This window comes from Somniosus microcephalus, chromosome 8 (assembly GCF_052327205.1).
Source record: "Somniosus microcephalus isolate GS21.2 chromosome 8, FLI_Smic_1.0, whole genome shotgun sequence".
NCBI lineage: Eukaryota > Metazoa > Chordata > Chondrichthyes > Squaliformes > Somniosidae > Somniosus > Somniosus microcephalus.
Genome location: NC_140994.1, coordinates 186,923,237 through 186,995,325, shown reverse-complemented (window position 1 = coordinate 186,995,325; position 72,089 = coordinate 186,923,237).

Sequence of the window (72,089 nt, the reverse complement as noted above, 5' to 3'; positions counted from 1 at the left end):
ATGCAGTGCAGTTGTCTTCTTAGCTATGGGGTGCCTAAAAACCTGAACATTAATACAGGGAATTAAGGAAAAGAACAAATTAACTCAGTTTTAAATAGTATTTAGGAACAGTTAGAAATGAAGTGATCATAAGAACATAAGAAATCGGAGCAGGAGTAGGCCAATCGGCCCCTCGAGCCTGCTCCGCCATTCAATAAGATCATGGCTGATCTGATCCTAACCGCCAATCCACTATCACAGAACCAGCTCCTGAATCTAACAGAATTAGACACATGAAATAGGAGCAGGATCAGGCTACACGGCCCCTGGGCCCGCTCCGCTACCCACAGGGCCATGACCGAGCCGAACCTAGACTCATGTCTGATGTGCCTCAATTATTCCGAGACTCGAAGTTAGCAGAACAAAAGTAAGGCTTTTATTAACTCAGAACATAACACGTAAAATAGAGAGATGTCTTCCTTCAGGAGGCTGATGCCCAACTGAACTTAGATTACAAAGGAGCCAGGTATGGGCGGAGCCCTGCACACAACCAGTTCCAGCACATTCCAATACATAATACATGAGGACTGGGGGAAGGGAAAAGACACAGAAAGCAGGCAGTTACAAGACACAGAAAACAGGCAGTGATGAATGGAATATATTTCATCACATTCACCCCTTCTATAGATTTAGTCTGTTCGGGGGTTTGATAGTCCTCTGCGACCGACGTGGCTGTTGTGGTGCCGCGGGTGTCAGCTGGGTGTCCCCGGTAGCCTCCTGGGTCTCTGTCGGGGGTGCCGCCGGGGTTGTTGAAGGGGTAGTTGGTGGGGGTGCTGTTGGTCGATGTTCTTCCGGGGGTGATGAAAGAATAGTGGGTGGGTAAGGGTTGCTGTGATCGTCGTCGCTGCTATTGCCGTGGTTGTTGTCGATGCCGGCTGGGGCGACGTCTTTTATGGACACGGTGTCCTCCCTTCCGTCGGCGTGCCGGACATATGCGTATTGGCGGTTGGCGTGGAGTAGGTGTACTGGCTCCATGAGAGGGTCCGTCTTGTGGCCCCTCACATGCCTTCGCACGAGTACCGGACCTGGGGTGGAGAGCCATGACGGCATGGATACGCCTGAGGTGGATTTCCGAGGAAAGACAAACGTTCGTTCATGAGGCGTGGCATTAGTGGCCGTACACAATAGCGACCGTATCGAATGGAGCACATCCGAGAGGACTTCCTGCCAGCGGGAGATAGGGAGGCCCTTGGTCCTTAGAGCTAGAGTGACTGCTTTCCACACTGTCCCGTTCTCTCGCTCCACCTGGCCGTTACCCCGGGGGTTGTAGCTGGTGGTACGGCTCGTGGCGATCCCCTTGGACAGCATGTACTGGCGTAGCTCTTCACTCATGAAGGACGCCCCCCTATCCGTGTGGATATAGCTCGGCATACCGAACAGGCAGAACAGGCTGTTGAGGCATTTAATGACCGTGGCGCTGGTCATGTCTGGGCAGGGGAAACATAGAAACATAGAAACATAGAGATAGGAACAGGAGTAGGCCATTCGGCCCTTCGAGCCTGCTCCGCCATTCAATGAGATCATGGCTGATCTTCGTCTGAGATCATAGCTGATCTTACCAGTTCAGTACCCCGTCCCCGCCTTTTCTCCGTAACCCTTAATCCCCTTAGCCTTCAGAAATATATCCAATTCTCTCTTGAAAATATTTATTGAATTAGCCTTCACAGCCCTCTGTGGCAGGGAATTCCACAGGCTCACCACTCTTTGAGTGAAGAAATTCTTCCTCATCTCTGTTTTAAATGATTTGCCCGCTATTTTTAGACTGTGGCCCCTGGTTCTGTGCTCCCCTGCCATTGGAAACATTCTCTCTGAATTCAGCCTGTCCAGGCCTGCCATAATTTTATATGTTTCGATGAGATCCCCTCTCAATCTTCTAAACTCCAGTGAGTACAAGCCCAAACTATTCAATCTCTCCTCGTAGGTCATTCCCGCCATTCCAGGTATCAGCCTGGTGAATCGCCGCTGCACTCTTTCCATGGCAAGAACATCCTTCCGCAGATGGGGCGACCAAAACTGTACACAATACTCCAGATGCGGTCTCACCAGCACCTTGTACAGCTGTAGTAAGGTATCCCTATTCCTATACTCGAACCCCCTTGATATGAAGGCCAACATACCATTTGCCTTCTTAATCGCCTGTTGCACCTGCATGCTCTCCTTCAGTGACTGGTGCACAAGAACACCCAGGTCCCTCTGCACTTCCCCATCTCCCAATCTATTGCCATTTAGATAATAATCTACCCTCCTGTTTTTACCCCCAAAGTGGATAACCTCGCATTTATCCACATTATAGTGCATCTGCCACGTATCCGCCCATTCCCCCAACCTGTCCAAATCGCACTGTAGCCTCCTGACATCCTCATCAGAGCCCACCCCTCCTCCTAGTTTAGTGTCGTCAGCGAATTTGGAAATATTGCATCCAATTCCCTGATCCAGGTCATTTATATATATTGTGAACAGCTGGGGTCCCAGGACAGATCCTTGCGGCACCCCGCTGGTCACTGCCTGCCACTCCGAAAATGAGCCGTTTATTCCAACTCTCTGTTTTCTATCCGCCAGCCAGTTCTCTATCCACGTTAATACTTTGCCCCCAATCCCATGAGCCTTAATTTTGCATGATAATCTTTTGTGTGGAACCTTATCGAAGGCTTTCTGGAAGTCAAGGTACACCACATCCACTGGCTCTCCCCCATCTATTTTACCAGTTACTTCCTCAAAAAAATTCCAGCAGATTAGTCAAACACGATTTACCCTTTGTAAATCCATGTTGACTCTGTCCGATCCTTTCCCCATTTGTCAAGTGCTCCGCTATTTTATCCTTAATAATGGACTCTAGCATTTTGCCCACAACCGATGTAAGGCTTACTGGTCTATAATTCCCTGCTTTCTCTCTACCCCCCTTTTTAAATATTGGGGTAACATTAGCTACCCTCCAATCCACGGGTACTGTTCCCGAGTCAATGGAGTTCCGGAAGATGATCCTTAGAGCATCTGCTATCTCCAGGGCCACCTCCTTAAGTACCCTAGGATGTAGTTTATCAGGCCCCGGGGATTTGTCGGCCTTCAGTCCCCTCAACTTACCCAACACCATATCCCTAGAGATACTAATTTCTGTCAGCTCCTCCCTCTCATTAGTCCCTATGTTTGCCGATATTCCTGGGAGGTTATTTGTGTCCTCCTTTGTGAATACAGAACCAAAGTATGAGTTTAATTGGTCTGCCATTTCCTTATTCTCCATTATATATTCTCCCGAATCGGACTGCAAGGGACCGACTTGGGATTTTACCAGTCTTTTCCTCCTGATATACCGATAAAAGCTTTTGCAGTCTGTCTTTATGTTTGCTGCAAGTTTACTTTCGTATTCTATTTTCCCCTTCCTGATTAATCCCTTTGTCCTCTTTTGCTGTATCCTGTACTGCCCCCAATCTTCCGGTCTGGTGCTTTTTTTTGCCAGTTGATATGCCCTTTTTTTTGATTTTATGCTGTCCCTAATTTCCCTCGTTATCCACGGTTGAGCCACCTTTTTAGGTTTATTTTTATGCCAAACCGGTATAAACATGTTCTGGAATTCTTCCATTCTATCTTTGAATGCTTGCCATTGTCTATCCACTGTCAATCCCCCCAGAAACACCACCCAATCAATCTTACCCAATTCCCGTCTCATACCCTCGTAATTCCCTTTATTTAAGTTCTGGACCTTAGTCTCTGATTCAATTTCCTCACTCTCCATCTCGACTGAGAGCTCGATCATATTATGATCGCTCTGACCCAAGGGGCCTCGTACAAGAAGATTGTTGATAAGTCCCTTCTCATTGCACAATACCCAGTCTAAAATGGCCTGATCTCGAGTCGGCTCCTCGACATATTGGTCCAGATAACCGTCCCGAAAACATTCCAGGAATTCCTCCTCCTCAGAATTTTTACTAATTTGGGTAGTCCAATCAATATGTAAATTAAAGTCACCCATGATGACAGCTGTGCTCTTATCGCACGCTTCTCTAATTTCCCTTTTTATGCCTTCCCTCACCTCCATATTACTATTTGGAGGCCTATATATCACACCCACTAACGTTTTCCTCCCCTTGCTATTTCTCATTTCTACCCATACAGATTCCGTTTCATCCGAGTTAATATCCTTCCTTTCCATTGCATTAATCCCCTCCTTTACCAGCAATGCTACCCCACCTCCCCTACCTTTTTGCCGATCCTTCCTAAATATTGTATATCCCTGGATGTTAAGTTCCCAGCCTTGCCCACCCTGCAGCCACGTTTCTGTAATCCCAATCAAATCATACTTGTTTACCTCTATTTCCACAACTAATTCATCCACCTTGTTCCTAATGCTTCTAGCATTAAGATACAAAGCCTTCAGGCTTGCTTTTTTCACACTCTCATTATGAATTAGTTTGGCCCTTTGTGTTTCTCTCCTTTGCTTATTGCTTCTCACCTTTCTACCATCTATTTCTGACTTCATATGACTTCCCTCTTTTCCACTATCTGAATGGGAAACAGGAGTATTCGTCCACAATGTTCAGGAAGTAAACATTGCGGTCGACGGGCGGGAGGGGGCCCTTGAAATCTAAGCTGAGCCGCTCGAAGGGCCGTGTAGCTTTGATTAAGTGGGCTCTATCTGGGCGGTAGAACCGAGGCTTGCACTCAGCGCAAGTGCGGCAGTTCCTGGTCAGAGACCGAACTTCCTCAATCGAGTAGGGTAAGTTACGGGACTTTATGAAGTGGAACAGCCGCGTGACCCCAGGGTGGCAGAGGTCGTTGTGGAGGGTCTGTAGCCGATCCTCGGTGGCGCTGGCACACATCCCTCGTGAGAGGGCATCAGGGGATTCGTTAAGGGCCCCTGGCCGGTAAATGATGTCGTACTCGAAAGTGGAGAGCTCGATCCGCCACCTAAGAATCTTATCATTTTTAATCTTCCCCCTCTGTTTATTGTTGAACATAAACGCTACCGACCGCTGGTCGGTAAGTAGGTTGAAGCGTTTGCCGGCGAGGTAGTGACGCCAGTGGCGCACTGCCTCCACGATGGCTTGGGCCTCCTTTTCCACGGAGGAGTGTCTGATCTCGGGGCCTTGGAGGGTCCTCAAGAAGAAAGCTACGGGCCGCCCCGTCTGGTTGAGGGTGGCCGCCAAGGCGAAGTCGGACGCATCACTTTCCACTTGAAATGGAGTGTTCTCGTCCACTGCCTGTAGCGTGGCCCGCTCAATATCCTGCTTAATGCTTTTGAAGGCGGCGTGGGCCTCAGCAGAGAGCGGAAAAGAGGATGCTTTCAAGAGGGGGCGGGCTTCGTCGGAGTAGTTGGGGACCCATTGGGAATAGTAAGAAAATAACCCCAGGCACCTTTTCAGGGCTTTGGGAATGTTGGGCAGGGGCAGCTCCCGTAGGGGGCGCAATCGGTCGGGGTCTGGTCCGATTTCCCCATTCTCCACCACGCTGCCCAGTATGCAGAGGCGCGTGGTGTTGAAAACGCACTTGTCCTCGTTATAGGTGAGGTTGAGTTTTTGTGCGGTTTTCAGGAACCTCTCGAGGTTCGAGTCGTGATCCTGCTGGTTGTGACCGCAGATGGTGACGTTGTCGAGGTAGGGGAAGGTTGCCTGCAAGTGGTGGTCATCGACCATGCGATCCATCTCCCTCTGAAAGACCGAGACCCCGTTCGTCACCCCAAAGGGGACTCTGAGGAATTGGTAGAGGCGTCCGTTCGCCTCGAAGGCGGTGTACGGGCGGTCCTCTGGTCTGATAGGGAGCTGGTGGTACGCTGACTTGAGGTCGATGGTGGAGAACACCCGGTATTGGGCGATTTGGTTCACCATTTCTGATATGCGGGGTAGCGGGTAGGCGTCTAGTAGGGTGTACCTGTTGATCGTTTGACTATAGTCGATCACCATCCGTTTCTTCTCGCTACCCCTTACCACTACCACTTGGGCGCGCCACGGGCTGTTGCTGTGTTCAATAATGCGCTCTTTCAGGAGCCTGTCTACCTCGGTCGCGATAAACCGCCTGTCCTCCCAGCTGTGCCTCCTGCTTTTGGTCGCTATTGGCCGGCAGTTAGGGGTAAGGTTCGCGAATAGCGAAGGCGGCTTTACCTTCAGGGTAGCCAGACCGCACACTGTGAGGGGCGGCTGGGACCCACCGTACTTGAGCGTGATGCTTTGGTGGTTGCACTGGAAATCCAAACCCAAGATCACGCTCGCACATAGATTCTTCATGATTAATACTTTAAAATTATCATACACAGTTCCGTTAACGCACAATTGTACCGTGCAGTAACCCAGAATGGTCGATGTCTGGGTTTTATCGGCCATAGAGATGGTACCCTGAGCAGGGACCACCTTTAGGGAGAGTTGTTGTGCCAGTTCAGGGTGGATAAAACTCTCCGTGCTTCCACTGTCAATTAAGCATTTAACCCGGCACCCGTTTACCTCGATGTCCACCATTGATTTGGATAGCGGATGCGGCCTGGTCTGGTCCACTGTGACCGATGCCACTGTAGGGCCCTGATCGAGACAAGATGGCGTCCACGCTGTCTGCTCATAAGATGGCGGACCCCACGAGGTCGGGCAAGATGGTGTCCAAGATGGCCGCTCCCACGGCGCACACGCGGCGGTGGCGGGTTTTCCGGCGGTTGGTTTTCCGGCGGAGTTCCCTCTGCACACCTTCCCGAAGTGCCCCTTCTTACCGCACTTAAAGCAGGTGGTGCCTTTCGCCGGGCACAGGTTTCTGGTGTGCTTTGGCTGCCCGCAGGAGTAGCAGTTGGGTCCTTGACGCGTCGCGGCTGTCGTAGGGCTTCTGGGGGGAGAGCTGGGCCCCGCCGGTGTCGGGCTGCCGGGCGGGGAAGATGCCTTCCAAGATGGCAGCGCCCTCGGCGCACACGTGGCGGCGTGGGCGGCGCGGGCTGAAGAGTAGGCGTCCGAGTTTCTCTGGGCCATCTCCAGGGACCGCGCGGTGTCCGCAGCCTGTTTCAGGTCCAACTCCGTTTTTTCCAGCAGTCTTTGCCGGATGTGAGTGGAGCTGAGGCCTGTGATAAAGGCATCGCAAACAAGCTCGTCGGTGTACACTGCGGCTTTTACATCTCGGCACTTACAGTCCTTGCCAAGCTTTTTCAGGATGCTTAGGAACTCCTCCACCAATTCCCCAGGTCGCTGTGCGCGAGTAGCGAGTAGATGCCTAGCATACACCTCATTCGTAGGCTGCTGGTAATGCGCCTTTAAGGTGTTGCAGGCGGCCAGGTACGTATCGGCATCTTGGATGAGGGGGTAAACCCGGTGGCTTACCCAAGTCCGTAGCATTCCGAGTCTCATCTTCGCAGTGTCCGTAGCGTCTTTGACGGCTGCGGAATTGTCCAGGAAGAATTCCATACAGTCAAACCAGTGTCCGAAGCGTGCTGATGCGTCCGGAGGATGTTGATCCAAATCCAAACGTTCGGGTTTCAGGAGTTGATCCATAGTGTTGAAAATTGAGTTAATAAAATTGATGTGCCTCAATTATTCCGAGACTCGAAGTTAGCAGAACAAAAGTAAGACTTTTATTAACTCAGAACATAACACATAAAATAGAGAGATGTCTTCCTTCAGGAGGCTGATGCCCAACTGAACTTAGATTACAAAGGAGCCAGGTATGGGCGGAGCCCTGCACACAACCAGTTCCAGCACATTCCAATACATAATACATGAGGACTGGGGGAAGGGAAAAGACACAGAAATAAGGCAGTTACAAGACACATAAAACAGGCAGTGATGAATGGAATATATTTCATCACAATGTCCAAATTCCTGCCCGCTCCCCATAACCCTTAATTCCCTTTACTTCTAGGAAACTGTCTATTTCTGTTTTAAATTTATGTAATGATGTAGCTTCTACAGCTTTTTGGGGCAGCATATTCCATGGACCTACCACCCTCTGAGTGAAGTAGTTCCTCCTCATCTCAGTTTTGAAAGAGCAGCCCCTTATTCTAAGACTATGCCCCCTAGTTCTAGTTTCACCCATCATCGGGAACATCCTCCCCGCATCCACCCGACCCAAAGCTTTCACAATCTTATATGTTTCAATAAGATCGCCTCTCATTCTTCTGAACTCCAATGAGTAGAGTCCCAATCTACTCAACCTCTCCTCATATGTCCATCCCCTCATCCCCGGGATTAACCGAGTGAACCTTCTTTGTACTGACTCGAGAGCAAGTATGTCCTTTCTTAAGTATGGACACCAAAACTGTACGCAGTATTCCAGGTGCGGTCTCGCCAATACCTTGTACAACTGAAGCAATACTTCTCTATTTTTATATTCTATCCCCCTAGCAATGAAAGCCAACATTCCATTGGCCTTCTTAATCACTTGCTGCACCTGCATACTAACCTTTTGAGTTTCGTGCACCAGGACCCCCAGATCCCTTTGTACTTCAGTACTTTCCAGTTTCTTGCCATTAAGATAATAACTTGCTCTACGATTTTTCCTGCCAAAGTGCATAACCTCACACTTTCCAGTATTGTATTCCACCTGCCAAATCTCTGCCCACTTACTTAGCCTGTCTATGTCCCCTTACAGGTTTTTTATGTCCTCCTCACTCACTACTTTCCCTCCCATCTTAGTATCATCTGCAAACTTTGATATGTTACACTCGGTCCCCTCCTCCAAATCGTTAATATAGATTGTAAAGAGTTGGGGACCCAGCACTGACCCCTGTGGAACACCACTAGTTACTGATTGCCAGTCTGAGAATGAACCATTTATCCCAACTCTCTGCCTTCTGTTAGATAGCCAATCCTCTACCCATGCCAGAATATTACCCCCAATCCCGTGATTTTTTATCTTAAGCAATAATCTTTTGTGTGGCACCTTGTCAAATGCCTTTTGGAAGTCTAACTACATTACGTCCACTGGTTCCCCTTTATCCACCCTATATGTTACTTCCTCAAAGAACTCCAGCAAATTTGTCAAACATGACTTCCCCTTCATAAAACCATGCTGACTTTGTCCTATTAAATTATGATTATCCAAATGTCCTGTTACTGTCTCCTTAATAATGGACTCCAAAATTTTACCTACCACAGATGTTAGGCTAACCGGTCTATAGTTTCCAGCCTTCTGTCTACTGCCCTTTTTAAATAAGGGTGTTACATTAGCAGTTTTCCAGTCTGCCGTGACCTTTGCCGAGTCCAGGGAGTTTTGGAAAATTATTACCAATGCATCCACAATACCTACCGCCACTTCCCTCAAGACCCTAGGATGTAAGCCATCAGGTCCAGGTGATTTATCCACCTTGAGTCCCATTATTTTACTGAGTACCACTTCCTTAGTGATTTTGATCGTGTTTAGCTCCTCCCCCCATTTAGCCACCTGTTTGTCCAGTGTTGGGATATTCTTAGTGTCTTCTACTGTAAAGACTGATATAAAATATTCATTCAGTGTTTTTGCCATCTCCATATTTCCCACCATTAATTTCCCGGTCTCATCCTCTAAGGGACCAACATTTACTTTAGCCACCCTTTTTCTTTTTATATAACTATAAAAACTCTTACTATCTGTTTTTATATTTTTTGCTAATTTACTTTCATAATCTATCTTCCCTTTCTTAATCAATCTTTTTGTTATTTTTTGCTGTCTTTTAAAGTTTTCCCAATCCTCTATCCTCCCACTAGATTTGGCTACCTTATATGCCCTTGTTTTTAGTCGAATACTATCCTTAATTTCTTTACTTAGCCATGGATGGCTGTCTTTTCTTTTACACCCTTTTCTTCTCAGTGGAATATATATTTTTTGGAAGTTGTAAAATAACTCCTTAAATGCACACCACTGATCATGTATCGTCTTACCCTTTAATCTATTTTCCCAATCCACTCTACTCAATTCCGCTCTCATACCTTCATAGTCTCCTTTATTCAAGCTTAGCACGCTTGTTTGAGATCCAACCTTCTCACCCTCTAATTGAATATGGAATTCAACCATGTTATGGTCACTCATTCCAAGGGGATCCTTTACTAGGACATTTTTAATTAATCCTGTCTCGTTACACAGGACCAGATCTAAGGTGGCTTGCCCCCTGGTCGGTTCAGTTACATACTGCTCAAGAAACCCATCCCTAATACACTCAATGAACTCATCCTCAAGGCAGCCCAGCCCAATTTGATTTGTCCAATTAATATGATAGTTAAAATCCCCCATAATTATAGATGCTCCCTTATTATAAGCCTCAACTATTTCCTGATTGATACTCCATCCAACAGAGTTGCCACTGTTCAGAGTCCTATAGACTACGCCCACTAGTGTTTTTTCCCCTTATTATTCCTTACCTCCACCCAAACTGTTTCATTATCCTGATCTTTTGACCCAATATCATTTCTCTGTATTACAGTGATTCCTTCCTTTATTTACATAGCTACCCCACCTCCCCTTCCTTCCTGCCTGTCCTTCCTGATCGTTAAATAACCTGGTATGTTTAATTCCCAGGCATTGTCACCCTGCAGCCATGTTTCTGTAATGGCCACAAGATCATACCCATATGTAGTTATTTGTGCCATTAACTCGTCTATTTTGTTACGAATGCTACGTGCATTCAGATAGAGAACTTTCAAAGATGTTTTGTGACACTTAGTTCCTGCTTTTGCCCTTTTTATTACTTTACCTTTTACTCCATACCTTCTGCCCCTTCCTGACACGCTCTGGTTTTAATTTCCCCACTGCTACCTAAATCTATGACCTTCTCTGTTGTCATTTTTATTATTTGCTCTCTAGGAACCTCCCCCCAACTAGTTAGTTTGAAGACCTCTCTACAGCCCTAGTTATGTGATCCGCCAGGACTCTAGTCCCAGCACTGGCCAAGTGAAGCCCGTCCCAATGGAACAGCTCCCTCCTGCCCCAGTGCAGGTGCCAGTGTCCATTTCAAGTATGAAGGAACTCAGTTGTCTTCCAGGGACGGTCTCCCCACCTTGTGAAGCTGGAGGCCCCAGCCGGGGACTCGGGCTTTCCCCACCTCGGCCTGGTCCCGGGGCTCGGCTCTGTTTGTGCCCGCGGGCCGGGGACTCAGCCTTTGCCCCCCTCGGCCCGGTCCCGGGGCTCGGCTCCGTTTGCGGCCAGGGACTCGGCCTCTCCCCCCCTAGGCCCGGTCCCAGGGCTCAGCTCCGTTTGCGGCCAGGGACTCGGCCTCTCCCCCCCTCGGCCTGGTCCCGGGGCTCGGCTCAGTGTCCGGGACTGAGGCGCTAGGGAGGGAGAGGGGAGGGAGGGAGAGGGGATGGAGGGAGAGGGGAGGGAGGGACAGAGAGGAAAGCAGGGAGAGACAGGGGGAGGGAGAGAAAGAGGGGGAGGGAAAGAGAGAGGCAAGGAGAGGGCGAGAGGGAGAGAGAGGGGGAGGGAGGGAGAGAGAGCGGGGAGGGGGGGTACCGAGAGGTGAGAGAGAAAGGGACAGGGAGCGGGGGAGGGAGAGAGAGAGGGTGAGGGAGGGAAAGAGTGAGGGGGTGGGAGAGGGAGGGAGAGCTGCCTTCTTCCTTCCTTCCTTCGCAGGGGTCCATCGGGCCAGGCTTGAGGTGCTCCTTCCCCCTCTCTCTCCAGGCTAATCCCAAACTATATCCAGCTGTCTCTCTCTTTCTCATCCCCCTGTCTCTCTCTTCCCCCCGTCTCTCTCTTCTCCCCCCAGTCTCTCTCTCTCTCTCCCCCCCAGTCTCTCTCTCTCTCTCTTCCCCCCAGTCTCTCTCTCTCTCGCTCTTCCCCCAGTCTCTCTCTCTCTCTCTTCCCCCCAGTCTCTCTCTCTCTCTCTCCCCCCCAGTCTCTCTCTCTCTCTCTCCCCCCAGTCTCTCTCTCCCTCCCAGTGTCTCTCTCTCTCTCCCCCGTCTTTCTCTCTCTCTCCCCCCAGTCTCTCTCTTTCTCTTCCCCCCAGTATCTCCCTCTTCCCCCCAGTCTCTCTCTCTCTCTCCCCCCCAGTCTCTCTCTCTCTCTCCCCCCCAGTCTCTCTCTCTCTCTCTTCCCCCCAGTCTCTCTCTCCCCCCATCTCTCTCTTCTCCCCCCAGTCTCTCTCTCGATCCCCGGGCCTCTCTCCCCCTCCAGTCTCTCTCTCTCTCTTTCCCTCTCTCTCTCTCTCCTTCCCACACAGACAGACAAGCTCATTTATATATATAAAAATTATTTCTACTTTTTTCAGAACAACATGGCCTCAAAATACCCTCGGCACCGCCGGGCACTCCAGCTAGTTCCACGTAAATGACAATAGGCCTACGGAAGGACAGTTCCTGCCAAAATTACAGAGCCATCAAGAATATGAATAATACAGTACATGCCACTGATCAACAAAAGGGACCCTGACCCCAGCAGGAGAAGACAAAACTCACTAATCGGACCAGTTTAAACAGCCATTAAGCGCTAATTTAAGTTTCGACGAACCATCCCGAAACTAGTTTACACCAACTTAAGTCAATTAAAAGTAAATGGGACCAGCCCGGAACCCATTAAAGAATTTAAAACTATTAAAGTTAATGAGCCCACCAAAATTAACAATGGGCCAGAGAAGATTTGGTGGGCAGATAAGCAAGGCCTCAAATGGTATAATTGAGGCCTGCTTTTTCAGTTAAGACAGTAGAAATCACTGTACTACTCATCATCATCATCACCATACACAGTTGGAGAATCGGAGATTTGAGGAAAGGAGAACGTAACAGAAGGAGAAAGGAACCACGGCAACCAAGGGTCCCAAGAAATCAACAACTTCCAATATTACCAACAACTAGTTAATATTGGGCCACCGCGACCAACAAGAAACCAGCCAGGAAGAAACCGAAGAGTTGCAAGTTTGTTTCCACTCTACAAACTATCCTGACTTACCCCATGGTAAGGTTTGATGAAAAAGACTCTAAGCCCTATACCTAACCAAAGGAAATTGGGTACTTAGCCGATAGACCCAAATACGCACCCGACCGCATCAGCGGACACACGAAGACTGAAAACCCAATGCAGGTGAAGTCTTCTACCACGTCCGGGGTACGGCAGACCCCAATCGCCAGACCTAGGAGAACCCCGAAATCGCGAACCTCTGCAACTGTCAAGAAAGTCATTTGGTGAGCATTTTCCTGGTCTTCTGGAATCCAACCTAATTAGTGTAGTGGGATTGGAAGGGGTGAAGTATTTTGTCTATTGTCATTCTCCCTCGTATATTCTGAAGTGTTCCACCTTTTAGAGTGATAAGATTATTGTGTTGTGTATATTTTCCTGCCTCAAATAAAAATCCAAGTTCTTTTCACCAACTCAGTTGTCTGTTGCAATTTCATTACAACCCCCAAATAAGTCCAAAGTCTAGAACCAAGGGAATGGGAGTGATTCGAACCGCTCAGGAGTCAGAGGCAAAGCTGACCACACACACCACCCCTTACAAGACGGCACCTCTGACAGTGCAGTACTGCACTGGAGTGTCAGCCTAGCTTTAGGTACTCAAGTTCCTGGAGTGGGATTTAAACCCACAACCTTCTGACTTACAGAAGCAAGTGTGCTACCAACTGAGTCGCAGCTGACACTGAGCAGGAAAGGATTATCAAGCCTGATCCAAAATATTTGATATAGTTAATTCAGCACATGCAATCCCTCATTTGTCTCATGGGGTCAGGAATAGGGGGCGACACGATAGTGAGTCCGTTTTGTCCTGTGACTAAAGAATGCTTGGGATTATGGTAGATTTGTGCTGTAAGAGATTTCAGTTCATAAATTAGCATAGTGTGTTACAGTTACTGGACCCTGTAAAGTTGGATTGAAGTCCCTACTACTATTTTATTTCACATTTTAAATCTCTGTTAACCTGAGTTATTTTTGGCTGAGAGCTAGAATACAGTTGGCTTCAAAGTGTCAGCGAATACATCCAGTAAAGTATCAGAAATTACAATTTTCTGGGAATGCCCCCAGTCCTTCTAGGAAATAAATGTCCTGTCTTCAACACTGACATCTCCCATCAGTAAGTTCCAAATCCAACACTGATGCAAACTACACTTTTGTTCTGTGATAAAAGTGACAGAATGTTGATATATCTGCAGCTTAAGTAATGATAAGCCCATGTTCCACTGCACTTTCAGTCTATCTCCTTGTCTTCGCACGTCAAAAGCTCCATCTTTACATCAGTCTCATAGAATCATAGATATTTACGGCACAGAAGGAGACCATTCAGCCCATCATGTCTATGCTGGCCGAAAAAGAGCTATCTAGCCTAATTCCACTTTCTAGTCCTGTATGTTACAGCACTTCAAGTGCATATCCAAGTACTTTTTAAATGTGATGAGAGTTTCTGCCTCTACCACCATTTCAGGCAATGAGTTCCAGACCCCTACCGCCCTCGGTGGAAAAAGTTCTCCTCAACTCCCCTGTAATCCTTCTACCAATTACTTTAAATCTATGCCCCCTTGTTATTGACCTCTGCTAAGGGAAATAGGTCCTTTCTATCCACTCTATCTAGGCCCCTCATAATTTTATGCATAATTTTAAGTCTCCCCTCAGCCTCCTCTGCTCCAGAGAAAACAACCCCAGTCTACTCAATCTTTCCTCATAACTAAAATTCTCCAGTCCTGGCAACATCTGCGTAAATCTCCTCTGTACCCTCTCTAGTGCAATCACATCTTTCCTGTAATGTGGTGACCAGAACTGTACACAGTACTCTAGCTGTGGCCTAAATAGTGTTTTATAAAGTTCAAGCATAACCTCCCTGCTCTTATATTCTATGCATCAGCTAATAAAGGCAAGTATCCCATATGCCTTCTTAACCACCTTATCTACCTGTCCTGCTACCTTCAGGGATCTGTAAGCATGCACTCCAAGGTCCCTCTGTTCCTTTACATTTCTCAGTACCCTACCATTTATTGTGTATTCCCTTGCCTTATTAACCCTCCCCAAATACGTTACTTCACACTTCTCCATTTGTTACTTTTCTACCCACCTGACCAGTCCATTGATATCTTCCTGCAGTCAACAGTTTTCTTCCTCATTATCAACCATACGGCCAATTTTTGTATCATCTGCAAACGTCTTAATCATGCCCCCTATATTGAAGTCTAAACCATTGATATATACACCACACAAAGCAAGGGACCTAGTCCTGAGCCTTGCGGAACCCCACTGGAAGCAGCCTTCCAGTCACAAAAACACTCGTCGACCATTACCCTTTGCTTCCTGCCGCTGAGCTAATTCTGAATCTAACTTGCCACTTTCCCTTGGATCCCAATTGCTTTTGCTTTTCTGACCAGTCTGCCATGTGGGACCTTGTCAAAAGCTTTGCTAAAATCCATGTAGACTACATCAAGCGCCCCACCCTCATCGACCCTCCTTGTTATTTCCTCATCTGAAAGACAGCACTTCCGACAGTGCAACTCTCCCGCAGTACTGCACCTCTCCCACAGTGCTGCGCTGGAGTGTCAGCCTAGATTCTTGTGCGCAAGTCTCTGGAGTGCGACTTGAACCCACAACCTTCTTACTCAGAGGCGAGAGTGCTACCAACTAAGGGACTGCTGAATTGTTGAGCTACTAAAGGACTGCTGCATTGCTGGAGCTGCTGTGCTTTCGATGAGATGTTAAACCCGTTCAGGTTGATGTAAATGATCCTATGGCAGTATTCAAAGAGCAAGAATGTTCTCCCTGTGTCCTGGTCAACATTCATCCCTCAACCAACACTACCAAAAACAGATTATCTGGTCATTTGTCTCATTGTTGTTTGCGTAACCTTGTTGTGCACAAATTGGCTGTCATGTTTAGCCCAGCAAAATAATAGTGACTGCACTTCAGAACTATTTCACTGAATGTGACGTGCTTTGAGATGACCTAAAGATATGAAAATCACTATATAATAGCAAGTTCTTTCTTTACTTATGGCTGTTTTAGGTCTGCTTTTCTTGGCCTGTTTCATCGTTTTGTAAGCTTTTGGTCAGAGTTTATTCATTTTCTAGGTTGACATATAGCAATAGTATTCCTGCAAAACTCTTCTCAATTTTTAAGAATTTATTTTAGAAGCAGAATAGTTGTTGGTAAAGAAATAGGCTTAATTTCATTCCCCTTCCAGTTTTCTTCCCTCAGCTGAAGGAACTCTTGCTAAGATATTGTTCCATAGATGCTGGTTGCACTCCAGTACCTGAACTAAGGGACCATTCATGTGTTAGCATAAACAAAAAGTGTTGGCAGGCTATTCGATTGTGGAAGGCATCACTGCTGAGCTCCAGCCAGTCTGCATCCGCATTTGCTTATGCAAGGTTCGCTGGATAGTCTACATTTTAGTTTCCTTCCGTATTCGCAGGGACATTGAGCAAATTGTAGCATTCTTACCAATGACCCAACTGAGATTAGCTAACTCAGCACAATCCGAGACGCAAACTTGGGAATTTCTTTGCTGGGTTTTCTCCGTATTGTACTGGACTAAGGCATTGGAGGAGCTCTATACTTTTGCTAATCTTTAGAGTGAATTTTGTGCTCTGTGGACTTTGACACCAGGAATCCCCATTTATGCAGTTTATTAATTGTTTCCATTGCCAATTGAACATACGAGCATACGAACAATGATGGACATCCGGTCCATCCAGCTTGTCCCACACAACTGCGATGCCTTGTTCATCACAATATATAGACTCCGTACCCCACGCAAAAGCCATGTGATCTCCTGGGAGAGGCAAAAAAACATGAAAACCCAGGCCAAGTTAGGAAAATAAATCTGGAAAATTCCTCTCCAACCCCCTTAGCTGATCGAAACTAGCCGAGGCGACCACTCTGGCCCTGATTAATCTCATACAGTATCTACCTTTTGTACGTGGTGATCTCAGCACCAGACAGAACCAGCTCCAGCTCTCACTTGAAGACTTGAGAACTCCTGAGGAACTTCCTGGCATAAGTATACAGACATGAAGAAGCCAAATTTCTATTTAACTTTATTGGTTTAAGATGGGAGTCTGATAGAGATAACCTCAAATTTCCCTGGAGTAAACTAGAGATTACAGAATGCAATCCAACTAAGATGATTGATCGCTTCCAAGTCTCATTTAAGTTGAGGTATAGTAAGCTGGAAAAATGATCTGCACTTTTTTACAGGTTTAGAAGAGAATCCTCCTGAGCCATGGCCTTTTCATTTAATCTGAAAGACCTGGTTATCCACCTAAATAATATCTCCTATTGATATGGTTGGAATCGCCAGTAGTCTAGTAACGGAATCATGCTGCCACATATTGCAATCCTTGGGCTTCAGAGATCAGCAGTTAGAAAATTAATATAACAGACTTGGGAGAAAAAGGAAGGTAAGTAAAAATAGTACTTGGAGTGTAGAAGACTACAGCAGATAGAATCTTTTATTCATCTTGGATTGCTGTTACGCTGCAAGAAGCATAGATCAATAAGTTTAAAAAAAAATCATACACAGTAAATTATATTCTGTTCTTTGCCCCTTTTCTTCGGGTGGGTGCAGGCTATTGACCTAATAATAGAAACATAGAAAAATAGGAGCAGGAGTAGGCCATTCAGCACTTCGAGCCTGCACCGCCATTCAATATGATCATGGCTGATCCTCTATCTCAATACCATATTCTCGCTCTCTCCCCATACCCCTTGATACCTTTTTGTCTAGAAATCTATCTATCTCCTTCTTAAATATATTCAGTGACTTGGCCTCCACAGCCTTCTGTGGTAGAGAATTCCACAGGTTCACCACCATCTGAGTGAAGAAATTTCTCCTCATCTCAGTCCTAAATGTCCTACCCCATATCCTGAGACTGTGACCCCTCATTCTAGATGCCCCAGCCAGGGGAAACATCCTCCCTGCTTCCAGTCTGTCTAGCCCTGTCAGAATTTTATGCGTTTCAATGAGATCCTCTCTCTTTCTTCTAAACTCCAGTGAATACAGGCCTAGTCAACCCAATCGACCCAATCTCTCCTCAACGACAGTCCTGCCTTCCCAGGAACCGGTCTGGTGAACCTTCGCTGCACTCCCTCTATGGCAAGTATGTCATTTCTTAGTTAAGGAGACCAAAACTGCACACAGTACTTCAGGTGTGGACCCACCAAGGCCCTGTATAACTGCAGTAAGACATCCTTGCTCCTGTACTCAAATCATCTTGCAATAAAGGCCACCATATCATTTGCCTTCCTAACTGCTTGCTGCACCTGCATGTTTGCTTTCAGTGACTGGTGTACAAGGACACCCATGTCCCTCTGTACATTAGCATTTCCCAATCTATCACCATTTAAATAATACTCTACCCACTCACTCAACTTGTCTAAATCGCCTTGAAGCCTCTTTGCATCCTCCTCACAACTCACAATCCCATCTAGTTTCGTGTCATCAGCAAACTTGGAAATATTACATGTGGTTCCCTCATCCAAATCATTAATATATTATGGCCCAGAAATTTGGGTCAGGGGCTTCCCGCGGTTGCAAGCCCCCGATCTGCACTTACATTGAGCGCCGGCCATTGAGCTCTGGGCCCCCGTGGAATTCCGATCCAGGGCCTGGTCCAGGTGCCGGCATGCAGTGCTTGTGTATCCCAGGGGCGCAGTTAGTTCCATGCATCCCCTGGGATCACGTGGGCCATGGGGAGCCAATCGGAGCAGGGAATGCTCCATTCATGATTCACAGGAAGAGCTGTCAAAACTTATAAATACTACGGACCCAAAACATCACTAAATCTTCAAATAAATTTTTTAAAAACTTCACATTTTTAAAATCTATATATATAAAAGGATACGTCTGTCTGTCTGTCTGTCTGTCTGTCCGGCTATACACTCTAAAGTTATAGAGCGTACCTACACGTGCGTTACATCAAAAGAAAGCTTACGATTCCGGAACGGTCATAAGCGTATTTACATTTCGGCGAGACAAAAATTGCGCCCACGGTATCCAAACAACGTTCAAAATTCTGCTCATTAGCATCTCATTATCCGCTCATTAGCAATAGAGTGACATCGAGGTTGACCAATCGCTGCATGGCGGGGGCGGGTTCCTGGTGCGTGCGTGCGGGCCCTCCTAGAGTCGAGTGACGGGACGATTGACCAATCCTACACTTCGGTGACCTGACGGTCGACCAATCGGTGCGTGTGTGGGCGGGCCTTATAGTTCTGAACCGAGGTGAGTCACCGCCATCTTGATTCCAAACTTTTCATTTCTTTTTTGCGCTTTCTGCGTCTTTAAAAAAAAAATTGCTTTTAAAACACATAATGGCCCAGTAATTCCTCTCTGAACGCGTGAGTATGGTCGGGGTACTCACGCGTCTGGCCGGAGGAAATGCCCGTGTTCAGCATGCACAGCGCATGCGGGGAAAACCGGCATTTCCAGTCCTCTGAACGAAGGGGTTCAGAGGCACAGCGCGTGCGACTGCACAGGCAGCGCGTGCGCAGTGAAATTCCTTTTTTTTTTCAGAGTTGCCCGAGTGTAAAGGCCTCCGGTTTTTACGCGTGGAAAAACCAGACATAAGTACTTAGTTTTACAGGTAAGTGGGCTTTTAGTACAATTTAGAATTTTTTTTCCACAGGTTTGTTATTTTTAAAGAATTTACAGTAAGGTAAGTTTAGTTTTAGCCCCGATTTCTTAAAAATTTATTTTTTTCAAAAATTTGATTAATTGTTTCAAATAGTTTTTTAAAGTTATTCATAGTTAATTTAATTATTGGGATGCTTTTTAAAATTTTATTTAAAGTTTAAGTAGTGTTTTGGTGTGCAGTACTTTTCATGAGTTTGACAGTCTTTACTATCAAACTTATGAATGAAGTTTCCCCTCCCCTGATTGGCTGAACAGTGCTCACCTGATCCCAGCCGGCACATCGCACTAACTACGCCGCTGGGTCAGGTTAGCACAGCGTGCCGGGATCAGAACCTGGCCACTGACAGGAAAGCCACTGCGGGCCAGATTTCAGATGTCGGCGCGCAGGGTGAGCGCACATCGGGGGCTTGCACGCGCAGCAAGCCCCCGACAGGAATTGCTGGGCCATTGTTTTAAAATAATTAATTACTTTCTAAATCTTTTATCTAATCTCATTAATTTTCCTACCTTTCCCCGTTTTTGCAGGTAGGCCTCGAAGCCTGGGCGTCTGTTACCAGCCATGCTGGACCATGGCAATTGTTTTGTGGCAAGCTCCTCCCACCCCTCACCCCACCGCTGGGCCCGATTCCGAACCAGCGGCCAGCCATCTTGGTAAAGGCTGGCTGGGCTCACTGCAAGCTCCTCGAGCTGCACGGCGCACGCGCACCTCCACACAGAGCGTGGCCAGAGGGAAGTGAGCAGGTTAGCGGGGGGGGGCGGGGCTCGGGAGGGGAGGGGGAGCGGGAGCGGAGAGGGTTACCCCGGCAACCGAGCTCGCCAGCCGCAATCGGCCGTCTCAAACCGCTCAGGCCCAGGCCCGGAGATCGGCAGGAGGAGAGGGGAGGAGGGTTACCAAGGCAACCGGGCCCGGCCAGCCGCAATCGTCCGTCTCAAGCCGCCTCAGTCCCGGCCTCGGGATGGCGGGTCTCGGGCTGACCGGGGCGCTGCGCTCGGCATGTCAGTGCGTGGGGCAGCACGGAGCTCAGCGGAGCCATCGCCGGCAGAGGGGGGAGGTTCTGCTGGCTCCCCCTCCCTTTCTCCCCCCTCCTTCCCCCACCTCCCCCACCCCTCCCCTCCCCTTCCCACCTCTCCCCCTCCCCTCCCCCTCCTCTCCCCCTCCCCCCTCCTCTCCCCCTCCCCCCTCTCCCCCCTCTCCCCCCTCTTCCCTCTCCCCTCTCCCCCTCCCACTCCCCTCCCCCCTGCTCCCCCTCCCCTCCCCCCCACTCCCCCTCCCCTCCTCCCCGATCCCCCTCCCCCTTCCCCCTCCCCTCCATCTCCCCCTCCCCCTGTCCCCCTCCCCTCCCCTCCATCTCCCCCTCCCCCTCTCCCCCTCCCCCCCTCTCCCCCCTCTCCCCCCACTCCCCCCTCCCCCTCCCCTTCCCTTCCCCCCTCCCCCTCCCCTTCCCTTCCCCCCTCCCCTTCCCTTCTCCCCCTCCCCTCCCCTTTCCCCCCTCCCCTCCCCCTTCCCCCCTCCCCTCACCCTTCCCCCCTCCCCTCCCCCCCGCTCCCCCTCCCCTCCTCTCCCCCCACTCCCCCTCCCCTCCTCTCCCCCTCCCCCCCTCCCCCTCCCCCTCCCCCTCACCCCCTCCCCCCTCCTCCCTCCCCTCCCCCCTCCCCTCCCCTTCCATCCCCTTTCCCCCCTTCCCTCCCCTTCCCGCCCCTCTTCCCCCCAGTCGCTCTCTCCCTTCCCCCCAGTCGCTCTCTCTCTTCCCCCCAGTCGCTCTCTGTCCTTCCCCCAGTCGCTCTCTCTTTTCCCCCCAGTCGCTCTCTCTCTTCCCCCCAGTCGCTCTCTCTCTTCCCCCCAGTCGCTCTCTCTCTTCCCCCCAGACGCGCTCTCTCTCTCTTCCCCCCAGTCGCTCTCTCTCTCTCTTCCAACAACAACATGCCCTCGAAAAAGCCTCGGCACCGCCGGGCACTCCAGCTAGTAAACTATAAATTACATGAAATAACTATTTTAAACAATAATTTAAATTTTTGAAAAAAATAATTTTATTTTCTAACGGGGCTAAAAATAAACTTACCTTGCTTTAAAGTATTTTAAAATAATAAAACTGTGGAAAAAATGTTTTAATTTTAATTAATTCACCACTTACCTTGTAAAAAGCAGGCCTTACACCTGCTTTTTACATTTCTAAATTCCGCAGGCTTACGTTCCTGGGAAAACCTGTAAAAAAAAACGAAGTTCGATGCGCATGCGCAGCCCCTCCTGCGCACGTGTTCGACCTCTGAACCCCTTCGTTCAGAGGAACGGAAGTGCCGGTTTCCCGCGCATGCGCAGTGCATGCAGGAAACCGGCATTTTCATTGGGCCTACGGGTGAATACCCCGTGCGTACTTACCCGTGGAGACCCGAATTTTTGGGCCATTGGGAATAGCTGGGGCCCAAGCACTGTGCCCTGCGGTACCCCACTAGTCACCGCCTGCCACCCGGAAAAAGACCCATTTATTCCTACTCCCTGTTTCCTGACTGTTAACCAATTTTTCAATCCATGCCAGTATGTTACCCCCAATCCCATGTGCTTTAATTTTGTGGGACTTTATCAAAGGCCTTCTGAAAATCCAAATATACCACATCCACTGGTTCTCCCTTATCTATTGTACCAGATGAACATAAGAACATTAGAACATAAGAGATAGGAGCAGGAGTAGGCCAATCGGCCCCCCGAGCCTGCTCCACCATTCAATAAGATCATGGCTGATCTGATCCTAACCTCAAATCTACTATCACTCTGCATCCACCCGAACCCATGTGATCTCCCGGGAGAGGCGAAAAACCAGATAAAGACCCAATGGCCAATTTGGGAGAAAAAAATCTGGGAAATTCCTCTCCGACCCATCTAGGCGATCGAAATTCTTCCAGGAGATCACTCTGTCCCTATATTTTCTACAGTACTTACCTTCTGTAAAGGCAATCTCCACCCCAGCCAGGAACAGGAATAAAACCATCTCCTGAAATCTAACACAGAATTAGAACACAGTAGGAGCAGAACAAGGCTACACGGCCCCTGGGCCCACTCCACTACCCACAGGGCCATGAACATTCCGAACCTAGACTCATGTCCAATTTCCTGCCCGCTCCCCGTAACTCTTAATTCCCTTTGCTTCTAGGAAACTATCTATTTCTGTTTTAAATGTATTTAATGATGTAGCTTCCACAGCATTCTGGGGAAGCAAATTCCACAAACCTACCACCCTCTGAGTGAAGAAGTTTCTCCTCATCTCAGTTTTGAATGAGCAGCCCCTTATTTTAAGATTATGCCCCCTAGTTCTAGTTTCACCCATCATTGGGAACATCCTCACCGCATCCACCCGATCAAGCCCCTTCACAATCTTATATGTTTCAATAAGATCGCCTCTCATTCTTCGAAACTCCAATGAGTAGAGTCCCAATCTACTCAACCTCTCCTCATATGACCACCCCCTCATCCCCGGGATTAACCGAGTGAACTTTCTTTGTACTGACTCGAGAGCAAGTATGTCTTTTCTTAAGTATGGACACCAAAACTGTATGCAGTATTCCAGGTGCGGTCTCACCAATACCTTGTACAACTGCAGCAATACCTCCCTGTTTTTATATTCCATCCTCCTAGCAATAAAAGCCAACATTCCATTGGCCTTCTTAATCACTTGCTGCACCTGCATACTAATTTTTGAGTTTCGTGCACCAGGAACCCCAGATCCCTTTGTACTACAGTACTTTCCAGTTTCTTGCCATTAAGATAATAACTTGCTCTATGATTTTTCCTGCCAAAGTGCATAACCTCACACTTTCCAATATTGTATTCCATCTGCCAAATCTCTGCCCACTTACTTAGCCTGTCTATGTCACTTTGCAGGTTTTTTATGCCCTCCTCACTCACTACTTTCCGTCCCATCTTTGTATCATCTGCAAACTTTGATATGTCACACTCGGTCCCCTCCTCCAAATCGTTAATATAGATTGTAAAGAGTTGGGGATCCAGCACTGACCCCTGCGGAACACCACTAGTTACTGGTTGCCAATCTGAGAATGAACCATTTATCCCAACTCTCTGCTTTCTGTTAGAGAGCCAATCCTCCACCCACGCCAGAATATTACCCCCAATCCCGTGATTTTTTATCTTGAGCAATAATCTTTTGTGTGGCACCTTGTCAAATGCCTTTTGGAAGTCTAAATACACTACGTCCACTGGTTCCCCTTTATCCACCCTATATGTTACTTCCTCAAAAAACTGAAGCAAATTTGTCAAACATGACTTCCCCTTCATGAAACCATGCTGAGTTTGTCCTATTAAATTATGTTTATCCAAATGTCCCGTTACTGTCTCCTTAATAATGGACTCTAACATTTTACCAACCACAGATGTTAGGCTAACAGGTCTATAGTTTCCAGCCTTCTGCCTACTACCCTTTTAAAATAAGGGTGTTACATCAGCAGTTTTCCAATCTGCCGCGACCTTTGATGAGTCCAGTGAGTTTTGGAAAATTATTACCAACGCATCCACAATCCCTACCGCTACTTCCCTCAAGACCCTAGGATGCAAGCCATCAGGTCCAGGGGATTTATCCGCCTTGAGTCCCATTATTTTACCAAGTACCACTTCCTTAGTGATTTTAATCGTATTTAGTTCCTCCCCCCCTAGAGCCCCCTGTTTGTCCAGTGTTGGGATATTCTTAGTGTCCTCTACTGTAAAGACTGATACAAAACAATTGTTCAGTGTTTTTGCCATCTCCATGTTTCCCACCATTAATTTCCCGGTCTCATCCTCTAAGGGACCAACATTTACTTTAGCCACCCTTTTTCTTTTTATATAACTATAGAAACTTTTACTGTCTGTTTTTATATTTTTTGCTAATTTACTTTCATAATCTATCTTCCCTTTCTTAATCAATCTTTTAGTTATTTTTTGCTGTCTTTTAAAGACTTCCCAATCTTCCATCCTCCCACTAGATTTGGCTACCTTATATGCCCTTGTTTTTAGTCGGATACTATCCTTAATTACTTTACTTAGCCACGGATGGCTATCTTTTCTTTTACACCCTTTTTTCCTCAGTGGAATATATTTTTTTTGGAAGTTGTAAAATAACTCCTTAAATGTACACCACTGATCATGTACCGTCTTACCCTTTAATCTATTTTCCCAGTCCACTCTAATTAATTCCGCTCTCATACCTTCATAGTCTCCTTTATTCAAGCTCAGCATGCTTGTTTGAGATCCAACCTTGTCACCCTCTAATTGAATATGGAACTCAACCATGTTATGGTCACTCATTCCAAGGGGATCCTTTACTAGGACATTTTTAATTAATCCTGTCTCATTACACAGGACCAAATCTAAGGTTGCTTGCCCCCTGGTCGGTTCAGTTACATACTGCTCTAAGAACCCATCCCTAATACACTCAATGAACTCATCCTCAAGGCTGCTCTGCCCAATTTGATTTGTCCAGTTAATATGATAATTAAAATCCCCATAATTATAGCTGTTCCCTTATTACAAGCCTCAACTATTTCCTGATTAATACTCCGTCCAACAGAGTTGCAACTGTTCGGAGGCCTACAGACTACACCCACTAGTGTTCTTTTCCCCTTATTATTCCTTATCTCCACCCAAACTGTTTCACTATCCTGCTCCTTTGACCCAATATCATTTCTCTGTATTATAGTGATTCCTTCCTTTATTAACATAGCCACCCCACCTCCTCTCCCTTCCTGCCTGTCCTTCCTGATTGTTAAATAACCTGGTATGTTTAATTCCCAGTCATGGTCACCCTGCAGCCATGTTTCTGTAATGGCCACAAGATCATACCCATATGTCATTATTTGTGCTGTTAACTCATTCATTTTGTTACGAATGCTACGTGCATTCAGATAAGGAACTTTCCTGCGCGCACGTGTTGGACCTCCGAACCCCTTGGAGGAAATGCCAGTTTCCGCGCATGCGCTGTGCATGCTGAAATCCGGCACTTCCAACAGGCCCATGCGTGAGTACACCCTCCGTACTCACGCGTTGGGACCGGAATTACTGGCCCATTTTAAGTGTCCTGTTATCACATCCTTTATAATAGACTCTAGCATTTTCCCTACTACTGATGTTAGGCTAACCGGTCTGTAATTCCCTGTTTTCTCTCTTCCTCCTTTTTTAATAGTGGGGTTACATTTGCCACCCTCTGTTAGATCCGTGATTCTGAGAGTATGATGTTTTTCAATAACTACACGGATGCTGTAACTTAACAATCAACAGGTGTTTACTGGAGTAGGGTAGTCTCAAGACTGGGGGTACAGAGGCATGCTCAAGGCTTATATACAGGTGTGGTCACTGCCGGTACTACAGTATACAGGAGCTGTAAAAGTAGTTCTCTCTTAAACGTACATACACTGCACCCTCCAATCTGTAGGAACTGTTCCAGCTCCAGCAACATTCAGATCTGGGGGAGTGATTGCTGAGAGTTAATGGGCAGCAGGTGGTGGGTGGTGTGGCCGTCGGCAACGTCGACCCCCTTGGGTGCAACAGCTGTATGTTCATCCCCTCTCCTTCCCTCATCCTACTTCCCCCCTCACATCACAAGCCTTTCCCAATTTCCAGCTCCTGATATTGTCTGCATTCTTTGCTCCCTTACTGCCCCCCATCCCTCACCTTAATGCGAGTCTTGTGTCTTTATGCTGTCAGAGAATCAGCAACCAGATGACCAGCCTGTCCCTGAGCCTCCCACTGAGTGTGAGGAAGAAGAAGAGGAGGAGGAGCAAAGCATCACATCACTGCATATCTTACACGCAGGCACCACCTCAGATACTGGGATGACACGATCTTTAGAGGCAAGCTTAATAGAGGGGTCTGCACTGGGTGATGCACCGGGGATGAGTGGGCTGCAGCAAGGCCAGGGGGAAAGGGTGATTTTGCGTGCGAGTTCTGCTGCACAGGACTCAGATGAGGACCTCGATGGCGATGTGTTCACAAGAAGGGTGATGGCCATGCACTCTGAGATGCTAGGTGCAATGGTAAGGGTGCCCGAAAGCCTCTCGGCAATGGTAAGGAGCGTGGAGGAGTCCGCCTCCAACATTGCACAGAGCTCTGCACACACCTTGGAGCCCATCATTTCCACTCTTAAGAGGTTGGTGGACTCCCAGAGAGACCGTGCGGATCCAGACCTCATGACACATGTCATGGGTGATGTGGCAGCTTCCATTGCAGCACAGGCAGAAGTGACGCAACGTCTTAGTGCTGTAATGCAGGCAATGATTGATGGCTGGGTCCACCACAGTCCACCGGGGATCTCAAGGTGTCGCAGCAGCCCACCAGTCTGTGCTCCAGTAGATTGGTAGGGATGCTGAGGTGCTGCCCCGGGAGAGTGGCAGGTGGTCAGTGGAGCAGGAACTTGCTGTCCTCTCTCAGGATAACAGCATTCCTGATCCCACCACTGCCACTCCGCCATTGCACTTGTCGCTGCCTGTCATCCAGCCAGCCCAGACTGCCGCTGCCCAGCCTGAGGTGGTGCAGTGTACAGCTGGGCCTTCCAGGCCCAGAACTGGTTGAGGGCGCCCTTCAAGGCCATCTGTAGTCTCTGGCAGCAACACTCAGCAGCCTTCCATCAGCCTGCTGTAGCCACTGGGGTGACACTATGTAGGCGCATTAGATTAAGGAAAGGCACGTAAAGAGGGCAAGTAAGGGTTTGCACAAAGGTGATTAGTTAAGATTTTTGCTGTATATATGTGGTTGCTGAATTTAGATAAATTTATTATTAGAATGTTGCAAATTTGGGGCTGTGTCTCATTTCATCTTTGGGGTGTGGTATGGAATGAGAAATTGATGGAATGATGGGGACGTGCTGAGCAACCGGGAAGTTGCCTCGAATTCATTGGAACTGAAGTCTGATGAGGCAGTCACGGACAGCCCTTCCACAAAGCCGATTGAGTGGCGGCCTCCTCCGTTGCTGATGTTCATCCTCCCCCTCGTCCTCTTCCTCCTCCTGAGGTGGTGCGGCTATGCCTGGTGGCAATGGCTGCACCCGCATGATGGTCAAGTTGTGCAGCATGCAGCAGACAATGCCAAAAAGGGATACTTGCTCAACCGAGTACTGGAGGGCTCCTCCTGAACAGTCAAGGTAGCGGAACCGTTGCTTGAGCACTCTGATGGTCTTCTCAATGATGTTTCTGGTGGCAGCATTTTTCTCATTGAATGAGTGTTGGGCACGAATGCTAGGGTTGCGGAGGGGAGTCATGAGTCAGGTGGAGAGCGGATACCCCTTGTCTCCCAGCAGCCATCCGCTAGCTTGATGTGGTGGCTGGAAGAGTGCTGGCATACCGGTCTGGCACAGGATGATGGCATTGTGGCTGCTGCCAGGATAGCGGGCATTGACGGACAGGATGCGCTGTGCGTGGTCGCTCGCCAACTGCACATTAAGTGAGTGGTGGCCTTTGTGGTTACGGAATACCTCAGGATTGTTATGAGGTGCCCGCAAAGTGACGTGGGTGCAGTCAGTGGTACCCTGCACCATGGGGAAGCTCTCTCTCCTGGCAAAGCCACATGCATGCTTGCACTGCTTCTCTCTGGTCATGGGAAGGAAATGTAGTCCCTTCTCCTTCTGTAGAGAGCAACTGTGACCTTGCAGATGCAGCAATGGTTGGTGAACTGCGATATGTTAGATATGTCTCCTATTGCACACTGGAAGGATCCGCTGGAGTAGAAATTGAGGGTGATGGTGACTAATGTAAAAAGACTACTGAGTGCTTGGTTTGAGTATAAAACAAGGCTTTAATCAACTGTTTCAAAACCATGAGATTTCTAGTTACATCACTAGTTCCTGGTTACAGAAGCATCCTGAGCAAGCTGGGCCCAAGCCCAAGTATTTGTACTCCTTGGACAGCGCCACCAGCTGGCCGCCCAGTGTTACTTCATGAGTCATGATAAGATTCATGACATCCTTCCCGCCTGAAAGTTTTGGAAGTCCGACTACTTCCTTCTAGTGGATTAGGCGGACCACGAATAGGCGCAGCCTTTTAGATCTTTGCTAGTGGCTGGAAGGCACATCTCCTCGGACCATGTCTTGCTCCCTGGGTCGCTTGGTTCGTACTGGTAGATCAACGGGGCCCGTGTCGCCTTGATCAACCTGCGGAAGACTGGGGAGATCGTGACTCTGGGTGCGGGTCCCCACAGGCGCAGAGCTGGCGTCACCTTGGTTGGTAGCCGGGGATTGACCGGTGTCCTAGCTTCGGGTGGCCATCCCATGGGAAGCGCTCGGCTTCCCAAGTTGATCCGATGGTGTAGCCGGCAGATCCCTTGATGTCCCAGGTAGGGCATCATCCTCAAAGGAGCGCAGAGCGTCAGCATTATTACCATGGGTTCCTCTACCAGTTGGGTCCGTGGGACTGGTTGGACAGGGAGCCAGATCTCGGAGTGAAACAGTGGACTCCCGGCCATCAGGGTACCGCACGTGCGCGTAAGTGGGATTAATGTACGTTAGTTCCACCTCGTCAACGTGGGGATCGTTTTTGGAAGATTGGACGAATCTTCGGAGCAGCATGGGGCCGGGAGCTGCCAACCATGACGGTAGGGATGCCCTATGAATGGAGTGACGCTGGAACCTGAAGAATCGCTCGTGAGGAGTGACATTGGTGGATGCATAAAGAAGAGACCTGATGGAATGCAACGCGTCAGGGAGCATAGCTTCCCACTGCTGGTCTGGTAGGTTGCGTAACCTCAGTGCAAGACGAAGAGCGTTCCAAATGATAGCATTGTATCTCTCAACCTGTCCGTTACCGATGGGATGATACGGTGTCGTTTTACTTGTGGCGATTCTCCGTTGGGAAAGATAACTTTTGAGTTTGCTTGACATGAAGGAGGGACCCCGATCAGAGTGGATGAAATTGGCCGTACCGCAAAGGGAAAAGACTTGATCGAGGCATTTGATCACTGTGGAAGTAAGCATATTGGGACAGGGGAAAGCAAAGGGAAAGCGTGAATATTTGTTCACCATAGTAAGCAAGTAGGTGTTTCATGTTGAGGAAGGCAATGGCCCTTTAACGTCAATGCTGAGTCGCTGCATAGGCTGCATAGCGTGTATGATCGAGCCATCCGACGGATGGAAGAATTGCGGTTTTAATTCTGCACAAATTCTACAGGTGAAGCATGTTCTTTTCACATCTTCCGTAGAAAATGGGAGGTTTTTAGATCGCACAAAGTGCAACATACGGGTAATGCCAGAATGGCATAAGTCAGTATGAAGATCCGCAAGAGTCGAAGTTGACATAGAAGAGCAGAATGCACGCGTGAGGGTATCCGGGACTACATTCTCTTTGCCGGGTCGATAATGTATGGTGTAGCCAAAGGCGGCCAATTCTATCCTCCAGAGCTGTATTTTGTTATTTTTGATCTTAGTGCATTTCCGGTTATCCAGCATAAAGGCCACGGAGCGCTGATCGGTTATAAGCGTGAAATGGCGACGAGCGAGAAAATGACTCAACTTAGTACTGCTTCGATGATAGCCGTAGCCTCCTTCTCGACAGGAGGATAATGGAGCTTGCTACCCTGCAAAGTTCTGGACAGAAATGCCACGGGTGAACCACCTTGATTCAAGGTAGCCAAGATCGCCACCTCTGATGCATCGCACTCGACCACGAAAGGAAGATTTTCATCGATGGAACAAAGCGTGGCTTTATCCAGTTGTTGCTTGAGGAGGTTGAAAGCTGAAATAGCCATTGCCTCCAATGGAAATGACTTTGCTTGAAGCAGGGGCTGGATCTTGTCGGAGAAGTGGGGTATCCATTTTGCATAATAGGCGAACATGATGAGATTCGTTGGGGGAGGGAGCTCCTGAAGCGGACAAATTCGCTCCAGCGGTTTGATGACACCGTTGCCCACCCAATAGCCAAGGATGTTGACTGATGGTACTGATTTCACAGATTTGGACTCACTTAAGGTTAAGTTGCGATGACGGAGAACGTCAACAAATTGCTGGAGGTTGACATCAAGCTCCTTCTGGTCATGACCAGTAATGGTGATATTATCCAGATATGGAAAAGTGTCCATTAAGTTCTCCTGTTTGACGAGGCTATCCATTGCCCATTGAAAGATGGCCACCCCATTGGTGATCCTAAATGTAAGGCGACAAAACTGATAAAGCCGACCATTGGCCTCAAAGGCTGTATACTTTTTGTCAGAGTCCTTTAACGGTACTTGATGGTATGCACTCTTTAAATCAAAAGTTGAAAATACCTTGTAGTTGGCAAGGTTATTGACCCTGTCATCGATGCATGGTAGTGGGTAGGCATCCAGGTCGGTATACTGGTTAATAGTTTGCGAGTAATCGATACAAAGATGTTTCTTGTGTTGCTTCAGAGGATTTTTAACAATGACGACTTGAGCCCACCAGGAAGATGAACATGGCTCAATGATACCGTCAGCTAGAAGGTGAGAGATTTCTGCCTCGATAAAGGCTCGATCATCTTGGCTGAAACGTCGTGATTTAGTGACTATTGGCTTATATCGGGGGGAAAGATTGGAAAACAAGGAGGGCTCATCAAGCGAAGCCGCCGAAAGTGCACAAAACGGTACTTTGGAAATAGTAAGCTCCGGCTATGACCCTCCAAACTCGAAAGTGAGTCTTTTGTGTTGTTTCTGGAAATCCTGTCCCAGAAGCACATCTCTGCAATAGGTTTTTGAGCACCCCGAGCTGGGTGGAGAAATAAGTGCAGCCATTGAGAATAAGGTCGACAAGACAAAAGCCGGAAGAGTTGGTGGTCAGTGTCATCAGAGCCATTGCAATTTCCCTGTCCGAGGGGTAATTATGCAGTTTTAACTTACGCTCACTAATGAAGTTGTCAGAGCTGCAGGAGTCGATTAGTGCACTCAAAATGTGTCCATTTACCGAAACCTTCATGGCTGCATGGGACAGACTTTGGGGAAAAACAGCTGTGATGGGAGGAGGGGCAGCTTTACCCTTAACAGTTGTAACCTTAGTAGTGGTTCTTGGGGGAGGAGCAGTTTCATAGATAGTAGCTGCAAAACTAACAGGGGCTCTCGACCGGGATATCTTAGAAAAGTGGCCTTTCTTACTAACAGAGGCTCTTGACTGGCATACCTTAGAAAAGTGACCTTTCATACTGCAATGATTGCAGACTGCATTACAAGCAGGACAAAATTTCCTATAGTGGAACGCACCTCCACAGAAGAAACACTTCCTTCCAGATTGCCAAGATGCCGCTAGGGCAGGGTCATCATCAGTGAAGGCTTCCATGGCAGGGTTGTCATCAGCCAGGTGGGAGTCATCATCAGTGAAGGCTTCTGCCTGAGGCCTGTCGAAAGAGTCACTAAAAGTGATAGCAGCAGCCCGTGCACGTGGTGAAAGATAGGTATCTGCATTCCTCTTTGCTAAGTCCAGAGAGCATGCCTGGTCATAGGCAGCCTGTAATTTGAGGGTTATATTCCCCAACAGGCACTGACGTATGAAGGGAGATGCAATCCCATTAATAAAGGAATCACAAATTAACTCCTCCTAGTACTGCTCAGCTGTGACAGCTTTAAGATTACAATCCTTGCTGAGCCTGCAAAGTTTCTTCGATATAGTCAAACACATGAGGGGATACATAGTTGGCAAGCATTCGTAACTTATTAGGAACATTCTCACCACACTCCTCAAGGAAATTGCTAAAGGTACGATACCAGTGTTTCCATACCTTAGCAGCTGTACGTGAATTCGGGTCCAGGTCGAGACGGGCGGGTCTGAGTAGTTTCTCCATGATGGATCGATTACTTCATCCGAGTTCCCTTCTATGGTTTGAGTCGTAGCCGTCTGTTCCCAAGATCACACAGAGCGTGGAGTAGGTCAGTTGATTAAATTGATGTAAAAAGACTACTGAGCGCTTGGTTTGAGTATAAAACAAGGCTTTAATCAACTGTATCAGAACCATGAGATTTCTAGTTACATCACTAGTTCCTGGTTACAGAAACATTCTGAGCAAACTTGGCCCACGCCCGGGCAATTATACCCCTTGGACGGTGCCACCAGCTGGCCGCCCAGTGTTACTTCATGAGTCATGATAAGATTCATGACAGTGACCTTGACTGCCACTGAGAGAGGCGTGGTGCTCCTGATCTGACGCTCGAGGTCTGGCTGCAGGAGGTGGCACAGCTCTGTGGCCACATCCTTGGTGAAGCGGAGCCTTTTGAGACATTGCTCCTCAGTGAGATTGATGTTGAGAGCCCTGTTGGCCCTCCTCCCTCTGGCCACATTTTGCAATCTTTCTCTCTGCCTCCGCTGCCTCCAACAGTGATGCTGGAGGGCGAGGTCCAGTGCCAGTACAGCCCCCATTAAATGATGGAAATGTTGTACTATCAAATGTAACCCAAATGAAAGTGATAATTTTTTCTCAGCCAGAATACTCCTTCTATTTGAGTACACTCAAATCGCTCAATACGCTTGTTTGCTTTTGTCAAACTGACAAGGCAGCATTCTTTGCCGACAAATAAAAGAAAGTTGACATCTTTATATGGGGTTCCTCCAGCACTCATCTGACTGCATCTGCCTCCTCTACCTGTCGTTGCTAATGGCAGGCGCTCAGGCAGGGGGTGAGAGTAAATTTCAGAGCCGGGACGCTGTGCTCCCGGAAAACGTCACGATCTCTGGCCGCAGGAGAGCGTGGCGCTAGTGGTTACAGCCGCCGCAAACTTCCACTTCAATTTTGCAGGCGTTGTTACTATCGCCATGCCCGCTCGCAAAGCCAGTAGCGCCCTCTTACCACCCCCGGAGGTGCTGTGAGCTGCTAAGGTGCCCAATTTCTCCCCCTATATTCCTCAACATTGGACTTACCAGTTGTAATTTCAACAGTGGCACAGAATTTCAAGAGTTCAAAAGATAATTAAAATGCCAGAAGCTCTTGAACCAAGTTAATGGAGAGGTTTATCAGAATGTAAACCTACTTATTATGATGCCTTCTACATTACTGACTGCTCATTTTCCTCCAGCTCCTTTCCTCTGAAATCTACCTCCTGGGCACTGGTCTCTCCTACTTTTACTGCCATCTGACTGAGCTCAGGCACGACATTACTACAAACAGCCTCTTCTCCTCTATTCATCAGATGTCTAATCTTGGCCCCTCATCTTCACTACCTGCATAATATTCCTTGGCACCATTATCTGGAGGTATGGGGCCAACTTATATCACATTCAATTCTACCTTGCTGTATCCTCCATTGATCCAAAGGTTGTTGCTACACTTTCAAATTGCCTATCTGATATTAATTCCTGAATAAGCTAAAAGTTGCTATAGTTGAATGACAATATAACTAAGGTTGTCTTCTTTGGTTCCTGTCAGCATCTCCATGTCACTGGCCTCAATTCCACCAACGTCCCCGCTGTAATCTAAAACAGAGTCAAGAGGTGCAGCACCTTGGCATCCTTCCAATCTGAACTCAGCTCCCTCCCCCACATTTACTTTGTTACTAAAACCACTTTTTTCCATCTCCACGATATTGTCTACCTCCAACCATATCTTCGGCATTCCACTGCCAAAACCATAGTCCATGCCTTCTGCACTCAAGGTTTGACTTTTCTAATGCTCTCCAAGAAAGCATTCCTTCCTCAATCCTCCACAAGCCTCAACTCATGCAAAATGCCACAGTGTGTGTCTTGACCCTCAAGAGGTCCAATGCTCCCATCACCTTCACCCCTCCAAGGTGCACTGGTGGCCAATGCCTATATGTTTTGATTTCAAAATCCTCTCTATGATCTCTATAATTGTTTTTTCCTGCCTTATGTCTCCACACATGCTTTTGGCTCCTTTTAAAAAAGGTCTGCTCCTCACCGCTCACCCTCTCTGCCCCGCCAATGGTGGATGCTCGTTCAGCATCTACAATCCTGCCTTCTGGAATTGTTTACCTAGTTTCTGCATTACCACCTTCCTTGCTGCTTTCAGAAACTTCCTCAAAACCTTTCTCTTTGGCTGTGCCTTTGATCTCTAGCATCCTAGCCTCACCATTCTTCTCCCTCCCCATGCTTGATGTCTAACATATCCTTTTTCTCCCTATTGTAAAGCTTCTGAGATGTCTTCCTGCAGGCAATGAGTTTTTGTTGTAGGTTGAAGACAAAAAAAAATAACTGCAAACTTAACCTCAACTGCACTGGCATCCAACCATCTCTAGATTCTCAACTACAACAATTTGCCTTTAATGCAGTGAAGTTGAGGCCAAGATCAGATCAGCCATGATCTTATTGAATGGCGGAGCAGGCTCGTGGGGCCAAATGACCTACTTCTACCCCTGCTCCTACGTCTTATGTTCTTATGTAACAAAACGTCCCATGATGCTTCACAGGAATTGGGCACCAAGCCACATAAGGAGATACAGTATTAGGACAGATGAGCAAAAGCTTGGCCAAAAAGGTAGGTTTTAATGAGTACTTTAAAGGAGGAGAGAGAGGTAGAGAGGCGGAGCAGTTTAGGGAGGGAATTCCAGGGCTTCGGGCCTAGCAGCTGAAAGTGCAGCCACCAAGGGTGGAGTGATTACAATAAAGGATGTACAAGAGGCCAGAATTGAAAGAGCGCAGAGATCTCAAAGCCATGTAGGGCTAGAGAAGGTTACAGAGATAGGGGAGGGTGAGGCCATGGAGGGAAATGAAAACAAGGATCAAAATTTTTTAATTGAGGCATTGTGGGACCGGGAGCCAAAGCAGGTCAGCGAGCACAGGGGTGATGGGTGAACAGGACTTGGTGCGAGTTAGGATACGGGCAGCAGAGTTTTGGATGAGCTCCAATATATGTAGGGTGGAAGATGGGAGGCTGGCCAGGGAAGCATTGGAATAGTCAAGTCAAATCTAGAGGTAACAAAGGAATGGATGAGGGTTTCAGCAGCAGATGAGCTGAGGTAGGTGCTATTAAACACATGTGTTAATGGAGACACGGAATGCAGGAGTTGGTTCAACAAGTCTTTACTGAATGGAGAAAATCTGGAAACTGAAACTACAGAAGCCTGCCAGGGCCTTTTATACAGGGATGGTCACTGCCGGTACTGCAGTCTGAGACCAGTTATTCCCGTAAAGGGACACACACAACAATTCCTCCCCTTTTAGATAAACAGTACATAACATTCATTTAACAACTAAATAATGACTAATTACAATTACAATTACGGTTGCTAGATACATTAGTTGAAGTTAAGCAATTATAAGTTCAGTCTTTGAGGAGGCTTCCTGATTCTGTCTGGATAACGCCTCTTTGGGATATCAGGTTCTTCTGGCAAGGTTGAGTCGGGATCAATGTCGTTGTTTGGTTCGTCTGTATCCAATATCACCGATTCTGCGGTAGATGCAATTGGTACTTCGGTTTCATCGCCAGGTGTATCAGATCGTGGTGTGGAGTTGACGTTTTCCAGTGACTCTAGAATCTGGTCAGCATGGCGTCTTACAATGCTCTCTCCAACGTCCACAGTATACATTAGAGGTCCTTGCCGTGTACAGATCGTTCCTGGCTGCCATTTCTCTGTGCGGTAGTCCCGGGCCAAAACTGGTTGACCTATCTTAAAACTCCTGGTCGGCCTTTCATTCATATTCTGAAACTGCCTGTTCTCCACATCTCTTCTGACGTTTGGCTTAACCAAATCCAAGCGGCATCGTAGTCTTCGATTGAAGAACATCATGGCTGGAGTTTGGTTGGTAAACGCATGTGTCGCATTCCGGTAGGCAAACAAGAAGTTATCCACCTTGTGTTGTAGGGGTATATCTTCATTACACATTGCCTTGATAGCCTTCTTGAATGTTTGAACAAACCTCTCAGCCAATCCATTAGTGGCTGGATGATATGGGGCAGATGTGTAATGCTTAACACCATTGTTCTTTAAGAAACTCCGGAACTCGTCAGACACAAACTGTGGTCCATTGTCAGAGCAAATCTGTTCAGGCAGCCCATTTCTGGCGAATATGGTTCGTAAGACTGTGATAGTTTTTTCTCTGGTGGTTGAGGACATTTTTATTACCTCTGGCCACTTTGAATGTGCATCCACCGCAATTAAAAACATCGAGTCCATAAAGGGACCAGCAAAATCAATGTGCACCCTTTGCCATGGAGATGAGGGCCACTCCCATGGAGGTAGAGGGCTTTGTGGTGGGGCGTTTTGGACCTTCTGGCATCCTGTACAGCTCTTGGTCATCTCTTCGATTTCTCTATCGATTCCCGGCCACCACACAAACGCTCTGGCTAAGTTCTTCATTTTTACCCCTCCCAGGTGACCCTCATGAAGCTCATTGAGCACTCTATCCTTCAATTTGGGTGGAATTACTACTCTGGATCCACACATCAAGGTTCCTCTGCACACTGACAGCTGTTCTCTTCTCTGCGAGAATGCTGGCAGCAGTGGTTCGCCATGTGCTGGCCATCCCTTCACCGTTAAATCATAGACCCAGGAGAGTGTCGGGTCATTTCGTGTTTCCTTTTCTATGTTTGCATTCGTCACAGGGAGACATTCGACAATAGTCGAATGGAATAACTCCACTGGATCCACTGCCAGTTCTTCTTCCACCATCGGCAACGGTAGGCGCGACAATCCATCAGCATTCCCATGCTGTTTAGTTCCTTTGTACTCGATGTCATATTGGTGTGCCCCTAGGAAAAGGGACCACCTCTGTAGCCGTTGTGCTGTCATTATCGGTACGCCCTTCTGAGGGTTGAAAATGGAGACGAGAGGTTGATGATCAGTTAGTAGAGTAAATTTCTGACCGTGCAGGTAGTGATTGAACTTCTTCCCCCCCCATACCAGGCTGAGGGCCTCTCTGTCAATCTGGGTGTAGTTACGCTCGGCTGAAGTTAATGAGCGTGACGCAAAAGCTATCGGCCTCTCAGAACCATCAAGGAATTTATGTGACAGTACCGCCCCAATGCCGTAGGGAGACGCATCACACGCCAGTCTTATCGGTAGTGATGGGTTGTAGTGAGCCAATACTTCTCTTGAAGTGATTAGGTCCTTACTCTTCTGAAAGGCCCGCTTATATTCATTGCTCCATTTACATGCTACTCCCGTTCGTAGTAGGGCGTTCAGTAGATGCAGAATTGTGGACAAATTCGGCAAAAACTTATGGTAGTAATTCACCAATCCGAGGAATGACCTCAGTTGTGACAGATTTTCAGGCGCTGGAGCCTTAACTACCGCTTCAATTTTATCAGGGGGCTTATGCAACCCCTCTTCATCAATCACGTGGCCACAATACCATATCTGTTTCTTAAAAAACTCGCACTTGGGGCGATTGGCTCGTAGCCCATGTTCACGTAGCCTAGTAAGCACCTGCTCTAGGTTGGCAAGATGTTCACTGTCATCTTTACCTGTCACTAGGATGTCGTCCAAGTAACACTGAGTCCTCGGAATCCCTTGCAGGACTTGTTCCATCGCTCTTTGCCATATCGCCGGAGCTGATGCTACTCCGAATACCAGTCGATTATACTGGTAAAGACCTTTGTGAGTGTTTATCGTGAGATACTTCCTAGAGGATTCTTCAACCTCCATCTGCAAATATGCTTGCGCTAGGTCAATTTTTGTAAAACGCTTCCCTCCGGATAGTGAGGCGAAGATATCTTCTATCGTTGGAAGAGGATATTGTACTGTGTGAAGGACTGGGTTCACTGTCACCTTGAAGTCCCCACAGATGCGAACCTTCCTTGGCTCCTCAGACTTATTGTTTAACGTTTTCTTCATGACAGGAACGATGGGTGTCGCCCACTCACTCCAGTCTACCTTAGATAACACGCCTGCATTCTCCAGATTCTCCAGCTCTGCCTCGACGGCTGGGCGAATTGCATATGGTACCGGTCTTGCTTTGAAAAACTTGGGAATTGCATTCTCCTCTATTTTTATCGAGGCGGTTACGCCTTTAAGAGTGCCCAGTTCTTGTTGAAATACCTCTTTGGCGTCAGCTAAGATTGTTGACAATCGTCCAGGAGTGACGTCGTCATCATTTTTACTAGCCACCGTCAGTGCCTGAATGGAGTGCCAGTTTAAACTTATCTTTCTGATCCATTCACGTCCAAATAACGGTGGTCCACCATCTTGCAGAATGTAGAGATACAATTTCCATATTTTCTTGCGGTTGTATTCGACAGGCACCCTTATTTTTCCTCTCGGGTATACTTTTTGCCCCGTATACATCCTCAAGACAGTGGATGTCTCTCTCAAGGATATGTGTGAGAATAGCCGCTCGTAGTCTCGTCGATTCATGACAGTTAGAGCTGATCTTGTATCCAATTCCATTTTGACTTGAGACCATGCTATCGTGAGGGTGACCCAAATGGTTTGGTGATCCTCTTTTACGATTACGTTGTGAAGTTTGAGACAGCTTAGTCTCTTGTTCCCGGATTCAATATCGCTCATCTGGTCTTCGGAACTACTGTCCGTCATCTTTTGTACTTTCCTGTACGATTCCTTAGTAGTCTTTTTATTGTCGTTGGTCTTCTTCTCAGACCTGCAAACTCGTGCTATATGTCCCATCTTTCCGCATTGCCTGCATATTTTGTCCTTGGACCAGCAGTCTTTCTGGTCATGGTTTGTTCTGCCGCAGCGATAACATTTTGCAAATCCCCATGTCATTTCATGGGTGCCCTATTCCTGTGGCTTTTGTTGTATTTCCACAGCTCCCCTTGCTGCTGCTTCGTACGATACTGCCACGCTGAAAGCCTTATCTAGCGTCAGCTCTTTCTCTGAGCGTAACCTCTTCTGGGTTCCTTCACTCAGGAGTCCACAGACAAATTTGTCCCGTAAGGTATCTGCCAGTCCTGCTCCGAACTGGCAGTGCTTTGATAGCTTGCGTAGTTCCGTAAGGTAATCAGCATTGCTCTCATTTTTATGCTGATTTCTCCTGTGGAATTTAAATCTTTCTGCTATCAGCAGCGGTGTAGGATTTAGGTGTTCCTGCAGGATAGCAACAATTTCGTTAAAACTCTTCGCCTTTGGTTTGGCTGGAGTAATCAGGTCCCGCAATATGCCGTATGTTCTTGCGCCCATTAAATTTAGCAATACCGATGCCTTTTTCCCCTCGGCTATTTCGTTTGCCTCGCAATATACCTCGACTCTTTCCACATACGTGGTCCAGTCTTCTATTGCATTATCGAAGGCAGTGATATCGCCAGTCTATGGCATCTTGAAAATCTAAGATGGCATCTCCCGCTCTTTTCCTTCGTCCCCGATGGATCAAAATGGCGCCTCCCGCGCTTTTCCTTCTTCCCCGCCGAGTTAAGATGGTGCCTCCCGCGCTTTCCCACCGCTGCCACTGCTGTCAACGCCGCTCTCCGCGGTATTTTTATTTTTAACCGTTTCCGTCATGGAGCGGACCCTCTGGGACACTTCCCTCCCTCTTCTTAGGTCCGAACACTGCCCGGCTGCGAAGCACCGGCCGCGCCCTGTGTGCTCCACCCTCTCTCTCTCTCTTTGCTTCCCGACTCGCTGCCCGGCCCCGTTGCAGAGCCACCCGATCGAGCTCTAGCCCGCCGCAACCCAGGAAGGATCAGTGCCCTACCTGCCACCAGCCCGATTAGCTGGGAAACCACAGACTGGGGAACCAAGCCTGGCTCTTGACAGTCTCCCCTGCAAGTTTTCAATCCAATGATTTGGAGGGCAGTTGCCCACGGTCGACGCCCGTTTGTCGAGTTTCTTTGGATTATTTTCTTTTTCTTTTCTGGCTTCGACCTTCAATAACGTCGTCTGAGGTGCTGCCGAGTTGCAAGTAAGTTTGTTTCTTACTCGTCGCCAGTATTAAATCCGTGTGTTACTGGAGACACGGAATGCAGGAGTTGGTTTAACAAGTCTTTACTGAATGGAGACAATCTGGAAACTGAAACTACAGAAGCCTGCCAGGGCCTTTTTATACAGGGATGGTCACTGCCGGTACTGCAGTCTGAGACCAGTTATTCCCTTAAAGGGACATACACAACAGGTGCGGAGAAGGGAAATGTTACGGAGGTGGAAATACGACACGAAGGTTGCAACTGGTCTGGTTCAAACTCTGACAGTTGCCAGGGAGAGGGGTGGAGTGGGAGGCTAGGGAACAGAGTTTGTGGCGGGGACTGAAGACAATGGCTTCAGTCTTCCCAATATTTAGTTGGAGGAAATTTCTGCTCATTCAGTACTGGATGTTGGACAAGCAGTTTGACAAATAAAAGACAGTGGAGGGGTTGAGAGAAGTGGTGGTGAATTACAGCTGGGTTTCATCAGCGTACATGCGGAACCTGACATGTTTTTGGATGATGTCGCCGAGGGGCGGCATTTAGATGAGAAATAGGGGATCAAGGATAGATCCTTGAGGGACTCCAGCGGTAGAGAAGTGGGAGCGGGAAGAGATGCCGTTACTGGTGATTCTCTGGCTACGACTGGATAGATAAGAATGGAACCAGGCGATGGCAGTCTCACCCAGCTGGACAATGGAGGAGAGGTATTGGAGGAGGATGGTGTGGTTAACAGTGTCAAAGCCTGGAGACACGTCGAGAATGATGACGAGGGATAGTTTACCATGGTCACAGACAAATAGGATGTCATTTATTACTTTAATAAGGGCTGTTTTGATACTGTGGCAGGGGCCGATTCAAAAACCCAATTGAAGGGATTCAAACATAGAATTGCAGGAATGGTGGGAACGAATTTGGGAGGCGATAACACATGCAAGGACTTTGGAGAGAAAGGGCGGTTGGAGATGGGGCGGTAGTTTGCAAGGACTGAGGGATCAAGGGTGGGTTTTGGAAGGAGAGGGGTGATGGTGGCAGATTTGAAGGAGAGGGGGACAGTACCTGAGGAGAGAGAACTATTAGCAATATCAGCTAACATGGGGGCCAGGAAGGAAAGTTGAGTGGCCAGCAGTTTGGTAGGAATAGGGTTGAGGGAGCAAAGGAGGTGGGTCTCATGGACAAGGTGAGGGAGCAAAGGGCATGATGGCAGATAGGCGAGAAACTAGAGAAAGATACGAGTTCAGGGCTAGGGCAGGGGAAAACCTTAGGAGAAGTTTGGTCCAGTGGGCTAGGGGAAGGGAGGGAATTGGCAGGGGCAGCTGAATGGATGGTCTCAATTTTTTTGACAAAGAAGTTCATGAGCTCCTTGGACTTGATAGAAGTGATGGTGGAGTAGGTAGGGAAGCGAGGCTTAAGAAGACAGTTTGTAGTGGAGAAGAGAAGCCGCAGTTTATCTTTGTGTTCCAGGATGATCATGGAATTAAGAGCATTTTTGTAGAAGAGAGCACGACCTGATAGTGCTTTATGTGGTCCAGCCAGATCAGGGGATGAATGATTAGACCAATTGTCCACCATAGACATTCACGTCTATGTCCCTTGAACTTAAGGAGCAGAGATGAGTGCCATATCAGGGGGAACAACTAGGTTGAGATAGAGTGATGGTTTTAATGGGGAAAGGGCATCAAATGTGGAGATGAGGTGATTGAGCAAATCATTAGCTGCAGAAATGTCGTACTGAATGGTGTAAGATTTTGCAATAATTTCAAAATTTCCTACAGTTCCGAAGATTGATTTTGATTAAAAAATACCTGGGTAGAATATACCTTTAAAAATCCAGGGATCAAAATGGTCATCAGACCTCATGGCAGAAGACAAAAGGACAGTCTCTCTTCAAAGCACGGGCTGACAAAGAAGACTGAAAAGGCAGCCTGTGTGTGTCTGTGAAAAAGGATAATCAAAGATGGCTGTCCGACCTCATGGCAGAAGACACCACACAGACTGTGTGCATATGAAAAAGGAAAATCAAAGATGGCTGACAAAGGATTTAGAAAAAACCCCAGCCCTTGAAGCAATGGAGTAGTTAAACTGTCAATCAAAGGCAGTTCAGGGAGTTTCCCTCCCTGCAGGACAATGGATGTTTTTTTACACTAAACTGCTACAATGTTGAACCACTTGAGACTGCCAATCAATTGCAGTTGGGCGTGACCACAGGACAATCAGTTTGTTTACACCAACCTCCAAGGGCTGTTTACTCAGCCATTAAGGAAATAGACATGTTTTTTCAAACTGGGACAGTTTAATTCAACCCATCACAAGAATGGGGATGCATTCAAAAACACATCACAATGAATGGGGACAGTTTGGATCCCTTTTGCTTTGCCCAGATGCATCCGGATTTGGGCGGGAAGATTTCGGCCCCAAATGGGGTATAACATAGCTTCTCAGGAAGCCTCTCTCTCTCTCTGCAGCCTCGCCTCTGTGCCCTCTACAACTTGGGAGCCCGCCCAAGGGAGTGGAATACCAGCAGTTACTTTTAAACACTGGGGTATCTCTATCTTCAGGGTGGTGAAGAATTTAAGACTGCAAGGGCACGGGGCAGGCGTTCATTGGTGAGCATACATTTTCTGACCCATTACAAGGCAACTTAGAATAAGTATAAGGGTGGGAATTAAGGGGAATCTTGTTAAACTGTAATTTTAGTCAATTTTCCCTCGTTGTGTCCGTTTTCTCCTCCCCTATTTAAGTAACAGTGTTGCATTAAGCAGAAAGGTGTTGTAGTGAACACTAAGTAGCTGTATTAAAAGTGCTGTATCTAAGTAACAGTGTTGCACTAAGCAGAAAAGTGCTGTAGTGAGCACTAAGTAGCTGTATTAAAAGTGCTGTATCTAAGTAACAGTGTTGTACTAAGAAGTAAAGTGCTGCATTTAAGTAACAGTGTTCTATTAAGCAAACGAGTGCTGTAGTAGACACTAAAGTTTACTGTGAGAAGTAAAGTGCTGTATTGTTTATTTTCAATTTTTTTCTTTTTGTTTCAATAAATACTGGTCTGTTTTGCACCCAACCACGAGTCACGTTTTCTGTCTACATCGCTACCGAATAAGTCCAGCGGTCAGAACCAGGAATAGGGGAGCGCTTCGAAACCACACGGGGGTCCCTGGAGCAGCTCAGAGGCTTCTGACTGGCCAGAGACAATAACCCCAACCCCGCTTATTAATTCCTACAAAATGACGACCGCGGCAGGACCGTTGGCAATGGTGTGCGATGTAGCAGATGGTGGTTTGGGTCTGGAAAGAGCAGCAGTTATTGGTTTTCTTTTTATCCCACTGGTTTGTTTGTGGTTAGTTGCCCGCAGGCTTGGGGAAGTCACCCGCAGGCTTAAGGAATCTAGAGCAGAGAGTTGGGATAGGGAAAGGGAGGTTGAAGAATACCAGGCCAAGATAGAGCGCCTGGTGGTTCAGTTTAGTGAGGGCAAAAGCCACACGAGGCACGAGTCAGAGTACCTGAAGTGCCTAGTTGCAGAGGCCAAGAGCAATGACATGAGGGTGCAGGAGGAGAACGCTCACCTCATACAAGAAATAAAAGAGCAGGAGGAAAAGGTCAGGGAGGTAAAGGCAGCATATAAGCTGGCCTGCGAGCAAAGGTTTGAGGAAGCAGCTCATGGCCCCTGTAGGGCAGAGATAGAAAGCTTGAATATGGCTTTAAAGAGGGCAAAGGGGATGATATGTCTGATCAGCCTGAAGGCAGGTCAGTCGGATTTTACTGGCAACCCAAGTGAAACCGTTCCACAGGCAACACCCAGGAAAAGGCTGGTCAGGGAATCAGAGGTCCCACGACCGCCACCCACGGCTCCGAGCTTTCAGGAGCTCTGGCAGCAAAGGGGAATGGAGGACGAGGTGGTAGAGGAAGCACAGCAGACCACGCTAGATAGGCCAGGACCAGGACCAGTGTATCCCCTCCGACAATGGAGGTACAGTCTGCCCGTTGATGAAGATGACCCAGTGGCCATCCAGAATCAGTTTATGGTGCCGTATGGCACCCACCAGCTCAGGGACATGGTTAGCCACATCCCCAAGCTCACTAAAAAGGGAGACCCCTCTCTGCACTTCAGGGAGATAGAGCAAGCAGGTTGTGTAAATGACTGCGATGATGCAGAACAAGCAAAAATGCTGCTGTTTTCCCTGGCAGGTGATCTCCTCCAGGCCATATCTGGTGAGTGCAAAAGGGGGCAGAGGGATTATGAGGCTCTCAAGAATGAGATATTGGAGGCCATGGGACTCAATGATGGAAGCCCGTTCGCTCGGGTGGAAAGAACGGTGCAGCTCCCAGGGGAGTCCCCGCAGGCATTCGCAGACAGGCTGTGGCTAGTCTACCGGAGCGTGTGCCCAGGAATGCCAGAGCAAGCAGCACTGGACCCAGTCCAATTGATCCACTGGCTCCGGTGTCTCATGACAAGCAGCCTACCCCAGATCCAAGCCCAGGTCGTGGCTTGGTTTGACCCCCGAAACCCTCAGACCACCGAAGAAGCAGTGATCCGCTGGCTCACAGTAGCCTTCAGGAACATAAGGGGTATCGAGGCTCCCCAACCCAAGGGAAGAGTCCATGAGGTTAAACCTGGGAGCCAGAGTAAGAAAGAATGGCACCAGGAGAGGAACCGGCCCTCTCAGGCTAGGTCAAATTGCTACGGGTGCAGGAAAGACGGTCACTGGAGAAAAGACTGCAAAAATCCTTGGAAGGACAAGGGAAAGGATCCCACAGCCCCAGCCCAGAAGGCAGGGCCAGACCTCCCTCCCGCAGCAATCAAGTCATTTTTACAGTCCCTACGGTCTCTTCTGACTGGCCAGGGGAGAGTAGCAGCCACCACCGGTGCTTTGACCCTGTCTGCCCCACCTCTGTCCCAGCAATGACTAGAGCCAGCACAGCCTGTTGACCTGTGCCCCCGCAAAAATGCTGAGGGGAGCAGGCCCTATATTGAGATGGGGGTGAAGATGGTGCAGGGGAGATATTCGGTGGACACTAGAGCCTCCAGCACGGTGGTCCACTCGGAAGACCTGACCAATTCCCCCTGGTCTAACCAGGTCCCATTTAACTTAATGGGACCCACAGGGAAACAAGCAGCTGGGAGTGTACCTGAGGACAGAAATCCCCAGCCCACAGTAGGTACAAGCTCACAGGCTGCACAGGCAGGCACTGTGGCTTGTGTTAGGGGAGGAGCCATTCATGACCAGTGTGAGTTGTTTAAGCAGGGGGACAGGGAAGGAGAGTTCTGGGACCCCTGTGGAGCAGGTCCGGTAGCAACAATCCGGGATAAGGGGGGCACACAGGGGATAGCTTTGGCCCCAGAACAAAAGTAGGTTCAAGCCCAAGACTCCACCTTTAAAGCCGCCCTGGTGAGGGAAAAGGATTTTGAACAGGATTACTGGCAGGCAGCCAGTTATATCAAACAATGCAGGTTGTTTGAGCCGGGGGCAGGGAAACAGGCAGCTGGGATTGTACCCGAGATTAGAAATCCACAGCCTGCAGCGTGCACACACACACAGACTGCTCATGCAGGCACAGTCGCGTGTATGAGAGGAGAAGTCACCCAGCACCTGGCCTGAGTGATTCCCCCTCTCTTGTGGGACTCCAGGGAGGAGCTTGAACCAGGTTTTAGACCTGAAGGGGAAGGCTCTCAGCCACCGGCAGCCAGTGGCAAGGGATTGCCTGTCCCCAGCCCAGCTTTGGGAAGGGAGGGACCCGAAGGAGGAGGTCCCCAGCCAGCAGGGAGTGTGACCCGAGCTAAGGGTCTGCTCGCCGGAGTAGTCCCACCAGCGACACTCCTTAGGAGGTCTCTTCGGGTACCCCAGCCCAAGAGAGTATGGTCACCCACTTTCCAGTGGAGTAAGGTGGACTCCCGAGTCAGGGAGAAGCCAAAAGGCAGAAGTCCCCAACCAGCAGCCATAAGCTGCGAGGGACTTGAAGGTGGAATCAGCCCAGCCACGCCGCAGGGTGCAGCCTGTGGTAGCCCAAACAGGGATTAGGCTGGCCACCCGGAGATGGGCGGCACTTGTATATAGCTTTGCGCAAGTAATGTGCAATGAAGGATTAAGGTAGTGCGTGTTAATTTTAGATTTCATAGTGGTATTATTAGTGTATGAGTTTTAAGTATGGTACCGTTCCAGAATTGTATTGTGAATCGAGGTCACGGGACCTGATTACACTCCCCCCCGAGCCAGGGGACCTGGCTAGATTTTTTTTTAGTCCTTTTCAGAGTTCCGGAAGGCTCAGAGGACCAGCGTGTCATTGGATGCTCAAGGAAAGAGCACTCCTAGCCCACAAAGGAAGGGGTCTGCAGGAGGCAGATGCCCACAACATTTAAACTGTTATTGGAAATTCAATTAAGATTAAGAATTTACAAAAGCTTGTTAATTATTTTACTGCTTGTTTGGAGTTAAGGGAACAAATTGCATAAGCCTAGGAATTGTGCTTGCAGATGGTGAAAATTCAAAATACATTTATGGCTGAAGAATAGTGCCATTTAATAAAATGTCAGGCAATTGCATTGCAATAATAAAAAAGGGGAAGCTCGTTTTCTTCCATGTGTATTTTTAGCAGATATGTTGGCTGGGTGACAATCCCATTAAAGATGTTGTATCATGTTAAAATTATGTCACAAGTGGTGCAGGGGCACTGGACCCCTCCATGTTTGAATTATTGTAAATACGAGTGGTGCAGGGGCATTGGACACCCTCCGTGTATTAATTATTTAATTAATCTTGTTTTTCTATCGATAGATGCCTACCGTGTACCGCGATTCTCTCTGGGGTGGGGAGATGGAGGTGTCGGGGGATCAAAGATAGATCTACATAAGTATAAGGGAAGGTTGTTTGTGGGGGGTCAGAAATTATTGCTCACCTTTGGACAGGATACTACAAGCAAGTTTTAGTATCCGATGGGGGACTGTAAGATTTTGCAATAATTTTGAAATTTCCTACAGTTCCGAAGATTGATTTTTGATTAAAAATTACCTGGGTAGAATATACCTTTAAAAATCCAGGGATCAAAATGGCCATCAGACCTAATGGCAGAAGATAAAGGACAGTCTCTCTTCAAAGCACGGGCTGACAAAGAGGACTGAAAAGGCAGCCTGTGTGTGTCTGTGAAAAAGGATAATCAAAGATGGCTGTCCGACCTCGTGGCAGGAGACACCACACAGACTGTGTGCATATGAAAAAGGAAAATCAAAGATGGCTGACAAAGGATTTAGAAAACCCCCCAGCCATTGAAGCAATGGAGTAGTTAAATTGTCAATCAAAGGCAGTTCAGGGAGTTTCCCTCCCTGCAGGACAATCGATGTTTGTTTACACTAAACTGCTACAATGTTGAACCACTTGAGACTGCCAATCAATTGCAGTTGGGCGTGACCACAGGACAATCAGTTTGTTTACACTATCCTCCAAGGGCTGTTTACTCAGCCATTAAGGAAATAGACATGGTTTTTCAAACTGGGACAGTTTCATTCAACCCATCACAAGAATGGGGATGCATTCAAAAACCCATCACAATGAATGTGTGATTCATCCAAAACCCATCACAGTCAATGGGGACACTTTGGCTCCCTGTTGTTTAGCCCAGATGCATCCGGATTTGGGCAGGAAGATTTCGGCCCCAAATGGGGCATAAGATAGCTTCTCAGGAAGCCTCTCTCTCTCTCTGCAGCCTCGCCTCTGTGCCCTCTACAACTTGGGAGCCTGTCCAAGGGAGTGGAATACCAGCAGTTACTTTTAAACACTGGGGTATCTCTATCTTCAGGGTGATGAAGAATCTAAGACCGCAAGGGCACGGGGCAGGCGTTCATTGGTGAGCATACATTTTCTGGCCCATTACAAGGCAACTTAGAATAGGTATAAGGGTGGGAATTAAGGGGAATCTTGTTAAACTGTAATTTTAGTCAATTTTCCCTCATTGTGTCCATTTTCTCCTCCCCTATTTAAGTAACAGTGTTGCATTAAGCAGAAAAGTGCTGTAGTGAACACTAAGTAGCTGTATTAAAAGTGCTTTATCTAAGTAACAGTGTTGCACTAAGCAGAAAAGTGCTGTAGTGAACACTAAGTAGCTGTATTAAAAGTGCTGTATCTAAGTAACAGTGTTGTACTAAGAAGTAAAGTGCTGCATTTAAGTAACAGTGTTCTATTAAGCAAATGAGTGCTGTAGTAGACACTAAAGTGTACTATGAGTAGTAAAGTGCTGTATTTCAGCATAGGTGTGCTGTATTGTTTATTTTCAATTTGTTTCTTTTTGTTTCAATAAATACTGATCTGTTTTGCACCCAACCACGAGTCACGTTTTCTGTCTACATCGCTACCGAATAAGTCCGGCGGTCAGAACCAGGAATAGGGGAGCGTTTCGAAACCGCACGGGGGTCCCTGGAGCCGCTCAGAGGCTTCTTCCTGGCCAGAGACAATAACCCCAACCCCGCTTATTAATTCCTACAATGGAGGGCCAAAGGCTAGACAGTTGGGAATTTGTAAATGCAGTTGTAAGTGACTTGGGGGAAGAGTTTTTTTCCAGGAGCGACACAGAAGGAAGTGGGTTTGGGAGGGGGAAGAGAGATGTGGGTGGAGCGTGATACAGTGAAGTGATCAGAGATAACCTTATCTGTGATTGACATGACAGGAGTAGAGAGGCCATGTGAGATGGCAAGGTTGAGGGGTTGGCTGAGAATATAGATAGGGGAATTGATATGGAGGGAGAGATTAAGGGAGGATAGGAGGGCAGTGTACTCAGAGGAGAGAGAGCATGATGAGTTGAGATGCACAGAACACGTTACATTGCCCAGAACAATGTTTGAAAGCAGAATTCAATATCAAAAGATACAGATTATCCTGAGGCCCTCTTTTTAAAACAGAAAATGCATAACCTGGCAGTTATTTTTATTCAGAGACATAAAATGTGCTGAATGCACACACTACTGCTGTAGTCAGCCATCACAACTGACACATAACCATAAAAAGAATTGAAAATAATCACAAGCTGTACTCAGTGCTCATTACTCACACTCTTAGGATGCAGAGAAATAAATAGTACAGAGCCCAATATATTTTATTTTGTTTCTGTAACCATAATGCTACACGATTTCATGTTTGTCTTTTCTTTGTGTGAATAACTTTTTGTAAACGTGTTTTGTTTTAGATTCATCTGCAGTACATTTTAATAGCTACAGGGTACAATACTCTCTCTTCCTTTTTTATATAAAAATGGACATCTCCTTTGTAAGGACCTGCATTCTGCAGCCTTTCAGTACTGCTATTATGTGGGATGTCATTTGAAGAGAGTGAGCTGAGGACAACTACAGATTCCTCCCAACGCGAATAAGGATCCAGCTTGTGCCAGCAGACTTCTTAGGACATTCTTTTCTTGGCAAAAATATAAGTAGATCATTTCAGACCTAGTCAATGACCAGGCCCTCAATAGAGGATCTCAGATTTGTTCCTATTACATTCCATACGGAGCTGTCTGCAATAGGGAACTTGTTAGGAATGACATGTCTTATCAGAACCCCTAGTTAAATGCACAGAGTTGTGTTTATTTCTAAGTATGACATGCATTAAAATCATTAATTAGTGTTTGTTACTCCTAATGAGTGGCCTTGGTGAGTGTGTGCATGAAATGGAGTCAAAATGCTGCTGAGTTCTAATCTATTATCATTTTGTAGGTAGTCAATAGCCTGCACATGAGTTGATATTTCCTAGCCTTTCTTCTTCCCTTTGGAGAAGTTTCAAGCTTTGATTTCTGTTTAATCTTGTCTTTTTTTTAAAATCTCCTTTTGTGCATTCTGCACCATGATTTCTCATTTGAAGAAAGTGAGGTGAGAAGAACAGCAGGTTTCTCCAGCTCCAATAACGATGCAACTTTGTGTTCTTGGGGCACAAGGAACTCAAAGTGCGGAGAAACCGTGGGAGTAAACCTGCATATTCACATAACAATCCACAATGTTATCAGGACATCCACTAAAAAGGTTTTTTATTGAATAAGGTATTTTACAAGGTACTTTGCTCAGTGATTTTTTGTTAAAAGGATATCGTAGATACTGCAGTCAAAGATATTTACTGATCTCAGCAAGGTTTCAAACCCACAAGTTGTAATTACAAAAATGTGAAGTGATATTATATGACTGAGATGCTCCTATCTTCACAACTACTAGACTCTAAGGGGGAGAAATTCAGTTTCGCCCCATTTGGGGTGCAATTAACGGCCGGGTGCAAAGTTTAGCGCTTGATGCTAATTATCGCCTCCGACTGCAAACTTGGCCTCTATCGCCCCTAGAGGTGATTTGAGCGCTAAATCAGGCACTACACACCTCTCATAAGGCGCTAACGCCGAGGAGTGAGGCTCTACCTCAGAGCGCTGGCGAAGCTCAGGTGATGTCAGTTAGCAATGGAACACAGACACACTGGCGCCAGCCAGTTCTTAAAGGGGAGGGTCGATCTTGCTCTCCAGCCACACCCTGCTCATTGTAGCCTTGAATCTCGGCCTGGAGAGACCTGTACATCAATTCTGCTGGAAAGAACAATGGAGAGGCCCAGGGAAAGAGCTCAGAGCGCAGCCCCCATCGACTCTTCTAAATCAATGCAAGGAAGGTCAAATCAAAATGAATCTGCAAAGTGCTGTTCAGTACCCAAAACTCCTTCAAACAGCATTGAATCTCACCAGAAGTCTCTCTCTCTCTCTCTCTCAGAATGCATGGTGCAAAAATGTCGCCGACAAAAAAGGTGGGAAAAGGCCCCCTTTAAATAGTGTTTCCCCAGTCCCTTCCCGACTGCAAAATGTTCCCCTCTACCTGTCGTTGCTAGCAGCAGGCGGAAAGGCAGGGGGCGCCACTCAATATCCGGTCTGGGGCATTGCACGCTCGACTGATGTCACGGTCTGCAGGCGCAGGAGATCGTGGCGTTAGTGTTTAGTGCCACCGCAAAATGTCTGGTCAATTTCATGAGCGGCGCAAACATCGCCGCGCCCAGGCGCTAGTTGCTTTGCGTCCCATTAGCGCCCTCTTAGGGCACTAACGGGAGGCACCAATCAACCGAATTTCCCCCCCTAAGCATATAATCAGCTTTGAAGACAAGTCTTGGATTTTCTAGAAGAGAAAGACAGTGGCCAGAATTTTCTGAGGTAAGAATGGGTGGTTTGGAGGAGTGGGGGAGGGGGGGGGGAAGAGAAAGTTGTAAAAATGTGAACCCTGACCCCAACCCACCTCCAACCCGCCCACTTTCACCTTTCACTCAGGCGGGACGGGGACGGGTTACCAACCTGCTGCCAAGAGGTGGGTTGACAATTTAAATATTATAATGAGGCCTGAAGCCTCTACTTTAACCTGTTTTGCTGTTTTTTTCCCGGGGCTTGGGATTCCCAGTGGCTGCAACGAGGCGGTGTTAACCTCGGGGAGCAATCCTTGTGGGCTGGGAGGAGCAGGAGTGCTTCCTCCCAGCCCTGCAAACTCCCCTGCCATCAGCCTGCAACCCCCAGGGTCAGGGATCGGACCCCCTCTCAGAATCGCAATTCCTCCTCCAACCTAGTGGATCAAACCATCCCCCCCTCCTACAGCAGATTGGTTCCCCCCCCCGCACTGTCCTGGGCCCAGCACTTACCTGTTGCTGATGCCTCCTGCATGGCTGGAAGCCAGCCTGTCTATCAGGCTCACTTCCCGGCAGGGAACCCGCCCCTCTTGTTGCACGCATGCTGAGGAGTTAAAATTGGTGACTGATGTCAGCAGCCAGTGAAATGTCATCATGTGCATAATGGTAACGTTACACATTCTTATCATAAGACTTCTAATTCATCTCTTTACTCTCCCACAGGTCCAAAAAGTGCCCCCCTCCCCAACTGTACAGCCAGAAGAGGAAGACGACTCCTCGGAGAAGCCTCCAGTCTCTGAGGGTGCACCGTCAGGAGACCCATGCGCACCCAGCACCAACGCAGATATGCACTGCGGTGGGTCCTGTAAGAGATAGAGTAGTGTTGTCACCTGGTGTCTCACACATCACAAATGAGCAAGAGCAGATGGTGGAGCCAGGGACAGCAGTGGAGACTCCTCGCCAGAGGGCGCAGGATGCTGCAAGCTCTGCTGAGCTGCATGCAGAGGCTGAACCTCGGGGGTCATCGAGAAAGAGGGTGATCTTGGGGGGGCAGCAACAATTGCACGAGGCTGTGGAAGCTTTTGCAGCCGTGATGTGTGCAACTGTACAGAGAATGGAGTAGTCCATCTTCAACATGAGCACTACCATCTTGCAGGCGATGGCGACAATCTGCTGTTCCATGGAAAGGATGGCCACCTGCGTGGAGCAGCAAATGCGCCAGTCAAACGAGAACTTGCTTGCTGTGAACAACAGATGGCAGACACTCATTGGCCTTATCTCTAGGAGGGATATAAACGTAGACTTGAGTGTTCATCATCCCACTGATGTGCAGCAAGGTGCTCTCCAGCTTGAGAGGGATGATGGTGAGAGGGGACATGGAAGTGCGGTCTCTTCTCAAAATGCTCCCACTTCTCCCCCGTTGTTTCCCCCTCAGTCAGAGCCTCACATGCTGCCTCAGATCCCGATGGCCGAGTCTGCCCCTGCACAGTTGCAGGAGGAGCAGTCTTTGAGGGGCCCTCACAGGCTCCAAAACCCAGAGGACGTCTGCCAAATGTATCAAAGCAGTCGCAGCAGGGAAGTGAACAGCCTGCCTCTACCTCTGCTGAAGTCACAGTGATTGCACCTCATAGGAGCATGTGTAAATGAGCAAAGGCACAATCCTAGATGCACAAGGGTATGCACATGGGTATAGGAAAAAATGTTAATGTTAAGTTTCAGTTATATTTATGACGCACATAAATGTATTTCTTTGCACAACTTTCCCGTCCCGCCTGCTACCTGGGAAGTGGCCTTGTCACTTGGAGTGAATGGTGAGACATTACTCAACCTTGAGCAATGGGGGTTAGGGTGACAGGAATGGCTTGGTCATTGTAGGACTGCTTTGTGGTGTTGTTGCAGGAAGGCGGGGGGGGAGGTGAAGTTAGTACAGCTTCTTGTAACATTTGCATATTGATTTATCATTGGCCCGCAGGCATCTGTAAGGAATACCTAATATATTCACATGTGATCACATGCTGAGTTGTCATTGGCCTGCAGGCATCTGTAAGGACTGCTATTGTTTGGAAGACCCAGGGGCCCTAACTCCATCTTGTCCACACGGTGCTATGCTGCTGTGAGTCAGAACAGACCTGATGCTTCATTAAAAGAGTTTAAACTGTAATACTCCGTTGTCCTGCAATTTATTATTTTTGTACAAAGTGTGCAAAACAAGACATGGTGTCAGAACAGGGATTTGAAATGGACATCGTTGGAGCTCCCTTACCCCAAATGAATTGGGAATTTTTGAACTTACCTAGAAAATGGAGCAAGTTCAAGCAACACGTGGAGTTGATGTTTTCGGGTCCGTTGAAAAGAAAAGGTGAGGAAGAAAAATGCAGCTACCTACTCCTGTGGATCGAAGAAAAAGGGAGAGACATTTTTAACACATGGTCTCTCACCGCAGATGAAGCAAAGGTACTGAAAAGTTATTTTGACCGTTTTGAAGCATATGTGATGCCCAAGACAAATACGATATTCGCTTGGTACAAGTTTCAGGAGAAAGTACAAGGAGCTCGTGATTTGTTTGAACAGTTTGTGACTGAGTTAAAACTGCTGGTAAAAGACTGTGCATATGCAGATAAAGATGAGATGGTCAGAGACCGCATCGTGTTTGGAATACATTCAGCTAAAGTGAGAGAGAAACTTTTGAATGTTGGGTCCGGGCTAACACTGGACAAAGCTATGGACATAGCTAAATCGCACGAGATAGCCCAAGCACAGTTGAAAACCATAACCGGCGCCACAAGCAGCTCGAGTGAGCAGACAGTGCACGCAGTTAATAGACACACACCAAAGAACACCGCCCAGAGAGCGTGTTTCAGAACAGAAAGAACAGAGAGAGTCCTAAAAATGGGTGACACAGACATAAAATGCTTCAAAAACTGTGGATATTGTGGAAACAACTGGCATGGAGAAAAGGAGTACTGCCCTGCCAAAGGAAGGCAATGTACTAAATGTGGTAAATGGAACCACTTTGCTAAAGTTTGCAAGAATGTTTTTCGAAAAGCAGTACACACAGTGAGTGACAGCCAAATGCCAGATAGAGAGCCAAATGCAGAGGAACTCTTTATTGATTCTGTGTCACAGAAAAAACAGATTTCAGAGACTGAGCAAGCCTATGCCAATATTGAGATAGGAAAACAAGGCAAAGAGCTTAAGTTTAAACTAGACACTGGATCTCAGGTTAATGTAATTCCTCTGAGTGAGTATCATAGCTTGAAGGATGAGTGAGCTACAGCCCACCTCACACAGACTGACTGGCTGTGGGGGTGAGCAGCTCAATGTAAAAGGCACATGCATGATGAAATGCAAGTACAAAGAAAGCGACATGATGTTGAACTTTTACATTATTGACACTCAAGCACCTCCAGTGCTAGGTCTAAAGGCATGTTTAGACATGGACCTCGTCAAGCTAGTGCTATCATTGACAGCACCAGTTGAGAAGGAGACAGTCATGGAGGAGTTTGCTGACGTCTTCAAAGGAATCGGACTATTCCCAGGTGAATGCACTATTCACCTTGACCCAGCAGCAACCCCTGTGGTTTGCCCACCGAGAAGGATACCCCTTGCTCTGCGTAGTCACCTGAAGGAGGAGCTGCAGACCATATAGAATACAAAAATCATCGTCCGGGAAACAGAACCGACAGAGTGGGTCAACGCGTTAGTAGTGGTTGAGAAACCACGTACAGGCAAGCTCAGAGTCTGTCTTGACCACAGAGATTTGAACAAGGCTATCAAACGCCCTCACTACCCTCTACCAACACTAGATGACATCACACCCAAGCTAGTGGGAGCACATTACTTCAGTGTAATGGACGCACGATCAGGATACTGGTCTATCAAGCTCACAGAAGTATCATATAAGCTAACAACGTTCAACATACCATTTGGACGCTACCGATTTCTGTGTTTACCATTTGGTCTTATCTCAGCTCAGGATGAATTCCAGCAGAAGATCGACGAAACCTATGAAGGCCTCGACGGAGTAGTCGCAATCGTAGATGACATCCTCATCTATGGCAGGAATAGAGAGGAACATGACAGGAACCTCCGTGTGATGCTACAAAGATCACGGGAGAAAGGTATCCGGCTCAACCCCAAGAAAAGCATAATCGGATCCACCGAGATCAGTTATTTCAGGCATCGCCTCTCAACTGATGGCATTAAGCCAGTGAAATAAAGAGTAGCTTGCCTTTCAAAAGCTAGGCTTTATTAACCTTAAAAAACCAGCAGTACATGTTAAACACCCAGTCTCAACCAAACTGTAGAGAACTGAATTTAAGATGGCCACCACAGGTCACATGGAATCAACTAACCAATAAGTTTACAGCATATATCTCAAGGCAGGAAAACAGGCAACCAATTACAATGCTTCTTATAAAACAAGAATAATCATCACAGCCAGATCCAGAGAAAATCTCCGCCATCAAGAAGATGGAGCCGCCGAAGAACCGCGCAGAGCTAGAGACAGTACTAGGCATGGTTAACTACTTAGCCAAGTTTGCCCCGAGCCTCTCCGAAATCAATGCACCCATGCGCCAGTTGTTCAAACAATCCAATGAGTTCCTATGGGACAAACAACATGACACACCATTTCAGAAAATGAAAGACCTAATCACCAGAGAACCAGGATCAGTTCTTGCCTGCTTCAACCCCAACAAAGAGCTCAGACTACAAGTGGATGCATCAAAGTATGGACTAGGCGCAGTATTACTGCAAGAAGGAAAGCCCATTGGCTACGCTTCCAGATCTCTCTCAGACAGTGAAATCAACTATGCTCAAATTGAGAAAGAGCTGTATGCAATTCTGTTTGGATGTAACCGTTTCCACCAGTACATCTATGGCCGATAAGTCATTGTGGAATCCGACCACAAGCCCCTCGAGTCAATCATGAGGAAACCACTAGTCGCAGCCCCACCAAGGCTACAGAGAATTATCCTTCAGCTACAGAAGTATGACTTCACACTCATTCACCGTCCAGGCAAAGACATTCCTGTCGCAGACATGCTCTCCAGAAAGTCTCTTAGCTACCAGGACAGCAGCCTCAGTGAAGGCATGGATGTGCAGGTGCACATGGTGTACAACAGCTTACCTGTGAGTGTCTCAAAACTGAAGGAGATCCAAGCAGGAACAGAGAAAGATGCACAACTCACACTGCTGAGCAAAGTCATATATGAAGGATGGCCTGAGGAAAGGAGGAAATGCCCTCAGAGCATATCTGAATTCTGGAACCACAGAGACGAACTGTCACAAATCAACGGAATCGTCTTCAAAGGGGAGAAAATCTTCATTCCTACCAGTCTCAGAGAAGAGATGTTGGAAAGAGTTCATGCTGGACATATGGGCATGGAAAAATGCAATCAAAGAGCACGTGACATTATGTTTTGGCCCGGAATGTGCAAACACATTGAGGACATTGTCGGAAAATGTTCCATTTGTCCAGAATGCCACCCGTCAAATGTCAAAGAGCCCATGATACTTCACCGTATCCCAGACAGGGCCTGGCAGGTCACGGCAACAGATCTGTTCACATGGAACAACGAGGACTACATCGTGACTGTTGATTACTAAAGTAGATTTTTTGAACTGGACAAGCTTCACAGCACCACATCTGCAGCTGTGATCCACAAGCTAAAGGCAGCCTTTGCCAGGCATGACATTGTAGAGACCTTAGTCTCAGACAATGGGCCCCAATACAAATCAAAAACGTTTGAGTCGTTTGCCAAGGCATGGGATTTCACACATGTCACATCAAACCCACATTAACCTCAGATAATGGCCTTGCTGAAAAATCTGTCCAGATTGCAAAAACACTCATGGACAAAGCCAAAGCGGAAAAAGAGACCCCTAAATCAGTCTCCTTGAGTACCGCAACACTCCGGTTAACAACTTCAAGTCACCAGCACAGCTGTTGATGAACCGTAGACTTCGCTCAATCCTTCCAAGCACCAACCAGCAGCTGCAGCCAGAGGTCATCAGCTGCAAGCAAGTGCATGCAAAATGTGTACAGAGGCAGCAACACCAAAAGAGATACCATGACAGGTCAGCTAGACTACTGGCGCCGCTGCACAATGGAGAATCCGTCAGAATCCAGGAGCATGACTACTGGAAGCCAGCAGTCGTCGTCCAGCCAGCTGACACTGAGCGATCATATCACGTCCGCACCCCAGAAGGACAGGTGTACTGCCGCAATCGCAGGCACCTCCTGAACACCAAGGAACAACACCGTCATTCCGACGAGAGGATCAGTGCAACAGAGTGTGATGAACAGAGCAATACACAAAACACATCATACTTACCTGAACCTAAACCTGAACCTGATTTGTTGACCGATTCAGGAGCATGCTCAGTTCCATACCACAGAAGGTCGGGACGAGAGGTCAAACATAGAGTTATCCTTGTCAAAGGGTGTAGGTGGATCACTGCCCTAAAATACTGTACATTGTTATTGAAACGTTGAGATGTTTTCAGTGCTAGTTAAATGTTGAGTTTACTTATATGTTGATGCTACTGAGAACATTATGTAGAAGAAAGGTTCAAAAGTAATGCATAACATTTTTCTTTTAAATGAAAGGGGATGTAACATTTACATATTGATTTATCATTGGCCCACAGGCATCTGTAAGGAATACCTATTATATTCACATGTGATCACATGCTGAGTTGTCATTGGCCTGCAGGCATCTGTAAGGATTGCTATTGTTTGGAAAACCCAGGATTCCTAACTCCATCTTGTCCACATGGTGCTGTGCTGCTGTGAGTCAGAACAGACCTGATGCTTCATTAAAAGAGTTTAAACTGTAATACTCCGTTGTCTTGCAATTTATTATTTTTGTACAAAGTGTGCAAAACAAGACATTTCTGGGTGCCATATGGGTGTACAGATGCATGTTAAGTAAATCTGACCATGATGATTCGTCCCGGGCCTCCCGGGCAGCAATGTGCACCACTTTGGTACCATTTGCACCTCAGGTTTCGCCTCCTCCTCCTTATCGTGTGCTACCTGTTCCTCCTCCTCTGAAGAGGCTGTGCGCTCTGTGCCTTGCTCCTCCTGCAGCTCCAATCCTCGCTGCTGCACTATGTTGTGCAGCACGCAGCATACGATGATCATTATGGAGACCTTGGCTGGTGTATACTGAAGGGCTCCACCAGATCTGTCAAGTGTAGGATTTGCAAAATTGAACATTGTCCTATAAGGGTCTATTGGCAGAAAAGGCCTTAATTATAAAGACTGTTTTAAAAGAAGCCCAGGAAAAGGGGCACACAAAATGGCCACCAGACCCTGTGACCAGCTTTTTGGGACATTTTAAAATGGTTCCTGCAGTCCACAGACAGCTTTTGTGGATTCAGCCCACAGTAAGTTCTGGAATGCAATTTCGGAGAATGCGAAACCAGACAGAACCCCATACATATAGACTGGATGCAGATCCAATCAGATCGGCCTGTAGATAAAGGCCATCAAAATGTTTACCCAGACAAAGGGAAACAGCTTCAAGTTCAAAGGGGGACATCAAGACCCATTAAAAACAATACAAGGTCATTCCAGACCAGAGATGGCAGTTACCGGCCATCTCATAAGAACATTAGAACATAAGAAATAGGAGCAGTAGTAGGCCAATCGGCCCCTCGAGCCTGCTCCGCCATTCAATAAGATCATGGCTGATCTGATCCTAACCGCCAATCCACTATCATAGAACCATCTCCTGAATCTAACAGAATTAGACACACGAAATAGGAGCAGGATCAGGCTACACGGCCCCTGGGCCTGCTCCGCTACCCACAGGGCCATGACCGATCCGAACCTAGTCTCATGTCCAAATTCCTGCCCGCTCCCCGTAACCCTTAATTCCCTTTACTTCTAGGAAACTGTCTATTTCTGTTTTAAATTTATGTAATGATGTAGCTTCTATAGTTTTATGGGGCAGCATATTCCATGGACCTACCACCCTCTGAGTGAAGTAGTTCCTCCTCATCTCAGTTTTGAAAGAGCAGCCCCTTATTCTAAGACTATGCCCCCTAGTTCTAGTTTCACCCATCATCGGGAACATCCTCCCCGCATCCACCCGATCCAACCCCTTCACAATCTTATATGTTTCAATAAGATCGCCTCTCATTCTTCTGAACTCCAATGAGTAGAGTCCCAATCTACTCAACCTCTCCTCATATGTCCATCCCCTCATCCCCGGGATTAACCGAGTGAAACTTCTTTGTACTGACTAGAGAGCAAGTATGTCCTTTCTTAAGTATGGACACCAAAACTGTACGCAGTATTCCAGATGCGGTCTCACTAATACCTTGTACAACTGAAGCAATACCTCCCTATTTTTATATTCTATCCCCCTAGCAATGAAAGACAACATTCCATTGGCCTTCTTAATCACTTGCTGTACCTGCATACTAATCTTTTGAGTTTCGTGCACCAGGACCCCCAGATCCCTTTGTACTTCAGTACTTTCCAGTTTCTTGCCATTAAGATAATAACTTGCTCTACGATTTTTCCTGCCAAAGTGCATAACCTCACACTTTCCAGTATTGTATTCCATCTGCCAAATCTCTGCCCACTTACTTAGCCTGTCTATGTCCCCTTGCAGGTTTTTTATGTCATCCTCACTCACTACTTTCCCTCCCATCTTAGTATCATCTGCAAACTTTGATATGTTACACTCGGTCCCCTCCTCCAAATCGTTAATATAGTTTGTAAAGAGTTGGGGACCCAGTACTCACCCCTGCGGAACACCACTAGTTACTGATTGCCAGTCTGAGAATGAACCATTTATCCCAACTCTCTGCCTTCTGTTAGATAGCCAATCCTCTATCCATGCCAGAATATTACCCCCAATCCCGTGATTTTTTATCTTAAGCAATAATCTTTTGTGTGGCACCTTGTCAAATGCCTTTTGGAAGTCTAAATACACTACGTCCACTGGTTCCCCTTTATCCACCCTATATGTTACTTCCTCAAAGAACTCCAGCAAATTTGTCAAACATGACTTCCCCTTCATAAAACCATGCTGACTTTGTCTTATTAAATTATGATTATCCAAATGTCCTGTTATTGTCTCCTTAATAATGGACTCCAAAATTTTACCTACCACAGATGTTAGGCTAATTGGTCTATAGTTTCCAGCCTTCTGTCTACTGCCCTTTTTAAATAAGGGTGTTACATTAGCAGTTTTCCAGTCTGCCGGGACCTTTGCCGAGTCCAGGGGGTTTTGGAAAATTATTACCAATGCATCCACAATCCCTACCGCCACTTCCCTCAAGACCCTAGGATGTAAGCCATCAGGTCCAGGTGATATATCTGCCTGGAGTCCCATTATTTTACCGAGTACCACTTCCTTAGTGATTTTGATCGTGTTTAGCTCCTCCCCCCCATAGCCCCCTGTTTGTCCAGTGTTGGGATATTTTTAGTGTCTTCTACTGTAAAGACTGATACAAAATATTCATTCAATGTTTTTGCCATCTCCATATTTCCCACCATTAATTTCCTGGACTCATCCTCTAAGGGACCAACATTTACTTTAGCCACCCTTTTTCTTTTTATATAACTATAAAAACTCTTACTATCTGTTTTTATATTTTTTGCTAATTTACTTTCATAATCTATCTTCCCTTTCTTAATCAATCTTTTTGTTATTTTTTGCTGTCTTTTAAAGTTTTCCCAATCCTCTATCCTCCCGCTAGATTTGGCTACCTTATATGACCTTGTTTTTAGTCGAATACTATCCTAAATTTCTTTACTTAGCCACGGAAGGCTGTCTTTTCTTTTACACCCTTTTCTTCTCAGTGGAATATATATTTTTTGGAAGTTGTAAAATAACTCTTTAAATGTACACCACTGATCATGTATCGTCTTACCCTTTAATCTATTTTCCCAATCCACTCTACTCAATTCCGCTCTCATACCTTCATAGTCTCCTTTATTCAAGCTTAGCACACTTGTTTGAGATCCAACCTTCTCACCCTCTAATTGAATATGGAATTCAACCATGTTATGGTCACTCATTCCAAGGGGATCCTTTACTAGGACATTTTTAATTAATCCTGTCTCGTTACACAGGACCAGATCTAAGGTGGCTTGCCCCTGGTCGGTTCAGTTACATACTGCTCAAGAAACCCATCCCTAATACACTCAATGAACTCACCTCAAGGCAGCCCTGCCCAATTTGATTTGTCCAATTAATATGATAGTTAAAATCCCCCATAATTATAGATGTTCCCTTATTACAAGCCTCAACTATTTCCTGATTGATACTCCGTCCAACAGAGTTGCCACTGTTCGGAAGCCTATAGACTACACCCACTAGTGTTTTTTTCCCCTTATTATTCCTTACCTCCACCCAAACTGTTTCATTATCCTGATCTTTTAACCCAATATCATTTCTCTGTATTACAGCGATTCCTTCCTTTATTAACATAGCCACCCACCTCCCCTTCCTTCCTGCCTGTCCTTCCTGATCGTTAAATAACCTGGTATGTTTAATTCCCAGGCATTCTCACCCTGCAGCCACGTTTCTGTAATGGCCACAAGATCATACCCATATGTAGATATTTGTGCCATTAACTCGTCTATTTTGTTCGGAATGCTACATGCATTCAGAAAGAGAACTTTCAAAGATGTTTTGTGACACTTAGTTCCTGCTTTTGCCCTTTTTATTACTTTACCTTTTACTCCATACCTTCTGCCCCTTCCTGACACTCTCTGGTTTTTAATTTCCCCACTGCTACCTAAGTCTATGACCTTCTCTGTTGTCATTTTTATTATTTGCTCTCTAAAAACTTCCCCCCCACTAGTTAGTTTAAAGCCCTCTCTACAGCCCTAGTTATATGATCCGCCAGGACTCTAGTCCCAGCACTGGCCAAGTGAAGCCCGTCCCAACGGAACAGCTCCCTCCTGCCCCAGTACTGGTGCCAGTGTCCCAGGAAGCAAAACCCATTTCTCCCACACCAGTCTTTGAGCCACGCATTTAACTCTCTAATTTTATTTGTCCTAGCCAAATTCGCTCGTGGCTCAGGTAATAATCCATAGATTAGTACCCTTGTGGTTCTGCTTTTTAATTTGGACCCTAGCTGCTCAAACTCCCTCAGCAGAACCTCCTTCCTTGTCCTATATATGTCGTTGGTACCAACATGGACCACGACAACTGGATCCTCCCCCTCCCACTCCAAGTTTCTCTCCAGTCCAGAGGAGATGTCCTTAACCCTGGCACCGGGCAGGCAACACAGCCTTCGGGACTCTCGCTCTTGGCTGCAAAGAACTCTATCTATCCCCCTAACGATACTATCCCCTACCACTACAACATTTCTTTTAACTCCCCCCACTTGAATGGCCCCCTGCTCCACGGTGCTGTGGCCAGGTTGTTCATCCTCCCCGCAGTCCCTGTTCCCATCCTCACAGGGAGTAAGAGCCTCGAACCTGTTGGACAAGTGCAAGGGCTGCGGCTCCTCCAACAGTACCTCCTGGATCCCCGTACCTGCCTCACTTCTAGTCACACCATCCTGACCCTGGCCACGGACTACATCTGAATTAATTAATCTAATTGGTGTGAATACCTCGTGATACACAGAGTCCAGGTAACTCTCCCCCTCCCTGATGTGTCTCAGTGTTTGAAGCTCGGACTCCAGCTCTTCAACACGGAGCCGGAATTCCTCGAGCAGCCAACACTTACTGCAAATGTGATCACCGTGAGCATCAATGGTGTCCACCAGCTCCCACATATTGCAGCAGCAACACATCACCTGATCTCCCATTCTATGTAATTAATTAAATTTATTAATATTATTCCTAAATATCCTCTGCCCCGATTCTAGATGGTGAATATCACACCTTAGAAACTATAAACCAAAGAGATTTAAGCTTAAAAATGGAGAAATACTTACCAACCAATCACTTACCCGCTTTCTGGTATCTCGAAAATACTTTAAACACAATGACTACCCCTCTGTGCTACAAGCCCGCCAAAAATTAAACAAAGACTAACCTTGATATGGTGGGAGATAAGGGCCTCCATGAGAAGTATAACTGGAGACCTGGGGTAGCCATTGGAGAGAGAGCATTGTAGAGATCATTTTCAAGAGATCGTTCGGGGGTCCGAAGAAGTTGCAGTTCGGTTAGGAGTTCGGGTTCGGTAGAGAGGCCATTCAGACTCGGAAGAAGAAGACGATTCAGTAGACAATTGGGATCAGAGACGTTTTGAAGACTCAGAGTAGCCATTGGTGGTTCAGGTTGAGTCAGCGTCCAGACCCGGGGTAGCTATCGGGAGATCATCGACAAACCCCGGGCCATTGACGAGATGAGAAGACGACGACCCTCCAAGAGGAAACCTTATGAATATGGTCAAGCAGATGGGCTCTCTCCACGCTGACGTCCAGGCCTGCTAACATCCAGCCTGTCCGTGTCTATTACCTCGAGAGAGAGAAAAGAGTGAGTCGCAGCCCGCTGCGATCCGCTGACCACGTGGAGACAGGACGCCTGAGAGGACCAAAACGCAGACTTCAAAAACCTCTATTTTCTAACTGGGACTGGTGAGCATGTTTCTGGCCCCTCATAATCTAATTGAGCTAGGTTTAGGGGGTGGGCATTTTAGGGAATAATTAACAATGAGTTGTTGCCCCTCGATATTCCGTGTGTTTCCCTATTTCATGGTGAACCTTGTAAAGTATAATATGCCTGTGGATATATTGGTTAGTACTGTATTATGATTTGTTTTTCCCTCCCATGTACCTTATTGCCTTACATTCAATTTTTCTTCATGCAATAAAATTTCACTTCGTTTCATTAAACTTGGTCTACAGAGTATTCTCTGCATTGTAGTTCCTGCCTCAAAGTCCAGTGTACAGAACCTAAGAGGTGAGTGGGTCGAACCACTCAGTAAATTACTGTGCAAAAGAGAGAGGTCTCACCAGAGAGAGAGACCTAGCAAAAACCCCTTACACAAGGCATCTGAAGCACATCTTTGTCATGCCAACTGATTGCTCTATGACACATCTGGTGGACATGTGGCTCTCATTATAATGCTTTTCTGCATCATTACTTGGCCTACTCAAGGGTGCCATCAGCCATATCTTCAGTGGATAGTCTTTGTCTCCAAGCAGCCAGCCGGTAAGTCTATTTGGAGGTACGAAGAACTGAGCAAGGGTGTACTGGTGCAGCACGAAAGTGTCATGACAGCTCTTGAGGGAATGGAAGCCCTTGTGGTTCACAAACACTCTTGGGTGATTTTGGGTGCCTTGATGGTTACATGTGTGCATTCAATGATGTCCTGCACCTGTGGGAAGCCAGCCAGTGCTGCAAAGCCGAGCGCCCGCTCAGTTACACTGGCTTCATCAGTGGCAAAGTTTACCTAATTGGCTGACTTGTTAGACACGGCATCGGTCACCAGGGTGATGCATCTGTGGGTGGCTGACTGCGAGATCCTGCAAATGTCTGCTGCAGATCCCAGGAAGGAGCCTGAGGCAAAGAAGTTGAGGGTAGTGGTGACTTTGACAGCCACTGGTAAGGCATGTCCACCAGGTCCTCTGGGCAGCAGGTCTTGTTCCAGCAAGCTACAAATGTCTGTGATGACCTGGTGCAATAGCCTGAGCCTCCTGAAGCACTGCTGTTCAGTCATGTCCAGGAAACCCATCCTCTGCCTGTATACCCTCTCTTGGGGGCATCGCCTCCGGCGTGGTGCAGCCCTGTGCTGACCCCCTCTCTCCTGTGGAACATCAGGTCATTGAGGAGAAGACTGCTGTTGTGGCTTCTGCTGCTGATGTTGTGGCTGCTGCTGCTGATGTTGTGGCTGCTGCTGCTGATGTTGTGGCTGCTACTGCTGATGTTGTGGCTGCTGCTGCTGATGTTGTGGCTGCTGCTGCTGCTGCTGCTGCTGGTGTGGCTGGTGTTGTTGGTGCTGAGGCTCATCTTGGTCCGATTCTGAGGTCCAAGGTGACACAGCATAAGTGGCACCCACGCTGATGTAATAGATGGCAGGTAAAGTGGAGATCAGAGGCATAGTCCTTCAGTGTTCTGATAGTGACTAACAATGTGGTGAGCGTGGCTTCCGAGGTTGCAGAAATGACCTGCAAACTCTTGACAGCTAAATTCCTACATAAAGTGGTATCAGCAAGAGCCTTTCCATTAGGCTAGAAAGCAGGTGTAATGTGGGAGCATTTATGTGTTTTTTCCAGCTGTTGCTTAATGGACTCATACAATGGCCACAGTCAGGGTTCCCGAGGTATGTGAATCCCATACGCAACAAGTTAAAGCCAAAGCCTGAGGCTAAAAGGCAGTTAAGGGTGTGTAATTGAGCAGTTAAGCACCTCAATGAGGTCACCCACCTCTCCCGAGCGGGTCCGTGGCGCACCTCAAAACGTGCCCAAGTTAAATGTGGAAGTCAGCGGGATGACGGCTGTTCCCAATGCGGTCAATTTCAATGCTTTTAACTGCCAACCTGCCCCAAACCCGCACACTCGGCATTGGGAAAAGTCCGGCCATAGTCTCTAAATGCTAGGTTGACATCCAGTGGGGTACTTGCATTTGGACGGTGTGACCATTGGTTCAGTGGTTGTATTCCTGCCTCTGAGTCAGATGGGTTGGGTTCATGCCCCACTCCAGACATCTCCAGTGAGTGGTGAACAGAGCGCCGGCTCTGAACACTGGGTTGATGTGCAGCACAGATACTTATGTCCGATGGGTGTGGGTGGCTGACCCATCATAATGGGTAGGTGGGAGACATAGCCTTGGCTGCAGCCCACCTAGGAGAAGCTGTTATGAAGATAAAAACCATGAGAAAGGCAATGGGAAACCCTGGTAAGTGGTTTAAGAATCGCCTGTGTGTTAAGCTCAATGGGGGAGAAATTCGGTATTGCCTCGTTTGGGGCGCAATTATCGGCCGGGCGCAAAGTTTAGCGCCTGGCGATAAGTATCACCTCTGCCTGCAAAATTGGCTTTTATCGCCCCTGGAGGTGATTGGAGCGCTAAATCAGGCGCTACACACCTCTCTTAAGGCGCTAAGGCCGAGGCGCGAGGCGTTACCTCACAGCGCTGGCGAAGCAATGGAACACAGACACACTGGCACCGTCCAATTCTTAAAGGGGAGTTCTGACGAATGGTCATCGACCTGAAAGGCTAACTCTGTTTCTCTCTTCACAGATGCTGCTTGTCCTGCTGAGTTTCTCCTGCATTTTCTGTTTTTATCTTAAAGGGGAGGGTTGATCTTGTTCTCCATCCACATCCTGCTCATTGCATCCTTGAATCTCGGCCTGAATCTCAGCCTGGAGAGGCCTGTACATCAAATCTGCTGGAACGAACAATGGAGAGAACCAGGAAAAGGGCTCCGAGTGCAGACCCCATAGTCTCTTCTAAATCGATACAAGGAAGGGCAAATCAAAATCAACCTCCAAGTGCTGCTCAATACCTAAAACTCCTTCACACAGCGTTGAATCTCTCCAGAAGTCTCTCTCTCAGAATGTGTGGTGCAAAAATGTCACCGACAGAAAAAGGCAGGAAGTGGTCGCCTTTAAATAGCGCTCCCCTAGTCCCTTTCTGACAGCATAATGCTCCCCTCAACCTGTCATTGCTAGCGGCAGGCGGTAAGGCAGAGGGCGCCACTCAATTTCCGGTCCGGGGTGCTAATGGGGCGATCTGCCAGCGCAGGAGATAGTGGCGGTAGTGTTTAGCGCCACCGCAAAATGTCTAGTTAATTTTGCGAGCGGCGCAAACATCGCTGCGCCCGGGCGCTAGTTGCTTTGCGCCCCACTTGGCACCCTCTTAAGGCGCTAATGGGAGGTGCAAACAACTGAATTTTTCCCCCATTAAGTTAGGGCCTTTGCTAGGTCAGAACACTACAGCTGGACGGATGCAGATTATTGCTAGTGTTAACACTATTTCTGTGTGCTATATCACAAAATGTTTTTTTCTGTATTCAGTTGCCTTGAGTAAATTTTAATGTAGCTAAATGAATATTTCAGTTCTAAGCAAAATGCTTTGTGTTGCCATTTCTATGTTGGAAGCAATGGGAGTGAATATACACATATAATGATTGACATTAAAAGGCATTTCCTTATATCACATGCACTTCTTCCATCCCTCAACAAAGACAACAACATTTGGGCTCAACTTATTCCAATTGAGTCAACCATGTGGCATTTGATTTGGTCAGAAGGAGGGAACTTCAGTGTAGTGTCTCTATCATAGTGCTTCAAATGTGACTTTAATATTATTGTCATACAGTACCACAAAAGTATTGATGTGCCATTGGTAACGAGAGACATCGCACTGAGGAGGTTTTGGACAACCTCATCCTTTTCATAACAGCATGTCAGGGAAATCATGCACTTCTACTACTATGGACATGTTAAAATTCATAATGTTTGCTAAAATGATTGATTTTTATTCTAGTGCAAGAATACGATAACTGTTCCGATTTTCATTGTCCATTTGTCCAAAAATAAATGGTATATTTTGTGAAGTGCAATTTAGAGTAGGTTCATTTGCTGAATCATTGCATCAGCTTGTGTCAGCTATCGTGTTTCACTCACTCGCAATAGTTTAGCTTATGGAATAGATTGAACACATTAAAAACTGAAATTTCAGATATACTGAGAAAATAAATGATCTGAATTGGGTCAGAATGGAAATAGTTAAATAAATGCTATTCAGTAACATAAGCTAATTATATACTTGCAAATCAATTATCTTAAGAATATTTTGCTGCAGAAAACAGAAACCGAAGACCGTGTAATTGATGTTTTGCTGTACTTTATAGAAGAGCCTAATGTGACACAAAGTTCATGTCAGAATAAACTGCCACATCTGACTCTCAGCACAAACTGTAAATAAGAATTTCACAACTGCTGCAAAATCAGTCATGTGTGGAACAAAACAAAAGGGACAGTGAGAAATGAAACAGTACCAAAACATATCGCCAGTTTTGAAGGCTATAACATTGCTGAAATCTGTGGAACTATCAGAAATTCTCAAATTTTCCAAATCTCTGGCCTTTTTATTAAATCTGATTTTTTGCAAACTGTCAATTCAGCTCTTCATGTAACACTTTTAAGCACTGTTTAAAATATGTATTTTGCAAACAATGCCTGCATTCCCTCGTAGCTGTCTTCAAATGTGTTACTGTATGAAGATGGGATCATCGTTGTTATAAGATTTTAAAAATAATGACAAATGCTAAAATTGTATAAAACACAAATGAACCACAATGACTTGTAATTTAAAGTTAAAGCAGCACTGGTGAGGGTGTTGATCCCATAGTTATTTGGAATGTGAAAGGAATGGCTGTAGAGCCAGTTTGAGGAAACAATGTCGAGACTAAAGAGTGCATTTGGATTCAAAAAAGGTTTTGTAATGAACGTGATCAGGCTAGATGTTGAGGCGCATAAGATAGAATCTGTTCTGTACAGCTTAGCATTTAAAAAAAAAGTTATTTAAAACAGTATGGAATATAAGCATAGAAATGATGCTTTTAGAACATTATTGTATGATCGTCATAGAGTCATAGAGTTATACAGCACAGAAAGAGGCCCTTCGGCCCATCGTGTCTGCACCGTCCATCAAGCCCTGTCCAATCTAATCCCATTTTCCAGCATTTGGTCCATAGCCTTGTATGCAATGGCATTTCAAGTGCTCATCCAAATGCTTCTTGAATGTTGTGAGGGTTCCTGCCTCTACCACCCTTTCAGGCAGTGAGTTCCAGACTCCAACCACCCTCTGGGTGAAAAAGTTCCTCCTCAAATCCCCTCTAAACCTCCTGCCCCTTACCTTGAATCTATGCCCCCTTGTTATTGGCCCCCCTACTAAGGGGAAAAGTTCCTCTTTATCTACCCTATCTATGCCCCTCATCATTTTGTACACCTCAATCAGGTCCCCCCTCAGCCTTCTTTGCTCCGAGGAAAACAACCCCAGCCTGTTTAGTCTTTCTTCATAGCTGAGGCGCTCCATCCCAGGTAACATCCTGGTGAATCTTCTCTGCACCCTCTCCAAAGCAATCACATCCTTCCTATAGTGAGGCGACCAGAACTGCACACAGTACTGCAGCTGTGGCCTTACCAGCGTTTTGTACAGCTCCATCATAACCTCCCTGCTCTTATATTCTATGCCTCGGCTAATGAAGGCAAGTATCCCATATGCCTTTTTAACCACCTTATCTACCTGTTCCGCTGCCTTCAGGGATCTATGTACATGTACACCAAGGTCCCTCTGACCCTCTGTACTTCCTAGGGTCCTACCACTCATTGTGTATTCCCTTGCCTTATTTGTCCGTCCAAAATGCATCACCTCGCACTTTTCAGGGTTAAATTCCATTTGCCACTTTTCCGCCCATCTGACCAACCCGTTTATATCGTCCTGTAGCCTGAGGCTTTCCTTCTCGCAATTTACCACCCCACCAATTTTCGTGTCATCTGCGAACTTACTGATTATACCTTTTACATTCTCATCCAAATCATTTATGTGGATCACAAACAGCAAGGGACCCAGCACCGATCCCTGAGGTACCCCACTGGACACAGGCTTGCAGTCACAAGAGCAACCTTCGACCATCACCCTCTGCCCTCGTTTAGTGCAGTTGTTTGAAATTATTTGTTCTGAAATTTTAATGGAACTCTTAACTCATTTAAAATAAGTAGGTTAACATCCCTTCAAATAGTGAACAAAGTAATATATAAACACATTAAGCAATTGTATACTAATACTGCGTGGTGCAATTTCTAGCTGTATTTGTGCAAACACTAAAGGGGGAAATTGGGTTGCTTTGCACCTCCCGTTAGCGCCCTAAGAGGGAGCTAATGGGGCACAAAGCAACTGGCGCCCGGGCGCAGCGCCACCAATGCCTCCCGTGAAATTCAGCGGGAGGTTAGCGGTGGCAGTAACCGTTAGCGCCCCGTGGTCCTGCGCCGCCGGGGATGATGTAATCGCCATGTGCAGCGCCCTGCTCGCGCCCCAGCCATGATCTTCGGTAGCACCCCCTGACTTACCGCCGGACGCTATGTCCGACGGGGTCAGGGGGGCCTACCTGCTGCCGGGGCGGCGCTATTTAAAGGCGAGGTGCCAGGCAGCCATTTTTGTTGCTGGCCGCCTGCCAGCACCTGCCCCCTCTGCTGTTCCTGGCCTCCTGAACAACCCCCCCAAGAGCCAAGAGCTCCAGGAGCCCAGCACTTCTCTTGAGTGCTGGGCTCTTTTGCTGGCACTCCGATCCCGGTAGCCCAGCTGGACCCCGTGTCGCGCTGCACAAGGCCCCTCCCCTTTAAGCGTCCAGCAGTGCCCTGTTTCCCTCTTGGGGTGCTACCATTCAATTTCGACCACGGGGGCGCTAATTTTTTTTGAGCACTAAAAGTAGCGTCCCAGTGAAGTTAGCGCCCCAAAAGTGGTGCGACTCAATTTTTCCCCCTTATTGTTACTGAAGTCGACAGTAACCAGGGGGTAGAAAGATTCCTTTATTGAAAGTTTTTTCTGAAGAACTGATTTACACCGGATTTACATTGAAGTATCACCACGCACAAATTTCCTCAATCATTTGCGCCTTCTGAGATACGTCTGCGAAAACCCTCTGCCGCTAATTTACATGGCACCACGCCCCATGCAAAAGACCAGCTCACAAATGTTTTGCTAGATAATCCGCTGTTGTAGATCCACGTCCAAACATATAGGTACAGCACACCTTGAAATCACCTGTGCAACTGAGATATCTAGAATTTGACTGCGATTTTATGCACAGTTTATTTTTGCATTTTTCTTACTGAGACCTGCACTATACTTAACCAAGGTGCTGTCAGTTTCGGACTGCCACCCCCTCCCCAACCCATTCAGAAGGACTAATCAGCTGGAGTAGCCTTCCCAACAGGCATACCCCTGTTCTGCATAATAATGGAAGAGGAAGAAGATGCAGTAGAGATAAAAGAGGTTCTGAGAGTGCGGCGCCATTGCGGAATACAGCAGCCCACTCGTTATCACCACTTGTTTTAGGTCAGATTTTATGTTCTGTTGTAGGCAAATGCGATCCCTAGGAAATTGCCACACAATTTCCCAGTGGAAGATTGGCACAAAAAATGGTGTAAATTTTGGCATAATTTCTGCGTAAGTGTGACCCAGGAAATTCAGGGCCAGTTGTTCTTTTGAAGACCAGGCCCCTGAGATCTGAGTTCTCTGCTGAATGAAATATGTTTTCTCCCCCTGTGGCAGAACAGCACTTTCCCTCTCTTCCAGTCCTAGATTGTCATTCTCACTAGTGCTCAGTGACTCACCCAGTGACAGCCCTTCAAACTGTCTAACTAATTCCTTGTGATGGGTGTCTCTCTGCTGGTCCTTGCACAGGTAAGATGCCAGGACAGAGTTACATAGAATTACATAGAATTTAGAGCAATTAAACAGGTCATTTGGCCCAACTGGTCTGTGCTGGTGTTTATGCTCCACACAAGCCTCTTCTCACCCTATTTCGTCTAAACCTATCTGCATATCTTACTATTCCTCTTTCTCCCTCATGTACTTATCTAGCTTCCCCTTAAAGGCATCTATGGTATTCACCTCAACGACTCCATATGGTAGGTAGCAAGTTCCACATTCTCACCACTCTGAGTTACTGTGGACAGGGAAACAACTCTGGATTTGGAATTGCCCAGATGGTCATCGTAATGGCCTCTTCTTCCAAGAACTTTCTGTAGAAGGGTTTCGACCCGAAACGTTGACTCTATTTCTCTCTCCACGGATGTTGCCTGGCCTGCTGAGTTTTTCCAGCATTTTCTGT